This window comes from Bos indicus x Bos taurus, chromosome 18 (genome assembly GCF_003369695.1).
Source record: "Bos indicus x Bos taurus breed Angus x Brahman F1 hybrid chromosome 18, Bos_hybrid_MaternalHap_v2.0, whole genome shotgun sequence".
Taxonomy (NCBI): domain Eukaryota; kingdom Metazoa; phylum Chordata; class Mammalia; order Artiodactyla; family Bovidae; genus Bos; species Bos indicus x Bos taurus.
In genome coordinates this window covers 4,982,830-5,053,968 of record NC_040093.1, presented here as the reverse complement: position 1 = coordinate 5,053,968, position 71,139 = coordinate 4,982,830, and the positions used below count along the sequence as shown (strand labels likewise).

General features: G+C 44.0%; 2 protein-coding genes across 26 annotated transcripts in view; both read right to left on the bottom strand.

Moving 5' to 3' along the window:
* LOC113876049 (cationic amino acid transporter 3-like) overlaps positions 1-7,378 on the bottom strand; it is a 7,908-nt gene extending 530 nt beyond the window's left edge. Inside the window, exons 1-11 of one of the 2 annotated variants that reach the window (XM_027514861.1) lie at positions 7,228-7,378; positions 5,054-5,453; positions 4,338-4,496; positions 2,447-2,624; positions 2,132-2,244; positions 1,739-1,961; positions 1,370-1,569; positions 1,166-1,268; positions 760-959; positions 390-562; positions 10-118 (exon numbers count right to left, since the gene is read on the bottom strand). In XM_027514861.1, coding sequence (XP_027370662.1) covers positions 522-562; positions 760-959; positions 1,166-1,268; positions 1,370-1,569; positions 1,739-1,961; positions 2,132-2,244; positions 2,447-2,624; positions 4,338-4,496; positions 5,054-5,432 — 1,596 coding nt within the window. In that variant the 5' untranslated portion in view covers positions 5,433-5,453; positions 7,228-7,378 and the 3' untranslated portion in view covers positions 10-118; positions 390-521. Of the gene's footprint in view, positions 1-9; positions 119-389; positions 592-759; positions 960-1,165; positions 1,269-1,369; positions 1,570-1,738; positions 1,962-2,131; positions 2,245-2,446; positions 2,625-4,337; positions 4,497-5,053; positions 5,454-7,227 lie in introns of those variants that run through there. The other variant, XM_027514862.1, reaches the window with a different exon arrangement.
* Positions 7,379-27,460: 20,082 nt separating this feature from the next.
* Positions 27,461-68,776, bottom strand: LOC113876048 (cationic amino acid transporter 3-like). Of its 24 annotated transcripts, none has more exons than XR_003506401.1 (20): positions 68,673-68,775; positions 54,755-54,860; positions 54,336-54,524; positions 54,125-54,192; positions 52,671-52,829; positions 50,923-51,100; positions 50,409-50,521; positions 50,033-50,255; positions 49,725-49,864; positions 49,519-49,621; positions 49,131-49,330; positions 48,760-48,926; positions 48,383-48,491; positions 48,093-48,218; positions 33,557-33,955; positions 30,784-32,009; positions 30,578-30,680; positions 29,834-30,389; positions 28,907-29,015; positions 27,461-28,720 (listed from the first exon to the last, which is right to left on the bottom strand). XR_003506401.1 is itself a non-coding variant. In XM_027514859.1 (14 exons), exons 3-13 carry the CDS (start codon positions 54,492-54,494, stop codon positions 48,115-48,117), a joined length of 1,866 nt encoding a protein of 621 aa, XP_027370660.1. In that variant the 5' UTR covers positions 54,495-54,524; positions 54,755-54,860; positions 57,149-57,464; the 3' UTR covers positions 44,287-45,049; positions 48,093-48,114. The 24 variants fall into 24 exon arrangements, 2 of the variants coding, with proteins under 2 accessions (XP_027370660.1, XP_027370659.1); XR_003506397.1 differs by lacking the exon at positions 68,673-68,775 and adding an exon at positions 57,149-57,465 and having other exon boundaries at positions 50,923-51,024; positions 54,282-54,524; XR_003506389.1 differs by lacking the exon at positions 68,673-68,775 and adding an exon at positions 57,149-57,464 and having other exon boundaries at positions 29,834-30,029; positions 30,202-30,389; positions 54,125-54,524.
* Positions 68,777-71,139: the final 2,363 nt, after the last annotated feature.

Here is a 71,139-nt window from a genome sequence, read left to right as displayed (position 1 = left end):
ACCACTTACCAATTGCCATCCAGATGCCAAATTGGGCCCAGGTCTGAGTGGTCATCTGAATCATTAAGTAAACATTCACTAAGGTGCTCACCAGGAAGACAGCAGGCAAAGCAGGGACCTGTGGGCAAAGTCAGTTCATTCCTGAACACACCCCAGATGTCTGAAAGGGAGACCCTACCCTATGTGGGCAGGAAGACTCCAGTTCTACTCAGACTGTGTGCTTAGGGCTTAGTGAGACTGAGTTTGTAAAGCACTAAGTGTGGATCAGGGAACAGTCCATTGGTTTCAGCAAATCCCCTCATTGCCTGTCCAGCAAAGGATGTTTAGACCTAAAGCACGCAGACCTCCTTCACTCGAGGTGGACACTTTGGGCACATGAGGTCACCTACCCTGAATGTAGGTTCAAGAGGAAAGGGGCTCTGAGGCTGCCTCCAGATGATGACCGTGACCCCACTGATGAGCAGCAGCAGCAGCACAACCACTGTTGTGAGCACGGGGTCTCCAGAGAACACCTGGCTGGATCACTGGTACAGGATCAGGCTCAGGATGGTCAGCAGGAGAACTGCAAGGGTCAAGGTGGAGGAGAACAGGCTGGACCCAGAAGACAAAGATGTCAGGACCTCGGGTCACACCCCTCCCCAGGCTGCCCACATCAGGAGGGGCCATAATATCGCCAAGACTCCTCAACTGACAAAATATACACTCCAGTACCATCCTGTCAATTTCAGAATATGACCAAAGAGAAATCCCACTGCTCACCAACCAGGGAGGCACATCCATAGACAATCTGGCCAGATTTCCGGGTGGGGTTGGTGCTGGGAGGGAACCACAGACTCTTTAGAATGTTTGAGGTTCCTGCTTCAGGTTCAGATTCCAAAGGACCTCCTTCAACTTCAGGCTCCACCTTAGTTTCCTCCTCTGTTTTCTCCTTCTTGCTTCCGTTCTGGGCTGGTTGATACCTGAATTAGAAATATTAAAGCAATATGAGTAACAGCCCCTACTGCTGATCCAACATCAGTCTGTCTAATGCCTCTCTTTCCCCAATCAATGGTACAGGACGTTGAGGAGGCAGCATGAAGGTAGAAGATGATTCCCTCCCCATCAACACTCACAAGTCGAAAAGCACCGCCCCCCTCCCCCAAGTCAAGGTGTCATGGGGTCTCACCTGAGGACGAGGACAGAAAATGTCACCAGGGAGTAAGCAAGCAGGGACCGAAGTGACATGAGGTCCACCAGGTCAGTGAAGTCAAAGAGTAACGCCATGACCGCTGGGATAAGGGAGCAAAGACGGTGGGGGGAGAGTGAGAAACCACTGGAAATATGCAAGTTAAGAAGTATGATTTTAAAAGGGTGAGTTTTGTTTATTCACCTGCAAGAGTTCCAGGAACGAAGACGGCCATGATGGGGTTTCCTGTGAGGGCAATGGTGCGGACAATGATGCGGGCATCGGTGGGGGCATCAGTGCGGGCATTGGTGGGGGCAGGGATCCAGGCAAGTCCCCGGAAAAGAAGCCCGTCCTTTGCCATTGCATAGGTCAACTGAGCCATGATAAACATGATACTCAGAAGGCTGGAAGGGAAAATGGGAATGTGTGAGAAGGTGCAGAAGCAGGAGAGACCAGGGCTTTTGCTCCCTGGTCTACCTGGGGCAAGATGTCTTTCTCTCTCATCTCTCAGTCCCAAGGGCCGGGGATACCCAAGCATCTGACAGTAGATGAAGAGAAAACCATGACACTGACCTGTATAAAAGAATGCAGAGGGTGCCAACAGCCACGACATATTTGGCAGACTCCCACCCAACATAGACGAAAGCCTGCGGCAAGGGGCTCTCGAGCTGAATCAGGTAGTAGGGCACCATGAGGGTGAGGGCCGCCGAGACACCAAAACACACCAAAAAGCAGATGAAGAAGGAGATCATGACAGCCAAGGGTATGGACCACTGAGGATTTCTGGCTTTTCTCCCTTCAGGATGGGAAGAGGTATTGGGTCACTGGGGTTTCACTGGGTTGAAATCACAAAACCCACTTTACTCTTCAAGCTTCAAAAGTAGCCTAACCTTCTACCTGCCCCTGTGCCCAAGGGCACCCTGTTCTGTTCCCAAACCATGATGGGACACAAGATATGCATGTTACCTGCATTGACAATGTGAGCAAAACCAACAAATGCGTAGAAACATGTAGCTGCTCCCTGGAGAATTCCATCAAAGCCAAAAGGCACAAACCCTCCAGAACCCAGAAGGCCCAAGCTATGGTGAGAGGAGGAAAGAGGAGGAACATGGATGAGGTGTGTTCGGCGATCTCTGCTGGGCTCCTCCCTTAGTACCACAGGTCCTGGGCTCCAGGAACCCCCAAGCTTGGACAATCACACCAGGTCTCAGTCCCCACCATGTTCCCAACTCTGCACACCACACACACATGCATTACTACAACCAAGGGTACCCTCCTAACCTATCGGCATCACCAGATCCAGCTGCAGCCAATGTGTAGTCCTGTTCTATGAGCTTCCAGTTGTGCAGGTCTCCCTTAATGAAGCCAGAGAGGATGATGAAGCTGAGGACCAAAATGTTCAAGCCTGTGAACACTTTGTTAATCACGGTTGAGTCATAAACTCTCAGAGCCAGGAGTCCTGTGGGAAAAATGGAAAATGAGACAACAAAATAACTAAATCCAGCACTCCCCTAGCAATCCATTGGTTAAGACTCTGAGCTTCCACTACAGGGAGCAGAGGTTCAATCCCTGGTCTGGGAGTTCCCCATGCATTGCAGTGAGGCTAGAGAAATAAATAACCAAATCCAGAGAGACAGAAAGCAGATGAGTGGTTGCCCAGGGCTTGTGGTTGGTGGTTGGTGGTTGTGGACAGATGGACAGTGACTGCTCAGTGGGTACAGGGTTTCCTTTTGCTGTAATGGAAACGTTTGGTACTGGATGGGGGTGGTGGTTACACAGCACTGGGAATGTACTAAGTGCCACTGAATTGGACACCTGCTGATGGATATTTTCTTACTGTGACCATCATCTCACAATATCCATGTTTATCAAATCATCTTAAACTTTTACAATGCTGTTTGTCAGCTGTTGTTGTGGTTCAGTCGCTCAGTCATGTCTGATTCTCTGCAACCCCATGGACTGCAGCACGCCAGGCTCCCCTGTCCTTCACTATCTCCCACAGTTTGCTCAAACTCATGTCCATTGAGTCGGTGATGCCATCCAACCATCTCATCCTCTGTCATCCCCTTCCCTTCCTGCCTTCAGTCTTTCTCAACATGAGGGTCTTTTCCAATGAGTCAGTTCTTCTCATCAGGTGGCCAAAGTATTGGAGCTTCTATTTCAGCATCAGCTCTTCCAATAAATATTCAGGACTGATTTTCTTTAGGATTGACTGGTTGGATCTCCTTGCAGTCCAAGTGATTCTCGAGTCTTCTCCAGCACCACAAGCAAAAGCATCAATTCTTTGGTACTCAGCCTTCTTTATGGTCCAACTCTCTCATCTGTATATGACTACTAGAAAAACCACAGCTTTGACTATATGGACCTTTATCAGCAGTGATGCTTCTGCTTTTAATATGCTGTCTAGGTTTGTCATAGCTCTTCTTCCAAGGAGCAAGTCCCTTTTAATTTCATGGCTGCAGTCACCATCCACAGTGATTTGGTAGCCCAAGAAAATAAAGTCTCTCACTGTTTCCAATTTTTCCCCATCTATTTGCCATGAAGTGAATTATACCTTAATAAAGCTAGGAAAAATAATTAAATGGTTAAATTTATGTGGATTTCCTCTCAGTTAAAAAAAAAAATCTTTGATCTCAGTATAGAGGAAGAAACTTGTTGGTCTAGGTAAGTGATTCCCAGATGGGATGATTTTGTGCCCCAAGGGATATTGGCACTGTCTGGAGACATTCCAATTGTCACAATCTGGGGGCTGGGTGTCACTGGTATCTAGCACATAAAGATCACAGATGCTGCTCAACATCCAACAATGATTTTTTGGAGGGTACTCCTCTTAGTTCCCTGTGGGGATCTTAGTTCCCTGACCGGGGATTGAACCCAAACCTTCAGCAGTGAAATCACAGTGTCCTAACCATTGGACCACCAGGGAATTCACCCAAAAATGATTTATTTATAAAGCAGAAATGCATAGGACAGCACCCCACACCAAAGAATGATCCAACCTAAATTACCAATAGTCCAAGGGTAGGAAAAAATGTCTTGCCTTCCTTTCTCTCTTATTCCAAACCCTTTTTCCCAGTCCAAATTCCCCACCATTCTTCCACCCCAAGCCTTCCCCATGCCATCCCCCCCTCCATACCCTGCTCTTCCCTTTCTGTCTCTGGTCCCTTCTCACCTGTGAGCAGCAGCACCAGGCCCAGGGCAAGAAAGTCTGGAAATGAGGCCAGGAAGTAGGGCATTTGCAGAGAGAAAGTTCCCCCTAATGCCTCAGAGATGTGGTTCCCAATCAGGCTGTCAAAGGTGGAGCTCCAGGCCCGGGCTATACAGGCAGTGGCTGCAGCAACAGAAGAAGGAAAGTTTACAAGCAGACAGAAACTGAACCCGTATTATGCATCGTGTGAGATATTTGGGGCAGGAGGTGAGCAAAAACACACCTGATCTCAAAGAGCTTCTCATGGGGTGGACAGGGGAGACCCAGGTGATTCACAAAAAGGCCAACTATTTAATATGTTAGGAGATAGAAGTGATGGAAAACAAAGAAACACAGGTAAATGGGACTAGGAGGGACTAGATCAGAGTTGAATTTTTAAGTTGAGGTGTAAGAGAAAATCCAGGAAGGCAACAGCTCAGCAAAGACTTCACTGTGGTCAGAGGATGAGCCTAGGGACTCACTACAGTTCCCTTTCCTCTGGCTTCTCGGTCCATCACTTAAGAAAAACAGGATAGACCTGCATGCAACGAGGTTGTGCAGTTTTCCTGCCACCATTTCCCCTCTCCCAACCCTGCCCCGAAGGTGGATAACAGAGTTCTGATGAATGAGTGAAGCCCCCACTCATCTCTCCTACTTTCTCCATCTTAAGGCCCACTTCTCCCCACTCCCCATCATCTCACCAATAATTAAATACAGTAAGAGGTTCCAGCCAGTGATGAAGGCGTACAGTTGTCCCATTGTGACATAGCTGACATAATACCCAGAAACAGGTACTTTTACTCCGGTTGCCAACTCGACATAACACAGCCCAGACAACAGAGTAGTCAGGCCGGCCACCAGTAAGAAAAGGATGATTGCTGGTCCAGCTACGTATTTGGCCACTCCCCCAATCAGGATGTATATGCCAGCTCCCAACATGTTGTCCAAACCTATCACCACCAGGTCCAGGGTGTTCAGAGGAGGGGTCTCGGGACTCTCAGGTTCCTCCCTGAACTGTGGCTTCCTGTGGACCAGCTTCTGACCAAACTGGCGAAGACACTGACCCAGCATCGTAGACATAGTTGAGGGGGCTACGATCTGCTGAGAAAGCAAGGCATGAAGTCATCAATGATGTCCATCTGCCCTTGACCTTGAAAGCTCAGTTCCACGGAGGAATGGAGGGATGGTGGGGAGCAGGTGGTGAAAGGACACATTGGGCACGTTCTCTCTGTGGGAACTTTGGTTTCTTCAAATAAAGAAGATTTTTAATGTTTCAGGATTACTCAAAGATTTGCTTGAAGAGAAGTGAGGGGTACAAGAATATGTCTTCCCAAATGTGCCACTTTAGCTCAAGGATTCTTTATGAGCTAAAGGTAATTAAGACCCAAAAGGCTTGGGAAAAGGTTCCTGTCACTCCCTTGTCCGTGTGTGTTAGTTGCTCAGTCACATCTTTGCAACCCCAATAGACTCCTCTGTCCATGGGGTTCTCCAGGCAAGGATACTGGAGTGGGTTGCCATGCCCTCCTCCAGGGGATCGTCTCAACCCAGATCTCCTGCATTGTGGGCAGATTCTTTACCATCTGAGCCACCCTTAAGCCACTCGCCAATATACAAATATTGTATGGTTCTGCTTCCATGAAGTATCAAGAGGAGTCAGAGCCATAGAAACAGAAAGTAGAATGGTGGTTTGCCAGGGGCTGGGGTTAAGGGGGAAATGGGGAGGTATTGTTAAATGGGGCACAGTTTCCATTTTACAAGATACAAAAGAGCTCCTCAGATTGGCTGGACAGCAATGTAAATACACTTAACATTACTGAACTGCACACTTAAAAATGATGTAGATGGGAATTCCCCAGCAGTCCAGTGGCTCGGAGTGAGACTTTCACTGCCATGGACCTGCATTTGATCCCTGGTGGAGGAACTAAAATTCCCCCACCCACAGATCCCCAAGGGGGAATTGTGAACCATGTGGGTGTTGGGGCTGAATTTTTCAAAAAACGGTTATGATGGTAAATATTATGTTGTGTATATTTTATTACCTTTTTGCTGTTGTTGCCAATGATAAATATTAGAGACCAGCTTCAAATTGTTGCTGGGTGTAACAAACCCTAAGGTGATTTAATATAAATCAACATAACATTAACTTGAGCAAACTCGGGAGATGGTGAAGGACAGGGAAGCCTGGTGTGCTACAGTCCACAGGGTCGTGAAGAGATGGACATGACTGAGTGACTGAACAACAACTTACCATCATCCCCTACAGACACCAACATGCAAGTCCTTTACAGTTCCCTTGTATCAGCAGATGAGGATAGACTCAAAAGGTGAACGGTATACAAGAGACCAAAGTTGGTGGCCCACATATTATAGGCCCTGTGTAAGGACAATCTTCACTATTGTTTGAGCACAAGTACCACCATCCCCCACAAAAAAAGAGTGATAAATAGCGTGCCTGCCAATGTAGGAGATGTAGGAGACGCTGGTTCAATCCCTGGGTTGGGAAGATCCCCTGGAGGAGGAAATGGCAATCTACTCCAGTATTCTTACCTGGAGAATCCCATGGACAGAGGAGCCTGGCAGGCATAGTCCATAGGGTCGCATAGAGTCAGACAAGCTAAAGTGACTTAGTACACACACAAGAACCTCCAGGCACTGATCTAACCTTCCCTCCCGTTGCCCCCAAACACCCCACTGATTCTCACATAAAACACAAGAGCTTCCAGATCCTGTTTTCATCTCCATGGAAAACGGGTCTCTCCACCCTCAGTCAGGAGCCAGGCTGACCCCTCTGCACTCTGAGGTTGCAGAGGTCTCTTTGGGAGGACATGAACTCAGCGCCCCAGTCTCCCACAGAAGAGGGTGACCCAAGACTTACTGGATCCTTGGAGCAGAGCCTGGAGCACTGGGTCAGTCAGGGAGGCTGAGGGTAAGCCGTGCGGGGCTGGAGCTGAGACATCTTCAAAAACCGAAGCAGGGAGTCCTGAGCACAGAAGACAGTCCTCAGCCCTGGGTTGGTGGGGTGGAGATGGGGCTGGGCGGGCGGGGACCATCTGTTCTGTTGCTATCAGCCCTGACTCCTCTGTGGTTACCCTCAGGGGAGGTTCTGAGAGGGTTTTCTTTTTTTTTAAGTAGTTAAGATGATTTTTTGTTAATTAATTAGATTACTGATTGGTTGTGCTTGGTCTTTGTGGCTGCGCGCAGGCTTTGTCTAGTCACAGTGAGTGGGGGCTACTCTGTGGTGGTGCAGGAGCTTCTCACAGCTGCGACTTCTCCTGTTGTGGAGCACAGGCTCTGGGCGGGCGGGCTGCCCTAGCTGTGCCTTGTGGCCTCAGTAGTCCCGGCTCTAGAGAACGGGCTCAGGAATTGCAGGGCGCAGGTTTAGTTGCTCCACACCATGCTCAATCTTCCTTGATCAGGGATCAAACCTGAGTCCTCTGCAGTGACAGATTCTCTACCACCAGGGAAGGCCCTGAGATGTTTTCTTTGTTGCAGTAAAGTACACACAACAAAATTTACCGTTTAATTCATGTTAAGTGTCCAGTTCAATCATGTTTTCTGTGTGTGTGCTGAGTCACTTGAGTCACGTCCGACTCTTTGCAGCTCCACCAGGCTGCTCTCCGTGGGAGTCTCCAGGCAAGAATACTGGAGTGGGTTACCATTTCCTCCTCCTGGGGATCTTCCCAACCCAGGGACTGAATCCAGGTCTCCTACATCTCCTGCATGGGCCCCCGGGTTCTTTACCACTAGTGCCACTCGGAAAGCCCCTCAGTCATGTTAGGTATATTCATATTTTGTGCAACCAAATTCCAGAACATTTTTCATCTGTCAATGCTGAATCTCTATTTCTATTAAACAACAATTCCTTCTTTTTCCTTTTCCGGTTCCTGGCAATCACCATCTACTTTCTGTCTCTGTGAATCTGATGACTCCAGAGCCTTCACTTAAATGGAATCACACAATAGTTCTCAAGTGTAGTCACACTTATTTTACTGAGTATGATATCTGCAAGGTGCATCCAACATGTGTCAGAATTCCCTTCCTTTCTAGTACAGTCAGTGGGCACTTGGGTTGCTTTCATGTTTTAATTATTGTGAAAAATGCTGCCGTGACCATGGGTGTACTCTCAGTTCTTTTTGGTATATCCTCAGAGGTAGAATTGCTAGATCATAAGGTTTTAAGATTTTTATCTGCTTGTGATGGAGAAGACGTTCACATATTGAGGTATGGGGAAGTCATTTTCCTTATACATGATTCATCTTGAACTGTGCATGAACTCAAACAGCCTGTTTAACCCTCACAGCTCATCTGCTTTAACCATTGAGGTAAAGAGCATCTGTTTTGAAGATAAGAATGAGTAACTCCCTTTTCATGGTGTCCAAGTTAACACTGCCTCCAAGATAAGGTTCCCTTCCTGGACACCAGGGCCCTGCTGTCTCACTGTCTACATACTAAGTCTGTCTCTTTTGAAACCTTGAAGGAGTACACCCTGTCATGTGTGATGTATGTTCTCTGTTGGATGAGACATAAGACTGTGCTGGAAACCATGCTTCAGTGGGACAGTTCTGAGAATTCCCTGGCAGTACTCTGTGTTCTCACTGCAGTGGGCATGGGTTCGATCCCTGATTTGAGAACTAAGGACCCTGCACACTCCCCTCCTCCCACACGCCATGCAGCTGGGCCAAAAAAAAAAAAAAACCACAGGAGTTCTTCAGAGTTATTTAAGTGGTTGCCTCCCAGGCTATAGTGCTCAGCTTGGCTCAAATAAAACTCTTTTATTCCTGTTAGATTGTTTATTGATTCTTTCCATGGACACCTGAACTCATTTGATCATAAAGGACCATGAGACATGTGAGCTCTAAGACTTGGGACCCGACTTACAACCCTGCTCCCTCCCAGTCCTCTTGCTGGATACCCACTGTCTGCACATGACCTGAGACACTCCAGTGCGGGGGGACACACAAGCCCGGCTGGACCCCAACCAGGAGAAGGGGAGCTTAAAGCCTCTGATGTTAATTCAAGCAACACAAACATGGAACCAGCCTCTCACGTGCACCCAGCCTTGCACAAAGGAGGGAAAAGGGTAAAGAGGGTGTGACTTGGACTGCTTCTTCAGGGAGCTCTGTTTGCTGGGAGAGCTGAGCACAGAGACAGAGAAGGAAAATGATGCAAGAGGTCAGGAGCTCTGCTCCTCTTGGAAGGAAAACCCGAGAGTGAGAGGGGAATGTTGCAGTTTTGGAGGATGCTAGTGAAGTGGTGACTAGATTCTGACCCGAGTCAAGTGACCCACATGCTAGAACACTGGGCACAAACCAGCAAAGTGAAATGAAAGTCGCTCAGTCATGTCTGACTCTTTGTGACCCCATGGACTATACATTCCGTGGGATTCTCCAGGCCAGAATACTGGAATGGGTAGCCTTTTCTTTCTCCAAGGGATCTTCTCAACCCAGGGATCAAACCCAGGTCTCCCTCATTGCAGGTGGATTCTTAACCAGCTGAGACACAAGGGAAACCCAAGAATACTGGAGTGGGTAGCCTATCCCTTCTCCAACCGATCTTCTTGAGTCAGGAATTGAATTGGGGTCTCCTGCATTGCAGGAGGATTCTTTACCAACTGAGCTATCAGGGAGTAAAAGGAGACATAAATGCAGTACTTGATTGACTCTCACATTAACTTTTTTAACATTGAAGTATAGTTGATTTATAATATTGCAAATTAAACAAAACAAAAACCCAAACAGCCACACAAGATGAAATGGCTTAACCTATTCCAGAAAGTTTTAGTTGGTCGAGTGAGGACTCATTTGAAACCCCAAAGTTGGTAGGAAAAGTGTAGTGTTAGTTGCTCAGTCATGTCCAACTCTTTGTGACCTCATGGACTGTAACCCACCAGGCTCCTCTGTCCATGGGATTCTCCAGGCAGGATTACTGGAGTGGGTTGCTGTTTTCTTCTCCAGGGGATCTTCCCAACTCAGTGTTTGCACCAGGGTCTCCTGCATTGCAGGCGGAGTCTTTTCCATCTGAGCCACTTCTGTGTTTCTTTTTGGCTGGGAAGGGTCTTTGTGCTGCGGGGGCTTTCTCCATTTGCAGTGATGGGGGAGGGGGCTGCTCTCTAGCCGCGGTGCTCAGGCTTCTTTTGTTGGGGAGCATGGACTCTAGGGTCACAGACTTCAGCTGTGGCACAGGGGCTGTAGAGCACAGGCTCAGTAGTCAGGGGGATTACTTTAAAAGAAGACATTGGAGATGCAATGGATGCAGAAAGAAGTCTTCTCAGAGCCTCTCTTCTCAGACTTGAAGCAGAAAGTTCTGGTAAGTATAGCTGCCAGAAAGTCCCTCTCTGGGGAGAGGCTGCTCCCAAGAGGACGGTGAGTGAAACTATGACAATAATTGTGGACATGGGGAAGGAGATGGTGGAATGCATTGAGAGAGGAGCATGGAGACATACACTTGACCATGTGTAAAGCAGATGGCCAGTGGATATTTGCTGTATGACTTAGGGAGCTCAGACCTGATGCTCTGTGACACCTAGAGAGGTGGGATGGGGTGGGAGGTGGGAGGGAGGCTCAAGAGGGAGGGACACATGTCTACCCAGGGCTGATTCACGAGGATGTATGGCAGGAACCAACACAAAGTTGTAAGGCAATTATCCTCCAATTAAAAACAGAGACATTTACATTAAAAAAAAATTCACCCTCTCAGAGTTTTCTAGCCTGAAGAAGCTGGAAAGACCACTCACACCTGTAGAGACAAACATTATTACAAAGCGTCTCATCTCTGGTTTCTTATTTCCCTTTCCCAAAGAAACCCATTTGTTCTTCCCATAAAACCCTTTCTCCCTACACCCCTCTACTAAGCTAGGTACAGAAGCCTGTAGCTTTAATCATTTAGCAAGTTATACTTTTGTTGTCTCCTGTATATAATCCTTCCTCCTGGTAATTTGCCTTTTCTGTGTCTTTTTTGCAGACTTCACTCAAAAAACCTAAGAGGATAAAGGGGGGAAGTGTTTCTGTTCCAAGAGCAGCGAGGTTTAACTGTTTCCACTGTATAATGTTGTTACTGCATAAAATGTGTGGCCAGGTAAAGGAAGTAGTGGACAGCATTCAGGCATTTAACGTTGCCATAGAGACGACTATGTGTCAGGAACTAAAATAGGCATCAGAGACTAAGGAAAGAGCACTCCCCACTTTACAACAGGGGGCATTGGAGACAGTTTATCTGGAATACATTTCACACATCCTTTTTTTTTTTTAAATTTTTAATTGGAGGATAATTGCTTTACAATGGCTTATTGGTTTCTGCCATATATCACCATGAATCAGCCATAGGTACACGTATGTCCCCTCCCTCTTGGGCCTCCTCTCCCACCTCCCACCCCATCCACCCCTCTAGATTGTCACAGAGCACTGGGTCTGAGCTCCCTGGGTTATAGACCAACTTCCCATTAGCAATCTGTTTTACACCTGGTAATGGAAATGTTTCAATGCTCCTCTCTCCATTCGTCCACCCTCTCCTTCCCCCACTGTGCCCACAAGTCTGTTCTCTATGTCTGTGTCTCTACTGCTGCCCTACAGATAGGTTCCTCAGTACCACCATCTTTCTAGATTCCATACACACGCGTTAATGTAGGATATTTGTTCTTTTCTTTCCAACTTACTTCACTCTGTAGTAAAGGCTCTAAGTTCATCCACCTCATTAGAACTGAGTCAAATGCATTCCTTTTTATGGCTGTGGGTCATACTATTTAATTGGTATAAAAACTGAGCCATTTTTCTGCCCTGGAGAATTGTCAACATTCTGGTTTTGGTTGACTGTGTTTTCAGTTGAAATGTGAATCTGTCCCTTATGTTCACGATGAGCTGTAGTTGATCTAGAGGCTTGATGACTTTCTGATTCAGCTTTTCATCAGGACTGTGTTCCAGGCGGTATTCTGTATTGCCTGTTACAGCACACCGGGTAACACTGGATATCTGGTTGTCCCCCAGCGGTTAGGGAAGAACAGCAATCAGGTGATGTCAGCCTCTTCCATCAGAGTTTCACCCGACAGTTTCAGTCTCCATTGTTTTCCCAGTCTGTATTTCAGTAGACCTTGCAAGACAGTGAACTTGCAGAATTTTCCTAATTCTGTTCATCTTCCTCTATTTATTTTTAAATTCATTTAGCAACTTTGCAGTTCAGTTTCTTGATCTCCATCCCTCCTTCTCTCTACTGCAGTTGCTCATTCCCACAAACAATCCTCTACTTCATGATTACCAATATCTTTCATGTCCATAATCTCTGTTTCAAGCATTATATTCTTCAGTAACACCTTTTTATTTTTACTTTTCTAGTTTCACTTCCTGTCTTTAGTTCTACCCATTCATAGACCAACCATAACTTCCGACGCTCTTCCCTCACCTCTGGCAATGCAGGATTTTTATTTTTTCAATTAAAGAACTTTTTCTCATCAACTCCACTATATAAATCTAAGAGTCTGTGACAGAAAAATAAAGTGCTTATTATACAATGTGATATATATCTCAGTAAAGCTGGGGGAAGAGATAAAAATCACCATTTCTCTTTCTCATTGCAAAATAACCCATTTTATTTATTATTATTCTCTTTTTCTTAAAATCTCTTTTATCTGATATTAATATGGCTGTGCTAGCTTTCTTGTGTTACTGACTGCACAATATATCTCTTCCTTCCCTTCTGCTTCCAACCCATCAGTTTTCTCATATAAAAATGCAATTCTTTTTTAAAATGTATTATGTATTTTTTTTCTTATTTTTTGGCCACACTGCACAGTTTGTAAGGTCTTAGTTTTCTGACCAGAAATTGAACCCTGGTCATGGCAGTGAAAGTGCTGAGTCCTAACTCCTGGGTCTCCAGGAAATTCTCTAAAGTGCAACTCTTTTTTTTTTTTTAACATGGACTATTTTTAAAGTCTTTATTGCTTCTGTTTATGTTTTGGTTTTTTGGCTGTGAGGTATGCCCACATACCTTAGTTCCACAACCAGGTATTGAAAGAGCACTCCCTGCATTAGAAGGCAAAGACTTAGCCACTGGACTGCCAGGGAAATCCCCTAAAGTACAGCTCTTGTCACAATATATGGTTACCCGTGTTTCCTCCCCATGTGACAATCTATGTGTTTTCCCTGGAAACAGGCACAAGAAGACACTGCTTACGTGGGAGTTAATACTTTATTTCTTTCTCTTGAAACAGAGGAGGACTCTTATGATCGTTGCCCCCCTGCCCCACCATGTTCTCTGCCTGCCTTTTGCCTGTGAAACACTTTAGTCAAAGAAGAAGTGAGAAATGCTGAAATTTTCAAAGGATAACAGTCTAAGGAGACTAAATAATAATAATATAGTCATTAAGCACAATCAAGGATCTTCAGTCCTTTCTCAAGGGCTGTAGATAATATTCTGAGCCACATCCTGTGAGCTGTCTTATAGATACTAAAATCTCAGGTGGAGAATTAACTACATGATGGCCAGATTGTACCCAGGACCTGAGCTGCCACCATTCCGAGAATTGACCCCCAAAAATGGGAACAAGTGCACCCCAGAACTAAAGATAAACTGTACCTAAAACAACCAAAGCTATGGCCAACCTAGACAGCATATTAAAAAGCAGAGACATTACTTTGCCAACAAAGGTCAGTCTAGTCAAAGCTATGCTTTTCCCAATAGTCATGTATGCATGTGAGATTTGGACTATGAGGAAAGCTGAGAGCCGAAGAATTGATGCTTTTGAACTGTAGTGTTGGAGAAGATTCTTGGGAGTCCCTTAGACTGCAAGGAGATCAAACCAGTCAATCCTGAGGGAAATCAGTCCTGACTATTCATTGGAAGGACTGATGCTGAAGCTGAAACCACAATACTTTGGCCACTTGATGTGAGGAACTGACTCACTGGAAAAGACCCTGATGCTGGGAAAGAGTGAAGGCAGGAGGAGAAGGGAACGACAGAGGATGAGAGGGTTGGATGGCATCACTGACTCCATGGACATGAATTTGAGCAGACTCCGGGAGTTGGTGATGGACAGGGAGGCCTGGTGTGCTGCAGTCCATGGGGTCACAAAGAGTCGGACATGACTGAGTGACTGAACTGACTGAAAACAACCAAGATGATGGTAGTCAGACCACTGAAGACCAATTGAAGATATGAAATGACTGTGCTGTTTCTGCATGTAACCCCCTCCCCCAACTCTGTCTATAAATGCTCTTACACTCTGCTTGTCAGCTAGGGGAGTGGGGGAATTGGCTTTTGGACAGATGTCTGCCACCCTCCCCTCCCACCCTCCTCTCCAGTTGCCAGCATCTGAAATAAAGCAAATTTTCCTTTCCACCAGCCTGGCCTGTTTACTGGCTTTTGAGCAGTGAGCAGCCAGACCCCTCCCCCAACCCCCCGTCCCCATACATACCTTTCAGTAACAGATTTGGGTGCCCAACGTGAGGTCAGCTACTGCTGGCTATGACTGGCACCTGAGCTTTCATGATGCTTGACTCTTCTGGGTCTTCCAGGGGAGAACTATGTCTATGACAGTGAGTCAGCCTGCTGCTCATGGCTAGCTAGCCTGGAGTAGGGGATTTGGGAGACATTCCTAGAAGCTGCCAAAACCATTTGTTTTGAGGATACTCCCTGTTTCTCTCCTGCTTGGCACTGGCTGACAACTTACGCTCTTCTTGGTGGGATGGAAACTTGCATTTGGAATAAGTGGATGAGCTCCAAGACCTGGTAAGTCCACTGGTGTGCACACAGATGGCCTTCCTATTTGTGAGTGCTAGTGCTGTTTGGACATTCTTGCCAGTTGCTTCTGATGTGTGTCTGATGTTGAGAACTGTTTGGGACACGAGGTGTTATTTGGGCATTTTGCCAATTGATTCTGACATCTGAGTATGATTGCGGACTGTTTGTGTCAGGGAAGTGTTTCTCTGGGACTCTGTACTGGTCACTCTCAGAGAGGGTTTATGACAGATCTGTCGTTTGGTGTGTGAGTGTATATTCCATTTGTGTGACTGGTACTCCTGTTGCCTTATGTAAAATGGGAAATTCAGATTCAATTCATTAAGAAAAATTTAGCTGTGAAATTATGACTGAAAAAGAAAGATGATTTTTTTGGACAATGTATGGCTGCAGTATTCTTTAGACTCCAGAGAAAATTGGTTAAGATGAAGGTCTTGAAATTCAAAAAAACAGTTCTTTTTGCATATGCAGTTAGTGAAATCTAGCTTGATAAAACACTTTTTTCAGACCCTGAGGAAATAGAAAAATGCCTAGGAGAAAATTTGAAGTTAATGCTTATCATGTCCTTGAAATACAAACACCATCCACTTTGCTTGGATCTTCAGCCTTGGGTAAATTGTTAAACTTCAAATCAAAGAAAAAAAGGAGAAAAGCCTTTAAAATTAAATGTATAATTTGGCTATTCTGGCTCTATTCCATAAACTGATTACCTACTTTTGTCTTTTTCTAAGACAAAGAGGAAAACTAAAGATGTTTGGGTTTATCATACATGCCGTACCACTGAAGAAAAATCACGCTACGAAAAAAATGTATGTTTTTTGAGGTTATGAAATATGTTCTTAAGTTGTCAATCAGAAAATGCTGATGTAACATTTCAATCACTCGTTTCTTGGTGTTGTTAAATTTTTCAAGGGTTAAAAACTGTGATATGTAAGAATGATAAGTGAAACATTTCGGTATGTAAAGCAAGTAGGATACATGTAGACAAAGAGAAGATATAAAGAATGGAGATATTTTTGTTGAGGAAAAATGATGATAATAATTTTGTCCTCTACTTGTTTATTTCTGGATGAAGAAATGCAGGGCAAATTTGTTTGGATCTAGAAAGTGGCAAAAGGTTTGTGAAAAAGGAATTTTGAAAAAAAAATTTGTATGTTGTCAGGATTAAGATTAGAATGACTTTAATTAGGTAAATGAATTTTGTTACTAACAGAAAACTGATGCAAGACTGAAGTTGGTTTTCTCTGTTAAGAAAACAAAGTTCTTCTGGAATATTGATCTGATTTTGGTAACAGAGACTTCTAACGGGAAGTAATAGTTTTGTTTCTAATCATACTTTTGACCCCAAGATTCAGGATGGAAAAGTTGTCCAGTAAAGCTGTCTCAGAGTAACTGCTCATGATGTGTAGCACTACTGGCTTTAAGTGTACTGCTTAAAGCGCAGGTATGGATGTGAATGATAAAGTGTATGCTGCTGCTGCTAAGTCGCTTCAGTCGTGTCCGACTCTGTGCGACCCCATAGACGGCAGCCCACCAGGCTCCCCCGTCCCTGGGATTCTCCAGGCAAGAACACTGGAGTGGGTTGCCATTTCCTTCTCCAGTGCATGAAAGGGAAAAGTGAAAGGGAAGTCACTCAGTTGTGTCCAACTCTTAGTGACCCCATGGACTGCAGGCCACCAGGCTCTTTCGTCCATGGGATTTTCCAGGCAAGAGTACTGGAGTGAGGTGCCATTGCCTTCTCCGGATAAAATGTATAGCATTTCCCTATTAACCTCCGAGTCTGTTCATGATATCTGATTAGTTAACTAGACAAATACAAACATAAAAAGGAGGTCTAGCACCGAGGGATGTGGATGGACCCAGAGCAGGCAAATGAACCACTCTGGCAGCGTTAGAAAAAACATATTGATTATCATTGCTCTCCATGGAAAGAGTTAACAACTTAAAAGGTGAAAAATGAGGGAAGAAATAGTCACATTTTGAGGTATGGGGAAGTCATTCTGGCCTATACATGATTTAATTTAAACTTGAGGCTAAATGAAACAGCCTGTTTGTGGCCTCTTAAACATATATTGTATATCTGCTTTAATCATTAAGGAAAAAAAATAGTACAAAGTGGATTTTTATTATTGTACTCATTGAACTATGTCTCCAGGAGTTGGCGATGGAAAGGGAATCCTGGCCTGCTGCAGTCCATGGGGTCACAAAGAGTCAGATACGACTGAGTGACTGAACTGAACTGATGGATGAGGTGGGCATCTCATGGAAAGCTGTGAAGAATTTTTAAAATGATTTATTCTTGGTGTAGATTGATTAGGGGGATAAAATAGTTGGCAAAAGCAGGAGACGGAGCGATTCATGAACGTGTTATTCCACCGAAATTCATAAAGATGGGTGGTTCCCACAGGGCAGGGAGTCAGTGAATGGTTGTGAGCAGGGCAAAAAGGTGAAGAAGGGGTTTTGGGAGATGACTGAGGATCTTCTGTCTTTCCAGGGACTGCAGTGCAACGTGGACACCCTCCAGGCTTTATACATTCCTCTTCTCCCACCACAAGCCTCCCACTTTACTGGCCACATAAGCCTAGAAAAGTCACCTAACCTTCCCTCTAACCCTCTAAAGGTTTGGCAAAGAAGTGGAGAAATAAGACAAAGGATGAGTCCTTACATAACCTATGTAAGATGGTGTTACCGAAAGGTACATGTGGGGTCATTCGGCTGCTTGCCGGTCAAAAGCTAATAAACAAATCAGGTTGGTGGAAAGGAAAGTTGGTTTTATTTCAGATGCCAGCAACTGGGGACAGGAGGAGGGTAGCAGACATCTGTCCAAAGGCCAATTCCGAGTCTGCCCTGACAAGCAGTGTTGAGGGCATTTACAGACAGAGTTGTAGGGGGTTCCATGCAGAAACAGCACAGTCATCTCTAACAGTCATCTTTAAATAGGTGATCACTGGTCTGACCAGAATCATCTTGGTTGTTTTCAGTTCAGTTCACTTCAGTTCAGTCACTCAGTCATGTCCGATTCTTTGCGACCCCATGAATTGCAGCACGCCAGGCCTCCCTGTCCATCACCAACTCCCGGAGTTCACTCAAACTAATGTCCATCGAGTCGGTGATGTCATCCAGCCATCTCATTCTCTGTCATCCCTTTCTCCTCCTGCCCCCAATCCCTCCCAGCATCAGAGTCTTTTCCAATGAGTCAACTCTTCCCATGAGGTGGCCAAAGTACTGGAGTTTCATCTTTAGCATCAGTCCTTCTAATGAACACCCAGGACTGGTCTCCTTTAGGATGGAGTGGTTGGATCTCCTTGCAGTCCAAGGGACTCTCAAGAGTCTTCTCCAACACCACAGTTCAAAAGCATCAATTCTTCGGCACTCAGCTTTCTTCACAGTCCAACTCTCACATCCACACATGACCACTGGAAAAACCATAGCCTTGACTAGACAGACCTTTGTTGGCAAAGTAATGTCTCTGCTTTTTAATATGCTGTCTAGGTTGGTCATAACTTTCCTTCCAAGGAGTAAGCATCTTTTAATTTCATGGCTACAGTCACCATCTGCCATGATTTTGGAATTCAAGAAAATAAAGTCCGTCACTATTTCCATTGTTTCACCATCTATTTGCCATGAAGTGATGAGACCAGAAGGAAAGTTATGACCAACCTAGATAGCATATTGAAAAGCAGAGACATTACTTTGCCAACAAAGGCCTGTCTAGTCAAGGCTATGGTTTTTCCAGTGGTCATGTATGGATGTGAGAGTTGGACTGGGAAGAAAGCTGAGGGCCAAAGAATTGATGCTTTTGAACTGTGGTGTTGGAGAAGACTCTTGAGAGTCCCTTGGACTGCAAGGAGATCCAACCAGTCCATTCTGAAGGAGATCAGCCCTGGGATTTCTTTGGAAGGAATGATGCTAAAGCTGAAACTCCAGTACTTTGGACACCTCATGCAAAGAGTTGACTCATTGGGAAAGACTCTGATGCTGGGAGGGATTGGGGGCAGGAGGAAAAGTGGACGACAGAGGATGAGATGGCTGGATGGCATCACTGACTCTATGGACATGAGTCTGAGTGAACTCTGGGAGTTGGTGATGGACAGGGAGGCCTGGCGTGCTGCAATTCATGGGGTCGCAAAGAGTCGGACAAGACTGAGCGACTGAACTGAACTGAACTGACTGATGAGACCAGATGCCATGACCTTAGTTTTCTGAATGCTGAGTTTCAAGCCAACTTTTTCACTCTCGTCTTTCACTTTCATTAAGAGGCTCTTTAGTTCCTCTTCACTTTCTGCCGTATGGGTGGTATCATCTGCATATCTGAGGTTATTGATATTTCTCCTGGCAATCTTGATTCCAGCTTCTGCTTCACCCAGCCCAGCATTTCACATGATGTACTCTGCATATAAGTTAAATAAGCAGAGTGATAATATACAGCCTTGACACACTCCTTTCCCAATTTGGAACCAGTCTGTTGTTCCATGTCTGGTTCTAACTGTTGCTTCTTTACCTGCATACAGATTTTTCAGGAGGCAGGTCAAGTGGTCTGGTATTTCCATCTCTTTAAGAATTTTCCAATTTGTTGTGATTTACACAGTCAAAGTCTTTGGCATGGTCAATAAAGCAGAAGTATATGTTTTTCTGGAACTCTCTGGCTTTTTTTGATCATCTGACAGATGTCGGCAATTTGACCTCTTGTTTCTCTGCCTTTTCTAAATACAGCTTGAACATCTGGAAGTTCACAGTTCACGTATTATTGAAGCCTGGCATGGAGAATTTTGAGCATTACTTTGCTAGCATGTGAGATGAGTGCAGTTGTGCAATAGTTTGAACATTCTTTGGCATTGTCTTTCTTTGGGGTTGGAATGAAAACTGACCTTTTCCAGTCCTGTGGCCACTGCTGAGTTTTCCCAAATTTGCTAGCATATTGAGTGCAGCACTTTTACAGCATCATCTTTTAGGATTTGAAATAGCTCAACTGGAATTCCATCACTTCCACTAGCTTTGTTTGTAAGTGATGCTTCCTAAGGCCCACTTGACTTCACACTCCAGGATGTCTGGCTCTAGGTGAGTGATCACAGCATCATAGTTATATGGGTCATTAAGATCTCTTTTGTATAGTTCTGTGTATTCTTGCCACCTCTTCTTAATATCTTCTGCTTCTGTTAGGTCCATACCATTTCTGTCCTTTATTGTGCCCATCTTTGCATGAAATGTTCCCTTGGTATCTCTAATTTTCTTGAAGAGATCACTAGTCTTTCCCATTCTATTGTTTTCCTCTATTTCTTTGCACTGATCACTGAGGAAGGCTTTCTTATCATTCCTTGCTATTCTTTGGAGCTCTGCATTCAGATGGATATATCTTTCCTTTTCTCCTTTGCCTTTCCCTTCCCTTCTTTTTTCAGCTATTTGTAAAACCTCCTCAGACAACCATTTTGCCTTTTTGGTTTTCTTTTTCTTGGGGATGGTCTTGATCACTGCCTCCTGTACAATGCCTGTGGTATTTGCTTGCAGTGTCCCTCCCTCCCCACAACACAACTGAACAAGTGACCCTAATTAAATAGTCACCTTCATCCCCTTGTGTGAGGGCAGAAATTAGACACTGAAGAGACTTGCAAACAGAGGAAGCCAAAATAAACAAAGAAGGGGGGACCACTCTGGAAGTGACAGGTGCAGCAGATTAAACCCCGCATTTATGTATTTATTTTAAATTTATTTATTTTAATTGGGGGCTAATTATAATATTGTAGTGGTTTTGCCATACATTGACACGAATCAGCTATGGATATACATGTGTTACCCATCCTGAACCCCCCTCCAACCTCTCTCCACATCCCATACCTCAGGGTCATCCCAGTGCACCAGCCCTGAGCACTCTGTCTCATGCATCAAACTTTGTCTGGTGATCTGTTTCACATATGATAATATACATGTTTCAATGCTGTTCTCTCAAATCATCCCACCCTCGCCTTCTCCCACAGAGTCTGAAAGACAGTTCTTTTTCATCTGTGTCTCTTTTACTGTCTCACATATAGGGGCATCATTATCATCTTTCTAGATTCCATATATATGTGTTAGTATACTGCATTGGTGTTTTCCTTTCTGACTTACTTCACTCTGTATAATAGGCTCCAGTTTCATCCACCCCATTAGAACTGACTCAAATGCATTCTTTTTAATGGCTGAATAATATTCCATTGTGTATATGTACCACAGCTTTCTTATCCATTCATCTGCTGATGGACATCTAGGTTGCTTCCATGTCCTGGCTATTGTAAACAGTGCTGCGATGAACATTGGGGTACACGTGTCTCTTTCAATTCTGGTTTCCTCAGTGTGTATGCCCAGCAGTGGCATTGCTGGGTCATATGGCAATTCTCAGGGAAGGCAGTGGCAAATCAGTCCAGTACTCTTGCCTGGAAAATCCCATGGATGTGGACAGAGGAGCCTGGTAGGCTACCGTCCATGGGGTCGTGAAGAGTTGGACACGACTGAATGATTTCACTTTCACTTTTCACTTTCATGTATTGGAAAAGGAAATGGCAACCCACTCCAGTATTCTTGCCTGGAGAATCCCAGGGACAAAGGAGCCTGGTGGGCTGCCGTCTATGGAGTCGCACAGAGTTGGACACGACTGAAGCGACTTAGCAGCAGCAGCAGCACCACCACCAGCAGCATGGCAGTTCTATTTCCAGTTTTTAAAGGAATCTCCACACTGTTCTCCATAGTGGCTGTACTAGTTTGCATTCCCACCAAGAGTGTAAGAGGGTTCCCTTTTCTCCTCATGCTCTCCACCATTTATTGTTTGTAGACTTTTTGATAGCAGCCATTTTGACTGGCATGAGATGGTACCTCATTGTGGTTTTGATTTGCATTTCTCTGATAATGAGTGATGTTGAGCATCTTTGCATGTATTTGTTAGCCATCTGTATGTCTTCTTTGGAGAAATGTCTCTTTAGTTCTTTGGCCCATTTTTTGATTTGGGTTGTTTAATTTTCTGGAATTGAGCTGCAGGAGTTGCTTGTATATTTTTGAGATTAATTCTTTGTCAGTTGCTTTGTTTGCTATTCTTTTCTCCCATTCTGAAAGCTGTCTTTTCACCTTGCTTATAGTTTCCTTCGTTGTGCAAAAGCTTTTAAGTTTAATTAGGTCCCATTTGTTTATTTTTGCTTTTATTTCCATTACTCTGGGAGGTGGGCCATAGAGGATTCTGCTGTGATTTATGTCAGAGAGTGTTTTGCCTATGTTTTCCTCTAGGAGTTTTATAATTTCTGGCCTTATGTTTAGGTCTTTAATCCATTTAGAGTTTATTTTTCTGTTTGGTGTTAGAAAGTGTTCTAGTTTCATTCTTTTACAACCAGTTGATCAGTTTTCCCAGCACCACTTGTTAAATATATTGTCTTTTCTCCATTGTGTATTCTTGCCTCCTTTGTCAAAGATAAGGTGTCTATAGGTGCATGGATTTATCTCTAGGCTTTCTATTTTGTTCCATTGATCTATATTTCTGTCTTTGTGCCAGTACCATACTGTCCTGATGACTGTAGCTTTGTAGTAGAGCCTGAGTTCAGGTAGGTTGATTCCTTCACTTCCATTCTTCTTTCTCAAGATTGCTTTGGCTATTGGAAGTTTTTTGTATTTCCATACAAATTGTGAAATTATTTGTCCTAGTTCTCTGAAAAATACCATTGGTAGCTTGATAAGGTTTGTATTGAATCTATAGATTGCTTTGGGTAGTACACTCATTTTCACTATATTGATTCTTCTGATCCATGAACATGGTATATTTCTCCACCTATTTGTGTCATCTTTGATTTCTTTCATCAGTGTTTTATAGTTTTCTATATATAGGTCTTTTGTTTCTTTATGTAGTTTTATTCCTAAGTATTTTATTCTTTTCATTGCAATGGTGAATGGAATTGTTCCCTTAATTTCTCTTTCTGTTTTCTCATTTGTTAGTGTATAGGAATGTGTCAGGAAGCATTTAACAGGAGGCTTTCTGTGTGCTGTTTCAGATCTTTCAGGAATCCTCTGTACCTTATTAATTCCTGAATATTCAGGAATTAAGAGGAGAGGCAAGCCTCTCCTGGATTTTCTTAGGCATTTCCTTAGTTAGTTTTTCAATATGGTGATAAGTACCCTCTTCCTTCTTATGAACCATACCGTAAAAGTGATTGTTTACAACTCTCTCTCTCTTTTTAATATGGATCGCCTATGTTTTGTAAGTCTGGAATTTTAATCTTTATCTTTGCTGAGAATAACTACAGTATAAATGCCCACACCATGTTAATTAAAACACCTTTGCTCCATCAGAGCTTTGGTCCCTGTGTCTTGCTTTCTCTCTCTCTCTCTCTCTCAGACTAATTCTTTAGGAGCACAGAGACCTGTCGTGCTCATTCTCCTGCCCAGGCTTCACCCACTAAATAGGGCATCAGGTGCCTTCGTGAGCGACACAAAGCCCTGTGTTATTGGTTTTCTGCATAAACCAAGGAAATATCAGCCTCTTTCTTTCTCTTTTTTACTTTCTTATAGTTGACTCCTGACCACCAGGTTCTGGTCCATTAAAGGACCTCAACAGGAATGCAAGGGATTTCTGTATGTTAATTTTATATCCTCCAACTTTACTATATTCATTGATTAGCTCTAGTAATTTTCTGGTGGAGTCTTTAGGGTTTTCTATGTAGAGGATCACATCATCTGCAAACAGTGAGAGTTTTACTTCTTTTCCAATCTGGATTCCTTTTATTTCTTTTTCTTCTCTAAGTGCTGTGGCTAAAACTTCCAAAACTATGTTGAATAGTAGTGGTAAGAGTGGGCACCCTTGTCTTGTTTCTGACTTTAGGGGAAATGCTTTCAGTTTTTCACCATTGAGGATAATGTTTGCTGTGGGTTTATCATATATGGCTTTTATTATGTGGAGGTATGTTCCTTCTATGCCTGCTTTCTGGAGGGTTTTTATCATAATTGGATGTTGAATTTTGTCAAAGGCTTTCTCTGCATTTATTGAGAGAATCATATGGTTTTTATCTTTCAATTTGTTAATGTGCTGTATCATATTAATTAATTTGTGAATATTGAAGAATCCTTGCATCCGTGGGATAAAGCCCACTTGGTCTTTTTAATATGTTGTTGGATTCTGTTTGCTGAATTTTGTTAAGGATTTTTGCATCTATGTTCATCAGTGATATTGGCCTGTAGTTTTCTTTTTTTGAAGCATCTTTGTCTGAAAACCTCACATTTAATACTGGAGGCTGTGCATTTGGGTGGCAGCTATAGACCCCTCAGTCATGTCTGACTCTTTGTAACCCCATGGACTGTACAGTCCATGGCATTCTCCAGGTCAGAATACTGGAACGGGTAACTTCTTCCTTCTCCAGGGGATCTTCTCAACCCAGGGATCGAACCCAGGTTTCCCACACTGCAGGCAGATTCTTTACCAGCTGAGTCACAAGGAAAGAAATATCAATAACCTCATATATGCAGATGGTACCACCCTTACGGCAGAAAGTGAAGAGGAACCTACAGAACCTCTTGATGAAAGTGAAAGAGGAGAGAGTGAAAGAGGAGAGTGAGAAAGTTGGCTTAAAACTCAGTATTCAGAAAACTAAGATCATGGCATCTGGTCTCATCACTTCATGGCAAATACATGGGGAAACAGTGGAAAGAGTAGTTGACTTTATTTTGGGGAGCTCCAAAATCATTGTAGATGGTAACTGTAGCCATGAAATTAAAAGATGCTTGCTCCTTGGAAGAAAAGTCATGACCAACCTAGACAGCATATTAAAAAGCAGAGACATTACTTTGCCAGCAAAGGTTTGTCTAGTCAAAGCTGTGGCTTTTCCAGCAGTCTGGTATGGATGTTAGAATTGGGCTATAAAGAAAGCTGAGTGCCAAAGAATTGACGGTTTTGAACTGTGGTGTTGGAGAAGACTCTTGAGAGTCCCTTGGATTGCAAGGAGATCAAACCAGTCCATCCTAAAGGAAATCAGTCCGGAATATTCATTGGAAGGACAGATGTTGAAGCTGAAACTCCAATACTTTGGCCACCTCATGTGAAGAGCTGACTCATTGGAAAAGACCCTGATGTTGGGAATGATTGAAGGGAGGAGGAGAAGGGGACGACAGAGGATGAGATGGTTGGATGGCATCACCAACTCAATGGACATGAGTTTGAGTATAATCTGGGAGTTGGTGATGGACAGGGAGGCCTGGCATGCTGCAGTCCATGGGGTCACAAAGTGTCAGACATGACTGAGTGACTGAATTGGACTGAACTATAGACCCCACAGGAGACTGACCCAGACTTGCCTGTGAAAGTTCAGGAGTCTCTTGTGGAGGCGTGGGTCGACAGTGGCCCGTTTCAGGATCACGGGCACTGAATACCACAGTTCGTGCACAAGACCTTTTGAAGGAGGTTGCCATTATCTTCATTACCCAGGCCATAGTCTCAGGCCAAACAACAGGGAGGGAACACAGGCCCACCCATAAACAGAAAATTGGATTAAAGATTTACTGAGCATGGCCCCCCTCGGAACAAGGCCCAGTTTCCCCCATAGTCAGTTTCTTCCATCAGGAAGCTTCCATAAGCTTCTTATCCTTATCCATCAGAGTGCAGACAGAATGAAAACCACAATCACAGAAACTAATCAAATTGATCACATGGACCACAACCTTGTCTAACTCAATGAAACTATGAGCCATGCCACGTAGGGCCAACCAAGATGGATGGGTCATGGTGGAGAGTCCTGACAAAAAGTGGTCCACTGGACAAGGAATGGCAAACTACTTCAGTACTTTTGCCTTGAGATCCCCATGAAGAGTATGAAAAGGCAAAAAGATATGACCTCATCCATCACTTCATAATTTTCATATGAAAGTGAGGCCAGATCAGGGAATAAGTTCTCATCTCACAGAGTCCCTTCATCACCTTCTCTTCACTCCCTCTTCTCTCTCCTTGCCCCAATTTCCCTCTGCATTTCTTTCCTCCTGCAATACAATCTAGGCCTCACCATTGATAAACGAGACATGACTTTAAAGACTCATTTTGTATTCCAAGTAGTTTAACAAAATGTTTCCTCTACAAATCAAATACTGTGGTCTCCCTTTGATAATTTCTGGTAAATGAAAGGTTCCTCATCTTGGGTCATGTAAAATATTATGTGTAGGTGAGATTCTTTCATTATATGGCTCATCAAATGTAACTGAGCACTTACTGTGTTCCAGACCCTATTTTAGCTACTGGGAAGCAAAAGCGGGGGTCAAGTGTTATGGTCTGAAGTTCTCCCCACTTTTGAATTCATAGGTTGAAGTCTTAACCCCTACAACCTCGGATTGTGACTGTATGTGGTGGTAGCGACTTAACGAGGGAATGAAGGGACTTCCCTGGTGGTCCAGTGGTTAAGTATCCACCTTCCAATACAGAGGATGTGAGTTCGATCTTTTGTTCAGACTAAGTCCATATGGCAACTACTGAGCCCAAGCACAGCAACTAAGACCTGATGTAGCCAATAAATAAAGGTGAGACTTAAATGAAGAAAGGTTTTCCCTGGTGGCTCAGCAGATAAATAACCTGCCTGCAATGAGAGAGACCCGGCTTCGATTCCTGGGTTGGGAAGATCCCTTGGAGAAGAGAATAGCAACCCACTTCAGTATTCTTCCCTAGAGAATCCCATGGACAGAGGAGCTTGGCAGGGTACAGTCTATGGAGTTGCAAAGAGTCGGACATGACTGAGCGACTAACACTTCACACTTCAAAAGAAGAAAATTATCTTGAAACGAGGTAATTAAAGTTAAATGAGGTCATAAGAGTGAGCCCTAAAGAAATAAAACTAATGTTCTTATACCAAGAGGATATTAGAATGCAGAGAACATACACAGAGACCAAGGGGTGAGAGATTTAGCAAATAATATTACAAGACAGCCAGATACATTGAATTTAGGTAAAGAATGAACACATATATTTTAATACATATATTATATACACATATCTTATGCATATTAATTATACTTATTTTTATATGTATACATACACAGGTGCAGGCATATATAATTTTACTATGCTTTACAGATACTGCATTTTTTTGCAAATTGAAGGTTCATGGCAACCCTGAGTTGTCAGATAATGGTTAGAATTTCTTAGCAATAAAGTATTTTAAAATTAAGGTATGTACTTTTTTGGGGGGGGGCGGGGGCATACTGCATGGCTTGTAGGATCTTAGTTCCCCAACCAGGGATCAAACCTGTATCCCTTGCTTTGGAAGGCAGATTCTTAACCACTGGACCGCCAGGGAAGACTTTTGTCTGTTCAGTCTCAATTACTACCTTTTAATCCCAACCAACTATTTATCAACTAACCATTACTTCCCACCCACTTCTTCCACCACTGGAAATGCAGGTTTTTTTTTTTTTTTTTTAAGAACTTTTCCTCATCAACTCTATTGCATACCTCTAAGAGTCTCCTACAGAAAAGAAAAGAAAAAAGACCATTTATACCATGTTACACTACACCTTAATAAAGCTAGGGGAAAAGATACAAATGATCATTTCTCTTTCGCATTACGAAGTGATCCACTTTATTATTATTCTCATTTCATCAAAGTCCATTTTTATAGTAAATAGCTAGCCTAGCTTTCTCATATTGTGGTTGACACAATGTATACACTCCTTTCCTTTTATTTCTGACACATTTGCATCCTCATATTTAAAATGCAATTCTTTAAAAAAATTTTTTTTCACTTATTTCTTTTTGGCTGTGGCAGGTCTTCTTTGCTGTGCAGGCTTTTCTCTAGTTGTGGTGAGCAGGGGTTACTCTTTAGTGGCAGTGTCTAGGCTTCTCATTGCGGTGCCTTTCCTTGTGGTTCCCAGGCTCTAGAGCACAGGCTCAGTAGTTGGTGCACCAGCTTAGTTGCTCCACGGCATGTGGGATCTTCCTGGATCAGGGATTGGACCCATGTCTCCTGAATTGGCAGGTGGACTCTTTACCACTGAGCCCCCAAGGGAAGCCCCAAGGTATTGTCTTTCGTTATTGTGGACTCATTGTTGTTTACTCACTAAGTCATGTTTGACTCTTCTGTGACCCCATGGCCTGTAGCCCACCAGGCTCCTCTGTCCATATGATTTCCCAGGCAAGAATACTGGAGTGAGTTGCCATTCCCTCCTCCATAAAGTGCAACCCATGACACAATACACTGATTGAGTTTCTTTCCTATGTGAATTTCTTTCCTCTTGCTGGAAACAGGCACAAGGAGGAGATTTTTATGTGCTAATTGATATTTTATTTCTTCCTCCAGTTCCTGCTTATATTCTTGTACATTGTTTTGTGAACTTTTATCTTGTTGTATGCTTATGAAACATGGACTTTTCTGTATGTATATTTTTAATTTATACAACTTTAAAGTCATTTTATCTTCTGTCAATGAATACACAGCTATAAGTGCATGCTGTGTTCATACTGTATCAAGGCTCACAGTGTCCCATGAACCAACAGACTCTCAAGTGTGTGGAGGGATTCCACACAGCAGCTGTTTCCTGTGGTTAAGATGACTCAGGACCGGGGATGTTTTTGTAAAGAGTTTGGGAGGTGGAGGCTGGTGGTTATTGCTCATTGTTTTCCTCCAGGCTGTGTCAGATCCCGTATCCAAAGTATATAACAGATCCTAGTAGGGAAATGAGACAGTGAGAAGGGAAATTAGGTGCTCTACTCACTTACAAATGCCCAGTTGTTCTTTAGTCACTAAGTCATAAAAGGCCTCCTATTATGGCATCTGACGCAGTTTGGGGATGAAGTAAAAGGAAGTGGTTCAGTCACCCAAGAGGCCTCTTTAGCCCAGAAGGCAAATTACCAATGGCATTCCAGACTCCACATTGGGCCCATGTTGCAGGGGTTAACTGCATCATCAAGTAAACATTCACAAAGATGCTCACCAGTGGGAGGACAGGCAGAGCAGGGGCCTGTGGGCAGAGTCAGTTCATCCCTGAGCACAGCCCAGACGTCTGAAAGGGAGACCCTACCCCATGTAGGCAAGAACACTAGTCCTCAGCCCATGTGTTAAGTCCCTACTGAGACTGGATTTTTTTTTTTTTTTAAACTTTACGTAATTGAATTAGTTTTGCCAAATATCAGAATGAATCCGCCACCGGTATACATGTGTTCCCCATCCTGAACCCTCCTCCCTCCTCCCTCCCCATACCATCCCTCTGGGTCGTCCCAGTGCTCTAGCCCCAAGCATCCAGTATCGTGCATCAAACCTGGACTGGCATCTCGTTTCATACATGATATTTTACATGTTTCAATGCCATTCTCCCAAATCTTCCCACCCTCTCCCTCTCCCATAGAGTCCATAAGACTGTTCTATACATCAGTGTCTCTTTTGCTATCTCGTACACAGGGTTATTGTTACCATCTTTCTAAATTCCATATATATGCGTTAGTATACTTTATTAGTATTTTTCCTTCTGACTTACTTCACTCTGTATAATAGGCTCCAGTTTCATCCACCTCATTAGAACTGATTCAAATGAATTCTTTTTAATGGCTGAGTAATACTCCACTGTGTATATGTACCATAGCTTTCTTATCCATTCATCTGCTGATGGACATCTAGGTTGCTTCCATGAGACTGGATTTTTAAACACTGAGTGTGGATCAGGGACAAGTCCACTGGTTGTAGCAGCTCCCCTCAATTCCTTGTCCATTGAAGGATTTTAGACCTCAAAGCATGTGACTTTATTCACTCAGGTGGATATTTTCAGCACGTAAGATCACCTACCTTGAAGTGAAGAGGAGAGGGGCTCTGGCGCTGCCTCCAGATGATGACCGTGACCCCAGTGATGAGCAGCAGCAGCAGCACAGCCACTGTTGTGAGCACGGGGTCTCAGGAGAACAACTAACTGGGCCACTGGGCCAGGATCAGGCTCAGGATGATCAGCAGGAGAACTGCAAGGGTCAAGATGGAGGAGAACGGCCTGGACCCAGAAGACAAAGATGTCAGGACCTTGGGCCACACCCCTCCCCAGGCTCCCCACATCAGGAATGGCTATCATATTTCCAAGATTCCTCCTCAGCTGACAAAGACACAGAATTCCACCCTATCCTGTCAGTTTTAGAATGCGACCAAAGAGAAATCCCACTGCTCACAGAGCAGGAAGGTACATCCCTAGACAATCTGGCCAGATTTCCAGGTGGGGGTGGTGCTGGTAGGGAACCACAGAGTCTTTAGGATGTTTGAGGTTCCTGCTTCAGGTACAGAGTTCAGAGGATATTCTTCAACTTTAGTCTCCATCTCAACTTCCTCCTCTGTTTTCTCATTCAGGTCTAGCTGGTACCTGGATAGAGGTATTAAGGCAATAATAACAACAGTCCCTACTAATCCAATATCAGACAGTTTATTTGTCTCTTTCCTGCCTAAGGAAGGACAGGACATATAGAAGGCAGCATGAAACCAGAAGAGGATTACCTTTCTATCCACCCCCAGGGGTCCAAGACCCCCAGCCAAGGTATAGGGGACTCTTACCTGAGAACAAGCACAGAAAAAGTCCCAAGGATGTAAGCAAGCATGATCCCAGGTAACATGAGTTCCACAATATGACCAAGGTCCAAGAGTAACACCTTGATGGCTAGAATGAGGACAGGAGCAAGGTAGAGAAGGGGGTGAGAAACCACTAGAAAAATCCAAGTTAAGTAAATTGGTTGGAGAAAGAGTGGGTTTTGTTTACTCACTTGCAAGACTTCCAGAAGACATGATGGCCATGATGGGGGTGCTTGTGTGGGCATGGATCTGGGCAAGGCCCCGGAAAAGGAGCCCGTCCTTAGCCATTGCACAGGTGAACCAAGACATGAAAAATATGCTAAACAGAAGGCTGGAAAAGAAAATAGAAACACGTGTGGAGACGTGGAGAAGAGGGATAGACTAGGGCATCTCCTCTCTTGTCTTCATGGGGTAAGGTGTCTTCTCGCTTGTCTGTCAATCTCAAGGGCTGGAACACCTGAAAACCAGACAGTAGACAGGGAGAAAACCATGGCACTGACCTGTATAAAAAAGAACACAGGAAAAGAACAGCCATGATGTAGCTGGCAGGAGCCCACCCGATTTGGAGAAAGGCCTGCGGTAAAGGATTGTAATGATGAATCTGGTAGTAGGGCACCATGAGGCTGAGTGCTGCTGAGACTCCAAAATATGTCAAAAAGCCGACAGAGATGGAGATCATCATGCTCAAGGGGATGGAATGCTGAGGATTTCGGGCTTCTCTCCCTGCATGGTGAGTAGAAGTCTTGGGTGAGGAAAACACACTGGTATGAAAGGAAAAAAAAAAAAATCCCCTTTCCTCTTGCATCTTCCAAAGCAGGCTAACCATCTACCAACCCCTGTGCCGAAGGGCAGTGGAAATTGTGCCCAAGCCCCAGATGGGACACATAATGACCATGTTACCTGTAGCAACCACGGCTTCAAGAGCAAAACATGGGTAGAAACATAAAGCTGCTCCTCAGAGAATCCCATTAAAGCCCAAGGGCACAAACCCTCCACCACTGAGAGGGCCCAAGCTATGGTGAGAGAAGGAATGAGAAAGAACATGGATGGGATGTGCTCAGCTGTCTCTACTGGATTCCTCCCTTCATACCACAAGTCCTGGGCTCCAGCACCCCCATCATCTGATCATGTGGCTTCACCAGCCCAGATCTCTCTAGTCCCTACAGTATTCCCAGCTCAGCACTGCCCCCTCCCCCACTTCACAAGCATTACTCTGGCCAAGGGTCATAGCGTCCTAACCTATAGATGTCACTGGATCCGGATGTGTTCAGTCTATAGTTCTGTTCTGTGAGCTGCCAGTTGTGCAGGTCTCCCTTAATAAAGCCAGAGATGATCGTGAAGATTGGAACAAAAAATTTGATGCCTGTGAATACTTTGATAATCAGGGGTGACATATGAGGTCCCAGAAGTGTTACTCCTATGGGGAAAAAAGGAATATGAAACACTAAAAAAAAAAAAAAAACTATATATAGAGAAAGTAGACAATGGTTGCTAGAGGTGGATAATTGGCAGACTGCAGTGAGGTGGTGGACGGATAGTGACTGCTCAGTGGGTACAGGAAGCAGTCTTTCCTTTGAGGAGATGAACATGTTTGGAAGTAGATGGAGGCGATGGTTGCACAACATGGTGAATGTACTAAGAGCCACTGAATTGTACACTTTCAGATGGTTGATTTTTTATCTCACAATACATGTCTATGAAATCATCAGGTTGTATACCTTAAACTTATACAGTGCTGGATGTCATATAGATCTGAATAAAGCTGGGAGAGAATAATAAAATTTTTAATTTTATGCTATGAGAATTTCCTTTAAATTGAAAAAAAAATTACTTTTGGTCTCAATGCAGAGGAAGAAACTTGTTGGTCTAAGTAAAAGATTCTGAGCAGGGGTGATTTTGTTCCCCAAGTAGTTGGCTCTGTCTGGAGACTTTCTGATTGTCACAGCTTTTTGAGGGGATGGGTGTCACTGGTATCTAGTGAGTAAAGGCCAGGGATGCTACTGAACACCTGAAAATGGTTTCTTAAAAACCGTATAATGCACAGGACAGCCCCCCCACACCAAGAATGATCCAGCCCAAATTGTTAATGGTGCCAAGGATAAAAAAAACAGTTATGTTCTCCCCTCCTGGCACCTTTGTTTCTAGTCCTAACCCCCCTTATTCTGCCACCCAAGCCTTTCCCTCCCCAGCTCCTGCTCCACATCCCACTCTTCTCATACTGTCTCTGTCCCCTTCTCACCAATCATCACCAGCAACAGGGCCAGAGGGACAAAGTCTGGGAACATGGCCAGGAAAGAGGGCATATACGGAGAGAAAGTCTCCTTTAATGCCTGAGAGATGTGGTTTCTAATTAGACTGTCAAAGGTGATGCTCCACACTTTGGACAAACTGGCAGTGGCTGCAGAGGCAGAAGGAATACTCAGTAACAAGCATAAATTGATTCTTGACTATGTGTCATGGGATGTATTAAAAAAAGAAAGACAAAATACCTAATCTCAAAGAGCTTCTCTTGGAGTGGGAAGAGCAGACCCAGATAACTCACAAAATAGGTCACTATTTGATATAATTAGGAGATCAATGTTATGCAAGAAAAGAACACAGGAAAGTGGGACCAGGGAGGCTGGGAGATGAGGGTGGAAATTTTATATCTAGTGGTAAAGGAAAATCCCATGAAGACAACAGCTGAGCAGAGGCTTCAATATGGTGAAGGGATGAGCCTGTGGGACATGCAACCCACTCCCTACAGTTTCCTGTCCTTTGAATTCTTGGTATATCATTTAAGGAAAACAGGATAGAGCTGAGTAGAATGAAGTGCAATTTTCCTGCCACTATTATCCACCTCACCCACGAGGTAGATAACAAAGTGCTTGTGAATGAGAGAAGACCCCAATCCTCCTCTCTCCTAGTTTCCTGATCTTAAGTCCCAGGCCTTCCTCCCCATGCCCCTCCGCCCCATCACCTCACCAATGAGTAAGGTCAGGATGAGGTTCCAGCCAGTGATGAATGCACACAGTTGTCCCATGGTGACAAGCTGTAGAGATACACAGAACTGGAGCGTGGTACCCTGGCCCATAACTCAGTGTAGCAGAGAGCACACATCACACAAGGCAGGGCGGCCACCAAGAAGGAGATGGCAATCGCTGGTCCAGTTATGTATTTGGCCACTATACCAGCCACGATGTATATGCCAGCTCCCAGGGTGTTGGCCACACCCAAGATCACCATCTGCAGGGTGTTCAAATGAGCCACAGGACTCTCAGTCTCCTCTCTGGGCTCCAGCCGCCGCCTGCGGACCAGCTTCTGACCAAGTTGGTGAACATACTGACGCAGCATCCTAGATGGAGTTGAGGAGGCTACGATCTGCTGAGAATGCAAGACACAAGGTCATTAAGCATGTCCATCCTAAACAACAGGTTCTACTGTGTAGCCCAGGAAACTCTTTTCGATATCCTGTGATAAAGCATAATGGAAAAGAATATGAAAAAGAATGTATATATATGTATCACTGAATCACTTTGCTGTACAGTATAAATTAATACAACACTGTAAACAGCTTTACTTCAATTAAAAAAAAAAAAAAAGGTTCCATCTCCCCTTGACCCTGGGAATCCAATTCCATGGAATAATGGACTGATGTGGAGCAGGTGGTAAAAGGACACACTGGGTAAGTTCTCTGTCTCTGAGCTTTTGTTTCTTAAACATAAATACATCTTTTAATATGATTCAAAATTACTGGAAGGGTTGCTTGAAGAGAAGTGAGATAAAGTGGATTATCTCTGCCCAAATGTGCCTCTTTGGCAGGTAGACTGTTTTGAGTTGAAGGCCGTTAAGACCCAGCAGACTCAGGAGAAGTTCCTTGTCTCTCCCTTCAGTTCATTTCAGTTCAGTTCAGTTGCTCAGTTGTGTCCGATTCTTTGTGAGCCCAGGGACTGCAGCACACTGGGCTTCCCTGTCCACCACCAACTCCCGGAGCTTACTCAAACTCATGTCCATTGAGTCAGTGATGCCATCTAACCATCTCATCCTCTGTCGTCCCCTTCTCCTCCTGCCTTAAATCTTTCCCAGCATCAGGGTCTTTTCCAATGAGTCAGTTCTTCGCATCAGGTGGCCAAAGTATTGGAGTTTCAGCTTCAGCATCTGTCCTTCCAATGAATATTTAGGACTGATTTCATTTAGGATGGACTGGTTTGATCTCCTTGCAGTCCAAGGGACTCTCAATAGTCTTCTTCAACACCACAGTTCAAAAGCATCAGTTCTTCAGCACTCAGCTTTCTTTATAGTCCAACTCTCACAACCATACATGACTACTGGAAAAACCATAGCTTTGACTAGACGGACCTTTGTTGGCAAAGTAATGTCTCTGCTTTTTAATACACTGCCTAGGTTTGTCACAGTTTTTCTTCCAAGGAGGAAGCATCATTTAATTTCATGGCTGCATCCACCATCTGCAGTGATTTTGGAGCCCCCCAAAATAAAGTCTGTCACTGTTTCCACTGTTTCCCCATCTATTTGCCATGAAGTGATAGGATCGGGTGCCATGAATGTTTGAGTTTTAAGGCAGATTTTTCATTCTCCTCTTTCACCTTCATCAAGAGGCTCTTTAGTTCCTCTTTGCTTTCTGCCATAAAGGTGGTGTCATCTGCATATCTGAGGTTATTAATACTTGTCCCGCAATCTTGATTCCAGCTTGTGCTTCATCCAGCCCAGCATTTTGCATGATGTACTCTGCATATAAGCTAAATAAGCAGGGTGACAATATACAGCCTTGACGTACTCCTTTCCTGATTTGTCTCTCCCTTAAGTCTCAAAATAATTAGATTAGTGGACCTATGGCAAGAAAATAGGTATTACCAGAGAGAACTTATAACCTCAGAAAGACTTCCCTTCCTGGAGTGGCAAACATTTTTTCACCAAGCACTTGCTCTTCCCATCACCCTATGGATGTCCTCCCTTTTGAAGCCCCAGATCCTTACCTCATTCTGTTAAACTAATGGTACATATGAACCTCCACTGACTGACTCTCTTGAGCCTCAAGTTTTTATGGGGCTCTCAAAACACAACAAATTAAATTTATTAATTTGTCTCATGTCAGCTTAATTATTAAACCAGCCAAAAAACCTAGAAAGAAAGGTTTCCTGCTTCTTGAGAAGCCAAAGATTCAAATGCAGTATTGACACACAGTAGGTAATTAACTGGTATAAGTTGAGTGCATAAGAGGGGCTTCCCAGGTGGTTCAGTGGTAAGGATTCCGCCTGCCAATGCAGGAGACGCAGGAGACATAGGTTCACCCTGCATTGGGAAGATGCCCTGAAGAAGAAATAGCAACATACTCCAGTATTCTTTTCCTGGAAAGTTCCATGGACAGAGGAGCCTGGTGGGCTACCGTCCATGAGGTCACAAAGAGTCAGACATGACTGAGTGACTGAGCAGGCATGAATGAATGAGCGGGTGAGAATATATTTTTTTTAATTGAAATCAACCAGCTCTGCTGGTTCAAATCCAGCTCTGGAACATATAAATTTTTCTGAGTTTTCACAAACTACCTAACATCTTTGCCCTCCTGTCCTGTATAACACAGGGAAAATTGCTATCATCATTATTCCCTTCCCTCTTTGATATGTGTGAAATGACTCTTTTAGGAGCTTGGTAATCAAAGAGCTCAGACTCCATACATTTCTTCAGCAAGGATCCTGAAACCTAATAGCTTTCTGCTTCATTGCTTGCAGAGTGACATGAAATAGGAACTCTGCTTTGGGACAGAAGAATATGGAATTTGTAGGAGGAACAGACTCTAGCCCAGCTCAGTCAAAGCATCAAACCAGAGAGGTCTCACAACTGCCTGGAGGGAGGGCAACTAACCTTCATTCTGAATCAGAAATGACAGGACTCTGTTTCCTGCTCCTTTGAGGCCTGAAATGTTGCCTCACTATACTGTTCTGCGGGGCTAGGATGACCCAGTGACCACAAGTTACCTTCAGGGGGCTCTCTCTTCCCATGCTCAAGCTCAGCATTTGGGTTAAGAGCAAGGATTACAACGTGTTCCCCATCCTGAAACCCCCTCCCACCTCCCTCCCTGTACCATCCCTCTGGGTCATCCGTATACACCCATGGCGGATTCATGTTGATGTATGGCAAAACCAATATAATACTGTAAAGTAATTAGCCTCCAATTAAAATAAATAAATTTATATTTTTAAAAAAGAGCAAGGATTACGAACCCAGGAGAATATTATTAGAATGTTGGCTTTCTCACCACTCCTATGGCCTTGAAGAACTCATTTACTTCTCCAGATCTCCGTTTTCCTCTTTTTTATGTTCTGCAGATGAATCCTTGTGCATGTTAAATGGTGCATCTGCTATGGACAAAGTATGATAATTTCCCCAAAAGCTAAAAGTGGATTGATTTAATATATGATCCATTCACCCTATGGGTGTATACCCAAAATAACAGAACAGAGATTCTCAAAGAAATATTTGTACACACATATTCAAAAGAGAATTATCACAATAGCTGAAAGTTGGAAGCAACCCAAATGTCCTTCCACAAAGAATGGATAAACACAGTGTGGTCTGTATATACAGTGAAATATTATGCAGCCTTAAAAAGACAGGAAATTCTGATGTGTACTACAAGGTGGAGGAAACCTGAGGATATTATGTTAAGTAACCTAAACCAGTAACAAGAAGACAAATACTGCATGATTTCACGTCTATGAACCTCCGAGAGTTATCCAATTATAGAGACAGAAAGCAGAAAGGTGATCTTCCAGGGGCTGGGATGAAGGGGGAAGTGGAGAGTTATTGTAAAGTGGGGACAAAGTTTTAGTTTTACAAGATGAAAAATGGTCTAGAGATTGGCTGCACAACGATGTAAACATACTTAGCATTAGTGAACTGTGTACTCAAAAAGTTTTTTAATTGGAGGATAATTGCTTTACAATGTTGTGTTGGTTTCTGCCACACAACAAAAGGAATCAGCTGTAACTATATATGTGTTCCTTTCCCTCTTGACCTTCCCTCCCATCCCCCCATCCCACCCCTCTAGATCATCACAGAGCATCAGACTGGGCTCCCCATGATATACAGCAGCTTTCCATTAGCTATCTATTTCACACATGACAGTGTATACATGTCAGTGTTGCTTTCTCAACTTTCCACCCCCCCTCCTTCCCCCACTGCATACTTAAAATCATTAAGATGGTTAATTTATGCCATGTGTATTTTACAACCATTAAAGAAATTGCTGCCAATGATAAACAACAGAGCCAGCGTCACAGAGTTCCTAGATGTAGCAAACCCAAAACTGACTTAATATAAGTTACCATGCAGTTGTCCTCCACACTTACCAAAATCCATAGTTTTTCATGTTGATACGGTTGCCCCAATATCTGCAGTGGAGGAACCCATAGATTTGGAGGGCCAACAGTATACAGGAGACTGAGATCAGATTCACATAATGGAAACCCTAGATAAAAGTAATCTTTTTTAAAAAAGTAATTTAACCTTTTTATTTTGCAGTATAGCCGATTAATAATGTTGTGATAGTTTCAGGTAGGCAGCAAAGGGACTCAGCCACACATATACATGTATTAATTCTCTCCCAAACTCCCATCCAGGCTGCCACATAACACTGAGCAGAGTTCCCTGTGCTATACAGTGGATCCTTGTTGGTTATTCATTTTAACCACACATAGCAGTGTGTGCATGTCCATCCCAAACTCACTAGCTATACCCCTTCCCCCTATCCTAAAGGTATTCTTTCATATTGTTTGAACATCAGTCTAAGAAGAGTTTCCCAACCTCCAGACTTGATCCAAATCCCGACCCCTACCCGTTCACTCACAAACACAAGAATTCTCAGCTCTTCCTCCTTTCAACTAAAAACTGGTCTCTCTTCCCTCAGGCTGGAGCCGGGCTGACCCCCTGCACTCTGGGGTTGCAGAGGTCTCTTTGGGAGGATGTGAACTCAGCGCCCAGTCTCCTACAGAAGAGGGTGACCGGAGACTTACTGGATCCTTGGAGCAGAGCCTGGAGAACTGGGTCAGTCAGGGAGGCTGAGGTTAAGCCATGCAGGGCTGGAGCTGAGACATCTCCAAGAACTGAAGCGGGGAGTCCTGAGCACAGAAGACAGTCCTCACCCTTGGGTTGTTGGGGTGGAGATGGGGCTGGGCCGGAGGGGAGTTTCTGCAATGTTGTTATCAGCTCTTGACTCTTCTGTTGTTACCCTCAGGGTGGGGGGTGATTCTGAATTTTTTTTATTGTGTAATATATAGTACATAAAATTTACCATTTTAACCATCTTTAAGTGTGCAGTTCAGTCGTGTTAAGTATTTCACATTTTGTGCAACCAAACTCCAGGACTTTTTTCATCTGGCAAAACTGAAACTCTACCCATTCAACAAAATTTCCCCTTTCTTCTTTCCCAGTTCCTGGAAATCACTACTCTACTTTCTCTCTCTATAAATATGACTGCTCCAGGTACTTCATTTAAATGGGATCAAATAGCTTTTGTCGTTTTTTGTCACAATTCTTTTACTTAGTACAATGTCCACAAGGTCAGCTGCATTGTAGCTTATATTTCCTTCTTTAAAAGAAAATTTTTAAAAATTTTGGCTGTGCTGGGTCTTTGTTGCAGTGGGCAGGCTTCATTTAGTTGCAACTCTCAGACTTCCTCTATGGCATGTAGGATCTTAGTTTCCTGACCAGGGGATGAACCCACATTCTCTGCCTTGCAAGGCAGATTCTTAACCACTGAACCACCAGGGAAGTCTCTTCCCTTCTTTTTAAATGCTGAATAATACTTTATTATTGGTACATACCATATTTGGTTTACTTATTCTTTGGTCAATGGACACTAGGGTTGCTTTCATGATTTAACTATTGTGAATAATGTGTTATGAACATGGTTGTTCAAATATCTCTCCCCAAGTGTGCTTTCAATTCTCTGGGTACGTCTTCAGAGGTAGAATTGCTGGATCATAATGTTCTAAGATTTTACCTGCTTGTGATGGAGAAGATGTTCACATGTTGAGGAATGGGGAAGTGATTTTGACTTATCCATGGTTCACCCTGAATTGTGTGTGAACTAAACAGCCCGTCTAACCCTCACAGCTCATTTGCTTTAACCACCGAGGTAAAGAACATCTGTTTTGAAGATAAGGATGAGTAACTCCCTTCTCATGACATCCATGCTAACATTTCCTCCAAGATAAGTTTCCCTTCCCAGACATCAGAGTCCTGCTGTCTTGCTGTCTATGTACTAAGTCTGTCTCTTTTGAAACCTTGAAGGAGTACACCCTGTCGTGTGTGATGTATATTCTCTGGATGAGGCATAAGACTGTTCTGGAAACCATGCTTCAGTGGGACACTTCTGAGAATTCCCTGGCAGTACTCTGTGCTTCCACTGCAGTGGGCATGGGTTCAGTCCCCGGTTTGAGAACTAAGGACCCTCCACCCTCCCCTCCTTCTTCATGCCATGCAGCAGGGCCAAAAAGAAAGAAAGAAAGAAAGAAAGAAAGAAAGAAAGAAAGAAAGAAAACCAGAGCAGTTCTTCAGAGTTATTTAAGTGGTTGCCTCCCAGGCTATAGTGCTCAGCTTGGCTCAAATAAAACACTTTTATTCCTGTTAGATTGTTTATTGATTCTTTCCATGGACACTTGAACTCATTTGATCATAAAGGACCATGAGACATGTGAGCTCTAAGACTTGGGACCCGACTTACAACCCTGCTCCCTCCCAGTCCTCTTGCTGGATACCCACTGTCTATACATGACCTGAGACACTCCAGTGTGGAGGGACACACAAGTCCAGCTGGACCCCAACCAGAAGAAGGGGGGCTTAAAGACTCTGATGTTAATTCAAGCAACACAAACATGGAACCAGCCTCTCACGTGCCCCCAGCCTTGCACAAAAGGATGGAAGAGGGTAAAGAGGGTGTGACTTGGACTGCTTCTTCAGGGAGCTATGTTTGCTGGGAGAGCTGAGCACAGAGACAGAGAAGGAAAATGATGTAAGAGATCAGGAGCTCTGCTCCTCCTGGAAGGAAAGCCCAAGAATGAGAGGGGAATGTTGCAGTTTTGGAGGATGACAGTGAAGTGGTGACTAGATTCTGACCCAAGTCAAGTGACCCACATGCTAAAACACTGGGCACAAACCAGTAAAGTGAAGTGCAAGTCTCTCAGTTGTGTCCTACTCTTTGCGACCCCATGGACTATGCAGTCCATGGAATTCTCCAGGCCAGAATACTGGAGTGGGTAGCCTTTTTCTTCTCAAGGGGATCTTCCCAACCCAGAGACTGAATCCAGGTCTCCTGCATTGCAGGCGCATTCTTAACCAGCTGAATCACAAGGGAAACCCAAGAATGCTGGAGTGGGTAGCCTATCCCTTGTCCAGAGGATCTGCCTGATCCAGGAATTGAACCGGGGTCTCCTGCATTACAAGTGATTCTTTACCAACTGAGCTACCAGGGAGCAAAAGGAGACATAAATGCTTGACTGACTCTCACATTAACTTTTTTTTTTTTTAACATTGAAGTATAGTTGATTTACAATATTGTAAATTTAAAAAAAAACAGCCACACAAGATGAAATGAAGTGGCTTAACCTATTCCAGAAAGTTTTAGTTCATTGAGTGAAGACGCACTTGAATCCCCAAAGTTGGTTAAAAAAAGCAGTGTCTCAGTCCTGTCTGACTCTCTGTGAGTCCATGGACTGTAGCCCACAGGCTCCTCTTGTCCATGGGATTCTTCAGGCAAGAACACTGGAGTGGGTAGCCATTTCCTTCTCCAGGGAATCTTCCCAAACCCTGTGTTTGCACCAGGGTCTCCTGCATTGCAGGCGGAGTCTTTACCATCTGAGCCACGTCTGTGTTTCTTGTTGGCTGGGAAGGGTCTTCATGCTGCGGGGGCTTTCTCCATTTGCAGTGATGGGGGGTGGTGTGGGTGCTGCTCTCTAGCCGCCTTGCTCAGGCTTCTCTTGTTGGGGAGCACGGACCCTAGGGTCACAGGCTTCAGCTGTGGCACAGGGGCTGTAGAGCACAGGCTCAGTAGTCAGGAGGATTACTTTAAAAGAAGACATTGGCCCATTTATTTGATTGGGTCATTTATTTTTCTGGAATTGAGCTGTAGGAGTTGCTTGTATATTTTTGAGATTAGTTATTTGTCAGTTGCTTCATTTGCTATTATTTTCTCCCATTCTGAAGGCTGTCTTTTCACCTGGCTTATAGTTTCCTTTGTTGTGCAAAAGCTTTTAAGTTTAATTAGGTCCCATTTGTTTATTTTTGCTTTTATTTCCAATATTCTTGGAGGTGGGTCATAGAGGATCCTGCTGTGATGTATGTCAGAGAGTGTTTTGCCTATGTTCTCCTCTAGGAGCTTTATAGTTTCTGGTCTTACGTTTAGATCTTTAATCCATTTTGAGTTTATTTTTGTGTATGGTGTTAGAAAGTGTTCTAGTTTCATTCTTTTACAAGTGGTTGACCAGTTTTCCCAGCACCACTTGTTAAAGAGATTATCTTTAATCTCTTGTATATTCTTGCCTCCTTTGTCAAAGATAAGGTGTCCGTAGGTGCATGGATTTATCTCTGGGCTTTCTATTGTGTTCCATTGATCTATATTTCTGTCTTTGTGCCAGTACCATACTGTCTTGATAACTGTGGCTTTGTAGTATAGTCTGAAGTCAAGCAGGTTGATTCCTCCAGTTCCGTTCTTCTTTCTCAAGATGGCTTTGGCTATTCGAGGTTTTTTGTATTTCCATACAAATTGTGAAATTATTTGTTCTAGCTCTGTGAAGAATACCATTGGTAGCTTGATAGGGATTGCATTGAATCTATAAATTGCTTTGGGTAGTATACTCATTTTCACCATATTGATTCTTCCAATCCATGAACATGGTATATTTCTCCATCTATTAGTGTCTTCTTTGATTTCTTTCATCAGTGTTTTATAGTTTTCTATATATAGGTCTTTTGTTTCTTTAGGTAGATATATTCCTAAGTATTTTATTCTTTTCATTGCAATGGTGAATGGAATTGTTTCCTTAATTTCTCTTTCTATTTTCTCATTATTAGTGTAGGAATTGGAATAGGAATGCAAGGGATTTCTGTGTGTTGATTTTATATCCTGCAACTTTACTATATTCATTGATTAGTAAATCAATTAATTTAGTAAATCAATGAATGGGCCAAAAAACTAAATAGACATTTCTCCAAAGAAGACATACAGATGGCTAACAAACACATGAAAAGATGCTCAACATCACTCATTATCAGAGAAATGCAAATCAAAACCACTATGAGGTACCATTTCACGCCAGTCAGAACGGTTGTGATCCAAAAGTCTACAAGCAATAAATGCTAGAGGGGGTGTGGAGAAAAGGGAACCCTCTTACACTGTTGGTGGGAATGCAAACTAGTACAGCCACTATGGAGAACAGTGTGGAGATTCCTTAAAAAACTGGAAATAGAACTGCCTTATGATCCAGCAATCCCACTGCTGGGCATACACACCAAGGAAACCAGAATTGAAAGAGACACGTGTACCCCAATGTTAATCGCAGCACTGTTTATAATAACCAGGACATGGAAGAAACGTAGATGTCCATCAGCAGATGAATGGATATGAAAGCTATGGTATACACAATGGAGTATTACTCAGCCATTAAAAAGAATACATTTGAATCAGTTCTAATGAGGTGGACGAAACTGGAGCCTATTATACAGAGTGAAGTAAGCCAGAAAGACACCAATACAGTATACTAACTCATATATATGGAATTTAGAAAGATGGTAACATAACCCTGTATATGAGACAGCAAAAGAGACACTGATGTATAGAACAGTCTTTTGGACTCTGTGGGAGAGGGAGAGGGTGGGATGATCTGGGATAATGGCATTGAAATATGTATAATATCATATATGAAACGAGTCACCAGTCCAGGTTCGATGCACAATACTGGATGCTTGGGGCTGGTGCACTGGGATGACCCAGAGGGATGGTATGGGAAGGGAGGAGGGAGAAGTGTTCAGGATGGGGAACACATGTATACCTGTGGCAGATTCATTTCAATATATGGCAAAACCAATACAATATTGTAAAGTTAAAAAATAAAATAAAATTTAAAAAAAGAAAAAAAAAGATTACTCTACCAAAATATGATTATTCTTAATAGAAGCAATTTGTGTGCATTAGTTGCTCAGTCACATCTGACTCTTTGTGACCCTATGGACTTTAGCCTGCCAGGCTCCTCTGTCCATGGGATTCTCTAGGCAAGAATATTGGAGTGGGTTGACAGTTCCTTCTCTAGGGGATCGTCCCAACCCAGGGATTGAGATGTCTCTTTCTTCAGTGGCAGGAGGAAAGAAACTACAAGTGTCCCTCTTTTCCCCTTCTCTATACAAAATTAAAAGGAGGTTCCTCTTAAAATTCTGTGTTGCCATGATGACACCTGGTTCTACCTGAACTTGTATCAAACTTTGAGCTAACCAATGCGTTTTTCTTATGGAAATGTTTGTCTTAAGCCATGTTGAAGAACTATGTATTTACCCCAGACTCTGTCTTTCTCCAAGTCAATTAGGGGCTCAACAAACCAGTATGTTTTGCTCATACCTTGTTCTCCTAATCTATGTTAATGAAACTATATATTTACTTGGAAACCTGCCTTTCTTCAAGATTCATGTCAATCATTTTATGGCCCAGGACAGCTCGCCTTGTGCCAATGTTATCTCAAAATGCATGTTGTGGGTGAGGGCCTGGTACTAGTCTTTGAGTTTTGAGAATTCCCTTTCTCTAATTAGCAGCCTGCTAGTAGCTATATAACATCTGGCTAAAGACGTGCAGGGGGGCACTGTTTCTGCCCGCTTCTGAAGTCTATGTCAGAAGCTTTTTCTATCTCTTTTATGCTTTAATAAAACTTTATTACACACACATAAAAAAAAATAATAAAAGAAGACATTGGAGATGCAACGGATGCAGAAAAATCTTTCTCGGAGCCTCCCTTATCAGACTCAAAGCAGAAAGTTCTGGTAAGTATGGCTGCCAGAAAGTCCCTCTCTGGGGACAGGCTGTGCCCAAGAGAAGGACGGTGAGTAGAACTAGGGCAATAATTGTGGACACAGTGGGGGAAGGAGAGGGTGGGACGCATTGAGAGAGTAGCATGGAGACATACACGTGATCATGTGTAAAGCAGATGGCCAGTGGAAATTTGCCGTATGACGCAGGGAGCTCAGACCTGATGCTCTGTGATTCCTAGAGGGGTGGGATGGGGTGGGAGGTGGGAGGGAGGTTTAAGAGGGAGAGGACACATGCCTACCCAGGGCTGATTCATGCAGATGTATGGCAGAAACCTACACAAAGTTGTAAGGCAATTATCCTCCAATTAAAAACAGAGACATTTACATTTTTTAAAAATTTCACTCTCTTGGAGTTTTCTATCCTGACGAAACTGGAAAGACCACTCATACCTGCAGAGACAAACAAAATTACAAAGCATCTCATCTCTGGTTTCTTAATTTATTTGTTTTTCCCAAAGAAACCCATTTGTTCTTCCCATAAAAGACTTTTCTCCCTACACCCCTCTACTAAGTTAGGTACAGAAGCCTGTAGCTTTAATCATTTAGCAAGTTATACTTTTGTTGTCTCCTGTATATAATCCTTCCTCCTAATAATTTGCCTTTTCTGTGTCTTTTTTGCAGGCTCCAGTCAAAAAACCTGAGGATAAAGGGGGGGACGTTTTTCTGTTCCAAGAGCAGCCAAGTTTAACTGTTTCCACAATATGATGTTGCTACTGCATAAAATGTGTGGCCAGGTAAAGGAAGTAGTGGACAGCGTTCACGCATTTAACGTTGCCATAGAGACGACTATGTGTCAGGAACTAAAATAGGCATCAGAGACTTAGAAGGAAAGAGCACTCCCACTTTAACAACAGGGGGTACTGGAGACAGTTTATCTGGAATCCATTTCACACACCTTTTTAAAAAAAATTTTAATTGGAGGATAATTGCTTTACAATGACTTATTCGTTTCCGCCATACATTGCCATGAATCAGCCATAGGTACACGTATGTCCCTTCCCTCTTGGGCCTCCTCTCCCACCTCCCACCCCATCCACCCCTCTAGGTTGTCACAGAGCACTGGGTCTGAGCTCCCTGAGTTATAGACCAACTTCCCATTAGCAATCTGTTTTACACCTGGTAATGGATATGTTTCAATGCTCCTCTCTCAATTCGTCCCACCCTCTCCTTCCCCCACTGTGCCCACAAGTCTGTTCTCTATGTCTGCATCTCTATTGCTGCCCTACAGATAGGTTCCTCAGTACCACCATCTTTCTAGATTCTATATATATGTGTTAATGTAGGATATTTGTTCTGCTCTTTCTAACTTACTGCACTCTGTATTAAAGGCTCTATGTCCATCCACCTCATTAGAACTGAGTCAAATGTATTCCTTTTTATGGCTATTGGTCATACTATTTAATTGGTATAAATACTGGATCATTTTTATGCCCTGGGGAATTATCAACATCCTGGTTTTGGCTGATTGTGTTTTTACTCAAACTGTGAATCTATCCCTTATGTTCACGATGAGCTGTAGTTGATCTAGAGGCTTGAGGACACTCTGATTCAGCTTTTCATCAGGACTGTGTTCCGGGCGGTGTTCTGTGTTGTCTGTTGCAGCACACTGGCTAACACGGGGTATCTGGTTGTCCCCCAGCGGTAAGGGAAGAACAACGATCAGGTGATGTCAGCCTCTTCCATCAAAGTTTAACCCGACAGTTTCAGTCTCCATTGTTTCCCAGCCTGTATTTCAGTAGACTTGCAGGACAGTGAACTTGCAGGATTTTCCTAATTCTGTTCATCCTCTTCTATCTATTTTTTTAAAAACTCATTTAACAACTTTGCTGCTTAATTTCTTTACCTCCATCCCTCTTTCTCTCTACTGCAGCTGCTCCTTCCCACAAATAGTTGGGTACTTCATAATAATCAATGTCCTCCATGTCCATAATCTGTTTCAAGCATTATTTTCTTCGGTAACATCTTTTTATTTTTACTTCTCTAGTTTTGCTTCCTATCTTTTAGTTCCACCCAGCCATAACCATGGTCTTCCCTGTGGCTCAGCTGGTAAAGAATCTGCCTGCAATACAAGAGACCTGGGTTCGATCCCTGGGATAAGAAGATCCCCTGGAGAAGGGAAAGGCTACCCACTCCAGTATTCTGGCCTGGAGAATTCCATGGACTGTATAGCCCATGGGGTTGCAAAGAGTCGGACATGCTTGAACAATTTTCACACAACCGTAACCATTCATCAACCAATCATTACTTCCCACCCTCTTTCCTCACCTCTGGCAATGCAGGGTTTTTATTTTCCAATTAAAGAACTTTTCCTCATCAACTCTACTATCTAACTCTAATAGTCCGTGACAGAAAAGTAAAGTGCTTATTACACAGTGTGATATATGTCTCAGTAAAGCTGGGGGAGAAGATGAAAATGACCATTTCTCTTTCTCAGTAAAATAATTCCATTTATCTATTATTATTCTCTTTTTCTTAAAATCTCTTTCATCTGATATTAATATGGCTATGCATCTTTCTTATGTTACTGTTTGCACAGTGTATCTCTTCTTTCCTTCTGCTTCCAATGCATCTGCTTTCTCATGTTTAAAATGCAACTCTTTTTTTAAACTCGCATTTATGTTTTGTTTTGTTTTTTTTCTTATTTTTTGGCCACACTGCACAGTTTGCAGGATCTGAGTTCTCCAACCAGGGATTGAACCCTGGCCGTGGCCGTGAGAGCACTGGGTCCTAAATCCTGGACCTCCAGGGAATTCCCTAAAGTGCAACTCTTTTAAAAAAAAAAAAAAATTTGTTTTTTAATGTGGACCATTTTTAAAGTCTTTATTGCTTCTGCTTTATGTTTTGATTTTTGGTTGTGAGGCATGTGGGATCTTAGCCCCACGACCAGGGATCGAACTGGCACCCCCTGCATTAGAAGGCAAGTCTTAACCACTGGAGTGCCAGGGAAACCCCCTGAAGTACAGCTCTTGCACATATGGTTACCTGTGTTTCCTTCTCCTGTGACAATTTGTGTGTTTTCACTGACAACAGGCATAAAAGGACACTGCTTATGTGTAAGTTAATATTTTATTTCTTCCTTTGGTTTCTGGTTACATTTCTGTACATTTTTCATGAAAATTCTCTTTTCTGGGTGTGTATTACCCAACTCGATGAACAAGAATTTGAGTGAACTCCGGGAGTTGGTGATGACAGGGAGGCCTGGCGTGCTACGATTCATGGGGTCGCAAAGAGTCAGACACAACTGAGCGACTGAACTTAACTGATTATGCTTTTAAGTGCTTCCTTCAGCATTTGCAGCATTAAAGTCACTTTGTCCACTAGCAATAAATACACAGCTATAAATGCATTCTGCCTTCACAGTCCATAGAGGCTCACAGTGCCTCTCGAAGCAGATCCTCCAGTGCATGGAGGGATTCCACACAGCATCTCTCACCTGTGGTTAAGATGATTCATCACTAGGGATGTTTTTGTCCAGCATTTGGGAGGTGGAGGCCAGTGTGTTGCTCAGTGTTCTCCTCCAACTTGTGTCGGATCCCATATCCAAAGTATATGGCAAATCCTAGTAGGGAAATGAGACAGTGAGAAGTAAAAGCAGGCACTCTCCTCACTTATAAATGCCCAATAGACCTCCTATCATGGTATCTGACACAGTTTAGGGGGGAGGTGGTAGGAAGATTGGGTTCGTTTATCCAAGAGGCCTCTTTACTCCAGAAAGTCACTTACCAATCCCCATCCAGATGCCAAATAGGACCCAGGTCCAAGTAGTCATGTGCACCATCAGGTAAATGTTCACAAAGATGCTCACCAGTGGGAGGAAAGGCAGAGCAGGGACCTGTGGGCAGAGTCAGTTCATCCCTGAACACATCCTAGGCATCTGAAAGGGAGACCCTATCCCATGTGGGTGGGACAAGTTCAGTGCCATTCAGGCTGTGTGTTCAGTGGCTACTTAGTGCATGTAAAGCACTGAGTGTGGATCAGGGAAGGGTCCATAGGTTTCAGCAACTCCCCTTCTTCCCTGGTCCAGCAAAGGAAGCTTAGACCTAAAGCACGCAGACCTCCTTCACTCAAGGTGGACACTTTGGGCACATGAGGTCACCTACCCTGAAGTGAAGAGCAGTGGGGTCCTGGGGCTGCCTCCAGATGATGGCCGTGACCCCAGTGATGAGCAGCAGCAGCAGCACAGCCACTGTGGTGAGCACGGGGTCTCCAGAGAACACCTGGCTGGGCCACCGGTACAAGATCAGGCTCAGGATTATCAGCAGGACAACTACAAGGGTCAAGGTGGAGGAGAACAGAACAGGTTCGACTCCAGAAGCCAAAGATGTCAAGACCTTGGGTCACACTCCTCCCCAAAACTTCTCACATCATGAAGGCTCATCATACCTTCAGCATTCCTCAACTGATGAAATACACATTCCCACCTTATCTTGTCAATTTCAGAATACCGCCAGAGACAGATCCCAATGCTCACCAAGCACTATGGCACATCCATAGACAATCTGGCCAGATGTCCGGGTGGGGATGGTGCTGGCAGGGAACCACAGACTCTTGAGATTCCTTGAGATGTTGGCTTTAGGTACAGGGTCCAAAGACCTTTCTTTGACTACAAGCTCCATCTCACTTTCTTCCTCTGTTTTTTGGTTCTTGCTTAAATTCTGGTCTGAGTGATACCTGAATTAGAAGTATGATGCAACATGAACAGCAGTCCCTACTCACCCAACATCACACAGTCGAATCCATCTTTTTTTCCCACAAAAGCAGAGCAGGACATTTAGAAGGCAGCATGAAGGCAGAGAGGATTAGCCCCCATCAATCCCCACAAGTCAAAGACCCCCAGTCAGGGTGGAGTGGAGTCTCACCTGAGCACAAGGACAGAAAAATCGACCACCAAGTTAGCAAGCAGGGACCGAAGTGACATGAGATCCATCAGATCACTGAAATGGAAGAGTAACGCCAAGACCCCTAGAAGGAGGGCATAAACAAGGTGGGGGGATGGAGTGAGAAACAGCTGGAAATATGCAAGCCAAGGAAGATAATCCAAAGGCAGTGGGTTTTGTTTATCTACCTGCAAGGATTCCAGAAATCATGATAACCTTGATGTGAGTGCGTGTACGGGCGTTGATCTCGGCAAGAAATCGGAAAAGGAGCCCGTCCTCTGCCATTGTGTAGATCAACCAAGACATGGCAAACATGGTGTTCAGGAGGCTGGAAAAGAAAACAGAGAGGAGTGAGAATGTGCAGAAGCATGAGAGACCAGGGCATCTGCTCCCTCGTCTACACGGGGTAAGGTGTCTTTCTCTCTTGTCTCTCAATCCCAAGGGCTGGGATACCTGAGCATCTGACAGTCAACGAGGAGAAAGCCATGCCACTGACCTGGATGAAAGAGCACAGAGGATGCCAACAGCCACGACATATCTGGCAGGGCCCCAACCAACATGGAGAAAAGCCTGTAGAAAGGGGCTGTCAGGGTGAATTTGGTAGTAGGGCACCATGAGGGTGAGCGCTGCTGAGACACCAAAATATGCCACAAAGCAGATCAAGACTGAGACCACGATGCTGATGGGGATGGACCGCTGAGGATTTTGGGCTTTTTCCCCTGCAGGATTAGAGGAAATACTGGGTCAGGAAACACACCAGAGTGAAAGCACAAAATCCGCTTTCCTGTTGAACCTCCAAAAGAAACCCCTATGCCCAAGGGCAGCCCAATCCGTGCCCACACCCTGGATGGGACACAGGGTGACCATGTTACCTGTAGTGACAATGGAATCAAAACCAATAAACATGTAGAAACATAAAGCTGCTCCTCGGAGAATCCCATCAAGGCCAAAAGGCACAAACCCTCCAGAACCCAGAGGGCCCAAGCTATGGTGAGAGAAGAAACAAGAAAGAACGTGGGTGAGGTGTGTTCAGCCATGTATACTGGACTCCTCCCTTAATATGACAAGTCCTGGGCTCCAGGACCCCCTCCACCTGGATCTCTTTAGGTTAGTTTCTCAGTTGTGTCCAACTTCAAACTCAGATTGTAGCCCACCAGGCTCCTCTGTCTGTGGAATATTCCAGGCAAGAATACTGGAGTAGTTAGCCATTCTATTCTCCAGAGGATCAGGAAGACCCAGGGACTGAACCCTGGTCTCCTGCACTGCAGGTGGATTCTTTATCATCTGAGCCACCAAAGAAGCCCAAGATCTCTTCAACCCCCAGATTCCCAGATGGGTACCCTTTCTCATGCCACACCTTACTAAGGTCAAGGACATCCTCCTAACCTATAAATGTCATTGGATTCAGATGTGTTCAATGGGTAGTCCTGTTCCATGAGCTTCCAGTTGTGCAGGTCTCCCTTAATGAAGCCAGAGACGATGATGAAGCTGAGGACCAAAATGTTGATGCCCATGAACACTTTGTTAACCTGGGGTAACACATGAACTCCCAGAACCAGTAGTCCTGTGGGGTAAAATTGGAAAATGAAACTTTCCAAATAACTAAATCCAGGACTCCCTTGGTAGTCCAGTGGTTAATACTCCAAGTTTCCATGGCAGGGGGCACAGGTTTGATCTCTGGTTGGGGAAGTTCTGCATGCTCATGATGAGGCCAAATAAATAACTAAATCCGTAGAGATAGAAAGTAAACACATTTTTGCCTAGGACTGGTGGTTATGGGTGGTGGACAGACAGTGACTGCTCAGTGGGTATGGGGCTTCCTTTTGTTGTGAAGAACATGTTTGGAACTGGAAGGAGGTGATGGTTACACAACATTGAGAATGTACTGAGTGCCACCAAATTGTACACTTTCAGGTGGTTAATTTCTTATTGTGGCCATCACCTCACAATATACATGTCTATCAAATCATCTTAAACTTATACAGTGTTGTATGTCAATTATATCTCAGTAAACTGGAAAAGTTTCCTCTCAGTTAAAAATAATCTTTGTGGGGTGGGAGGGAGGCTCAAAAGGAAGGAGATATATGTGTACATATGGCTGATTCACAATGATGTCCAGCAGAAACTAACACAACATTGTAAAATAGTTATATTCCAATAAAATAATAAAGTAAAAAAATAATAAAAAATAATTTTATAAAATCTTTGGTACTTCCCTAATGTTGCAGAGGTTGAGAAACTGCCTTGCATTGCAGAGGATATAAGTTTGATCTCTGGTCCAGGGACTAAGATCCCATGTTCATGCCGCAACTGCTGAGCCTAAGCACAGCAATGAAGAGCCTGAAGGTCACACAAGAAGACCCAGTGCGGCCAGGAAGAAAAAAAACAACTTTGATTCTCAACTGGGGTAATTTTATCCCACAAGGGACTTTTGGCACTGTCTGGAAACATTGTGATTGATACAGTTTGGAGAGCTGGGTATCATTGGTATATAGTACATAAAGTTCAGCGTTGCTACTCAATATTCAACAATGATCTTTTTTGGGGGGGAGGGGTGACCCGCTTGCCAGGTGGGATCTTAGTTCCCCAATCAAGGATTGAACCTGCACCTTTATTAGTGAAAGCACAGAGTCCTAACCACTGGACCACCAGGGAATTCCCCAAAAAATGATTAAAAAAAAAAATACTGAAATGCCCAGGACAGCCCCCAACCCCAAAGAACAAAAGTGTTAGTCATTCAGTCATGTCCGACTCTTTGCGACCCCATAGACTGTAGCCCACCAGGCTCCTCTGTCCGTGGGATTCTCCAGGCAAGAATACTGGAGTGTGTAACCATTCCCTTCTCCAGGGGATCTTCCGGACTCAAGGATGGAACCCTGGTCTCCCGCATTGCAGGCAGATTCTTTACTATCTGAGCCACCTATTACCTCTACCTCAAAGAATGATCCAGCCCAAATTTTCAATAGTCCAAGGGTAGGGAAAAAATGGTCTTTGTTTTGCCTTCCTCTCTTTCTTATTCCAAACCTTCCTTCCCAGTCCTAATCCCCTCTCCATTCAGTAACCCTGAGGCTTTCCCAACCCAGCTTCCCTTTCACATCGCACTCTTCCCATCCTAACTCTGACCCCTGACTCACCCATGAGCAGCAGCACCAGGCCCAGGGCGAAAAAGTCTGGGTACTTGGCCAGGTAGTAGGGCATATACAGGGAGAAAGTTCCCTCTAACCCCCGAGAGATGTGGTTCCCAGTCAGGCTGTCGAAGGTGTAGCTCCAGGCCCGGGCTATACAGGCAGTGCCTACAGCAGCAGAAGAAGGAATGTTTATGAGCAAACAGAAATTGAACCACAATGATCTAGGGAGAGGAGTGAACAACAGCAACAACAAAAAACCCATAATATCTAGGGATTCAAAGAGTTTCTTCTCATCAGGTGGGGAGGGCAGGCCCAGATGATTCACAACATAGGTCAACTCTTTAATATGCTAGGAGATCAAAGTTACAGAAAATAAACAAAAAGCACAGGGAGGTGGGACCAGGATGGTGGGATCGGAATTGGCATTTTAAATCAGAGTGTCAGGAAAAATCCCGGGAAGTCAGCAGCTAACCAAAGTCTTCACTACGATGAGGAGATAATCCTGAGGAATTTGCCTCCCTCTACCCACTCCCTGTGCAGGGGGTGGTTCAGATGGTAAAGAATCCGCCTGCAATGCGGGAGACCGGAGTTCGATCCCTTGCCTGGGAAGATCCTTGGGAAAAGGAGATGGCAACTCATTCCAGTATTCTTGTCTGGAGAATTCCATGGATAGAGGAGCCGAGAGGGCTATAGTCCATGGGATTGCAAAGAGTCGGACAAGACTGAGTGACTAACACACACACACACACTCCCTAGAGTTCCCTTTCCTTCAGGGTTATTTGTTGTCACTGTGTTTAGCCCTTAAGTCGTGTCCAGCTCTTTGTGACACCATGGACTGCAGCACACCAGGCTCCTCTGTCTGTGGAATTATGCAGGCAAGAATACTGGAGTAGGTTGCCATGGCTTTCTTCAGGGATTCTTCCTGACCCAGGGATTAAACCCAAGTCTCCTGTACTGGCAGTCAGATTTTTTGCCACTGAGCCACCTGGGAAGCCTTCAAGGTTCTTAGTCTCATCGTTTAAGGTAAGCAGGATTGAAGGGAAACCTGGCGTGTTGCGGTTCCTGGGGTTGCAAAGAGTCAGACACAATTTAGAGACTGAACATCAACAATGGCATCAAACTGAGTAGAATGAAGTTGTAGAGCCTTTCTGTCACTATTACCCATCTCCCCCCACAAGGTGGGGTTTGATCCCTGGATTGGGAAGATCCGGGAGGAGGGCATGGCAACCAGGACATGGCAACTCACTCCAATATTCTTGCCTGACAAAATCCCAAGGATAGAGGAACCTAGAGAGCTACAGTCCATGGGGTCAAAAAGAGTTGGACACGACTGCAGTGACTAAGGACAGCACAGCCCCGCAAGGTGGATAACATCTGCTTGTGAATGAGCAAAGATGCCATTCATATCTCCTAGTCTCTTGATCTGAAGCCCCACCCCCTCCTGTACCCCAATATCTCACCAACAGTTAAGGACAGTATGCGATTCCAGCCGATGATGAAGCCATACACCTGACCCATGATGGTATAGCTGTAGAGATACATAGAACCAGAGCTTGGTACCCGGGCCCCAAATTCTATATAGCAGAACCCAGACAACAGAGAAGACAGGGCAGCCACCAAGAAGGAGAGGACGATTGCTGGTCCAGCGATGTACTTGGCCACTGTACCAACCAGGATGTGCACGCCAGCTCCCAACATCCTGCGCACGCCTATGATCACCAGGTCTAGGGTGTTCAGACAACCAGCCAGGTGATGCTCAGTCTCCTCTCTGGGACCCAGTGGCCGCCTGCGCACCAGCTTCTGACCAAATTGGCGAGCATCCTGAAGCATCCTAGACGGAGGTCACGAGGCTACTATCTGCTGAGGAAACAAGATGCAAAGCCATCAAGATGATGAACCCCCCCCCCCCCACTTCTTCTGACACAGCACAACAGCTCCCAGCTCCTTCTACTTTCATCTGGAAAATGGGTCTCTCTACCCTCAGGCTGCAGCCGGGCTGACCCCCTGCACTCTGGGGTTGCAGAGGTCTCCTTGGGAGGATGTGAACTCAGCACCCAGTCTCCCACAGAAGAGGGTGACCCGAGACTTACTGGACCCTTGGAGCAGAGCCTGGAGCACTGGGTCAGTCAGGGAGGCTGAGGTTAAGCCATGCAGGGCTGGAGTTGAGGTATCTCCAAGAACCGAAGCGGGGAGTCCCTGTGAGCAAAAGACAACTTTTTGTTGGGGTGGGGATGGAGTTGGGGGCAGGAAGGAAGCATCTGCAGAGTTGCTATCAGCCCTTGATTCTTCTGTGGTTACCTCAGGTGGTGCTTCTGAGAGGGTTTTTTTGTTTGTTTTTTGTTTTTTTTTTTAATTGTGTTGTAATACCCAGAACGTAACATTAACTATTTTAATCTTTTTTAAGTATGTAGTTTAGTTAAGTACATTTACATTTTGGGCAACCAAACTGTAGAACTTTCTTCATCTTTTAAAACTGAAACTCTGTACCCATACAACAAAATTCTTCCTTTCTTCTCCACCAGTCTTGGCAACCACCATTACACCCTGTGTCTCTGTGAGCCTGACCACTCTAGAGCTAGTGCTAAGTTGCTTCAGTCATGTCCAACTCTTTGGGACCACTCTAGGTACTTCATTCTTGTAGGTTCGTACACTATTTCTCTTTTGTTGTCAGGCTTTACTTAGTACAATGTCAACAAAATTCATCCATGTTGTAGCATGTGTTAGAATTCCATTTTTAATGCTGAATAATACTCCATAGTATTATAAGTACATGCCACACCTGGCTTATCTGTTTCTTGGTCAATGGACACTTGGGTTTCTTTCATGCTTTGGTTATTGTGAATAATGCTGCTATGAACACAGGTATACACATATGTCTTCCAGACTGTGCTTCTCTCCAACTCTTCTGGGTGTATACTCAGAAGCAGAATTGCTGGATCATATGGTTTTAAGATTTTTATCTGCTTGTGAGGGAGAAAATGTTCATATATTGAGGAATGGGGAAGTCATTTTGGCTTATTTGTGGTTCAGTTTGAACTTTGTGTGAACTAAGACAGCCTGTCTGACTCTCACAGCTCATCTGTCTTAACCACTGAGATAAAGAACATCTGTTTGGAAAATAAGAATGAACAACTCCTTTCTTATGGAGTCCATGAAAAGACAAGGTTCCCTTCCCAGATGGTGTCCTGCTGCCTGAAGAACTTGTAACTGTGGTCTCTGACTATTTCTGTTGCCCACCCAGTTGAATCTCTTAAATTCTGTCATACTCGACACTGTTCTGAGTCAACTGGCCTCTTAGGAGGTACCGTAACTCCCTTCACCCAATGTCACTTTGGCTTGATATAATCGTCTGAACCTTGCAATTTTCCTTCCAGCACCTCAAGATGACAGCAACCCTGACTGCTTGGTGCTAACTGATTACCTTCTTACTCCTATACCTGTGCTATTAGGGTGGCTCCTAACCCCACATGACTAATGCTCTTCTAAGAAGAGAGTAGAATACAGAGAGTATACATGGACACCAAGGAGTGAGCGATTTAATAAATAAAAATACAAAACACCTAGATATACTGAATTTCAGACAAAGAGTGAATATTCAAATATATATTTCAATACACAGCTTTTATATAAATGCATATTTGTGCATTAATTATACTTATATTTTAAATCCGTACATATACATGTACAAGCACTATCATGCACTGATTTATTGTGCCTCAAAGATACTGCCTTTTCTTATAAATTGAAGGTTTGTGGCAACCATGTGATGGTCAAATGATTGTTAGCATTTTTTCTTTTTACAAATATAGTATCTTAAAATTACAGAAGAATCTGAAAGAGCAAGAAAACTTGGAGCCTGGCTGGCTACAGTCCTTGGGGTCGCAAGACTCAGACACAACTGAGCAGCTGAGCAACAGCAACACAGCAGGGAGCGATTTGCTGGTGGTGGCGGTAGGCGCCCAGCTCTGATTCCCAGCGTGTTTCTCGAAAGTTGATGAGGAAGCACTGCTTGGGCAAGGGACATGCTGGGAGTTGTAGATCAGGCAGACAAGAGAAAGAGGAAAGGAGAGAGAAAAACATTGGCACCCCACTCCAGTACTCTTGCCTGGAAAATCCCATGGACGGAGGAGCCTGGTGCAGTCCCTGGGGTCGCTAAGAGTCGGACACGACTGAGCGACTTCACTTTCACTTTTCACTTTCATACAATGGAGAAGGAAATGGCAACCCACTCCAGTGTTCTTGCCTGGAGAATCCCAGGGACGGGGGAGCCTGGTGGGTTGCCGTCTATGGGGTCACACAGAGGCGGACACGACTGAAGCGACTAAGCAGCAGCAGCAGGGCTCCTTCACTGTGCGGACCTAGATTCAGCCCTGTGGGTCTTGAAAAGAGAACAAAGCAGAGAGTGAGAGTAAGCAAGTTGTCATGGGAGAGAGAGAGAGAGTCAGAAGTCTCCAGCCAGCAGTTTGGGGAGACTGGCAGTTTACCTTGAAATCCCAGGCTTCAGCATCAATGATCTTGGAGAGAGATCAACCGTGAGGAGTGGCTTAGTTCTCTGCCCAGGAATTGGACCCGGGTGGCCTGGGTGAAAAACCAGGAATCTTAATCTCTAGTCCACCAATGGCTAGAAACTAGAAACAAGGTTCTCCTGGTTCTTGCCCCCAGTAAAAAAATGCATTTCTCCAGGAGGCAAAAACTAAAAATATGATAAACGTGCGTTACTGGAGACACAGCACAGTCATGGGGAGCACAGAGGAGGTTTGTTAAGACAGAAGCCAGGCAGAGTTCACACACAATAGAAAGGCTGTGGGCGTCCTCCCGAAGGAGGAGGAGCCCATAAAGAGACTGTTAAATCATCTGTACAGGGTGGTTCTTCCTGTCTTTGTTTGTCTTTGGCTAATTATCTGCCCTGCCCTAGGACCCTCCCTGACAAGTGTGTGCAGCCTTTTTTCCTAGATGGATTCCAACACACAGGCCTCTGGGGGCCCTGGACATCACCTATTACGGGATGGCACTCCCATCTTTTTGCCCCCCAAGGAGACTTTCTGTGCATGTGCGGTGCCCTAAAGATAGAAAATATGTGACCCCTTGATCTTTTACACACACAGGGTTTAGCCCCTCTTTGTCCGTGCCATGATTGTTATATTACCATGTCCACAGCAGACAAAGTCCAGCTATTTACTCTGTTCCTGTCATTTCCATCTCCCAGTGGGAACAGAAGGCAGATTGTAAATATCTAGCCTAGAGCCCACTTGCCTCCTTTCTTGGGAAATGTAAACAGAAGGCTTCTTTCTCCTGTTTATCTACTCTTCATGTGTCTACTTTGCAGGCTCCAGACAAAGAACCTAAGAGGATAGAGGACACGATATTCTGCCCCAACAGCAATAAAGTTTAAATGCTTCAACAAGATGATATAAGCTTCTCTGGTGGCTCAGACAGTTAAAGAATCTGCCTGCCATGCAGGAGACATAGACATGTGGATAGTGAAGATCCCCTGCAGGAGGGAACTGCAACCTGCTCCAGTGTTCTTGCCTGGAGAATCCCATGGACAGAGGAGCCTGGCACCCTATAGTCCATGGGGTCACAAAGAGTTGGACACAACTGAACAACTAACACTTTCACTTTTCTTTCACTAATAAAATATGTGGCCAAGGAAAGAAGCAGTGTACAGATTCATCCAGCTAATATTGCCAAAGTTCAGTTCAGTTCAATCGCTCAGTCGTGTCCGACTCTTTGCGACCCCATGAATCGCAGCACACCAGGCCTCCCTGTCCATCACCAACTCCCGGAGTTCACCCAGACTCACGTCCATCGAGTCAGTGATGCCATCCAGCCATCTCATCCTCTGTCATCCCCTTCTCCTCTTGCCCCCAATCCCTCCCAGCATCAGAGTCTTTTCCAGTGAGTCAACTCTTCACATGAGGTGGCCAAAGTACTGGAGTTTCAGCTTTAGCATCATTCCTTCCAAAGAAATCCCAGGGCTGATCTCCTTCAGCATGGACTGGCTGGATCTCCTTGCAGGCCAAGGGACTCTCAAGAGTCTTCTCCAACATCACAGTTCAAAAGCATCAATTCTTCGGCGCTCAGCCTTCTTCACAGTCCAACTCTCACATCCATACATGACCACAGGAAAAACCATAGCCTTGACTAGACGGACCTTTGTTGGCAAAGTAATGTCTCTGCTTTTGAATATGCTATCTAGGTTGGTCATAACTTTCCTTCCAAGGAGTAAGTGTCTTTTAATTTCATGGCTGCAGTCACCATCTGTAGTGATTTTGGAGCCCAGAAAAATAAGTCTGACACTGTTTCCACTGTTTCCCCATCCATTTCCCATGAAGTGATGGGACCGGATTCCATGATCTTCGTTTTCTGAATGTTGAGCTTTAAGCCAACTTTTTCACTCTCCACTTTCACTTTCATCAAGAGGCTTTTGAGTTCCTCTTCACTTTCTGCCATAAGGGTGGTGTCATCTGCATATCTGAGGTTATTGATATTTCTCCCAGCAATCCTGATTCCAGCTTGTGTTTCTTCCAGCCCAGCGTTTCTCATGATGTACTCTGCATGTAAGGTAAATAAACAGGGTGACAATATACAGCCTTGACGTACTCCTTTTCCTATTTGGAACCAGTCTGTTGTTCCATGTCCAGTTCTAACTGTTGCTTTCTGACCTGCATATACATTTCTCAAGAGGCAGATCAGGTGGTCTGGTATTCCCATCTCTTTCAGAATTTTCCACAGTTTATTGTGATCCACACAGTCAAAGGCTTTGGCATAGTCAATAAAGCAGAAATAGATATTTTTCTGGAACTCTCTTGCTTTTTCCATGATCCAGCAGATGTTGGCAATTTGATCTCTGGTTCTTCTGCCTTTTCTAAAACCAGCTTGAATATCAGGAAGTTCACTGTTCACATATTGCTGAAACCTGGCTTGGAAAATTTTGAGCATTACTTTACTAGTGTGTGAGATGAGTGCAATTGTGTGGTAGTTTGAGCATTCTTTGGCATTGCCTTTCTTTAGGATTGGAATGAAAACTGACCATTTCCAGTCCTGTGGCCACTGCTGAGTTTTCCAAATTTGCTGGCATATTGAGTGCAGCACTTTCACAGCATCATCTTTCAGGATTTGAAAGAGCTCCACTGGAATTCCATCACCTCCACTAGCTTTGTTCGTAGTGATGCTTTCTAAGGCCCACTTGACTTCACATTCCAGGATGTCTGGCTCTAGGTCAGTGATCACACCATCGTGATTATCTGGGTCGTGAAGATCTTTTTTATACAGTTCTTCTGTGTATTCTTGCCACCTCTTCTTGATATCTTCTGCTTCTGTTAGGTCCATACAATTTCTGTCCTTTATCGAGCCCATGTTTGCATGAAATGTTCCCTTGGTATCTCTAATTTTCTTGAAGAGATCTCTAGTCTTTCCCATTCTGTTCTTTTCCTCTATTTCTTTGCATTGATCGCTGAAGAAGGCTTTCTTATCTCTTCTTGCTATTCTTTGGAACTCTGCATTCAGATGCTTATATCTTTCCTTTGCTCCTTTGCTTTTCACTTCTCTTCTTTTCACAGCCATTTACAAGGCCTCCAAAGACAGCCATTTTGCTTTTTTGCATTTCTTTTCTATGGGAATGGTCTTGATCCCTGTCTCCTGTACAATGTCAGGAACCTCATTCCATAGTTCATCAGGCACTCTATCTGTCAGATCTAGGCCCTTAAATCTATTTCTCACTTCCACTGTATAATCATAAGGGATTTGATTTAGGTCATACCTGAATGGTCTAGTGGTTTTCCCTACTTTCTTCAATTTAAGTTTGAATTTGGCAATAAGGAATTCATGATCTGAGCCACAGTCAGCTTCTGGTCTTGTTTTTGCTGACTATATAGAGCTTCTCCATCTTTGGCTGCAAAGAATATAATCAATCTGATTTTGGTGTTGACCATCTGGTGATGTCCATGTGTAGAGTCTTCTCTTGTGTTGTTGGAAGAGGGTGTTTGTTATGATCAGTGCATTTTCTTGGCAAAACTCTATTAGTTGTAGCCATCATGGTCAACAAAAGAGTCCGAAATGCAGAATTTGGATGCAGTGTCAAAAACAACAGAATGATCTCTGTTCATTTCCAAGGCAAACCATTCAATAGCACAGTAATCCAAGTCTATGCCCAAGCAGTAACGCTGAACAAGCTGAAGTTGAACGGTTCTATGAAGACCTACAATATTGCCAAAAGGCACCCTAAAATAGGCACTAAAAGAGACATATAAAACATGGCCAACTCGCACAGGAAAAGATGGCCATCATTCATAATTATTCAGTTCAGTTCAGTCACTCAGTCTTGTCCGACTCTTTGCGACCCCATAAATCACAGCACGCTAGGCCTCCCTGTCCATCACCAACTCTCGGAGTTCACTCAAACTCATGTCCATCAAGTCAGTGATGCCATCCAGCCATCTCATCCTCTGTTGTCCCCTTCTTCTCCTGCCCCCAATCCTTCCCAGCATCAGAGTCTTTTCCAATGAGTCAACTCTTCGCATGAGGTGGCCAAAGTATTGGAGTTTCAGCTTCAGCATCATTCCTTCCAAAGAACACCCAGGACTGATCTCCTTTAGAATGGACTGGTTGGATCTCCTTGCAGTCCAAGAGTCTCTCAAGAGTCTTCTCCAACACCACAGTTCAAAAGCATCAATTCTTTGGTGCTCAGCTTTCTTCACAGTCCAACTCTCACATTCATATATGACCACTGGAAAAACCATAACCTTGACTAGACAGACCTTTGTTGACAAAGTAATATCTCTGCTTTTTAATATGGTACCTAGGTTGGTCATAACTTTCCTTCTAAGGAGTAAGTGTCTTTTAATTTCATGGCTGCAATCACCATCTGCAGTGATTTTGGAGCCCCCCAAAATAAAGTCTGACACTGTTTCCACTGTTTCCCCATCTATTTCCCATGAAGAGATGGGACCAGATGCCATGAGAAATGCAAATCAAAACAACGATGAGGTACCACCCCATGCTGTTCAGAATGACTATGATTAACAAGTTTACAAATAATAAATGTTGGAGAGGGTGTGGAGAAAAGGGAACCCTCTTACACTGTTGGTGGGAATGTAAAGTGGTGCAGTCATTATGGAAAACAGTATAAAGGGTCCTCAAAAAATTAAAAATTGAGTTGATGTAGGATCCAGTCATCCCACTTCGGACTGTATACCCAGACAAAACTATAATTCAAAAAGATACATGCATCCCTATGTTCATAGCAACACTATTTACAATAGCCAAGGCATGGAAACAACCTAAAACTCATCAATATGTTAGGGGAAGTATGCTGGTTGAAACCGCCCACCCTAGCCAGGCACCATAATAACCATTTGCATGAGCTGTTTTATGACAGGAGGTTCTGGTAAGGAACAGGTAACTAATAAGCCTCCACCAACCAGAAGAATTTGGGAAAGGTCAAAAGGAGACACCACCTGTCCACCCACCTCCCAGAATCCTTCTCTCTTGTATCCATCTTGGCTGAACAAGGCATGCACCGCGAGGAAGAACTCTGAGTCTGATTGGCTAAAGACAGCCCGGAAACTAATCCCATCACCATAAAACCCGAGACTGCAAGACATGAGACAGAGCTGTTCTCCTGAGTTCCCTTACCCTACTGCTCTCCACCTGGGTGCCCTTTCCCAATAAAATCTCTTGCTTTGTCAGCACACGTGTCTCCTTGCACAATTCATTTCCAAGTGTTAGACAAGAGTCCAGTTTTGGGCCGTGGAAGAGGTCCCCCTTCCTGCAACAAATAGATGAATGGATAAACAAGATGTGATATATATGTGTGTGTGTGTGTGTGTGTGTGTAAATATTTAGTGGCTCAGTGGTGAAGAATCTGCCTGCAGAAGATCTCCTGGAGAAGGAAATGACAACCCACTCCAGTATTCTTGTCTGGGAAATTCCATGGACAGAGGAACATGGCTAACTACAGTAAATGGGGTCGCAAAAGAGACAGACAGAACTTAGCAACTAAACAACAACAAATATATATATTCAGACATACATACATACTGACAGACTGCTCAGCCATGAAAAATGAAACAATGCCACTTGCAGCAGTATGGACGGACCTAGATAATGGGATTATCATACTTAGTGAAGTAAATCAGAAAGAGAAAGACAGATACTGTATGATATCATTTATATGTGGAGTCTAAAATATGACCCAAATGAATCTATCTATGAAATAGAAACAGACTCACAGATATAGAGACTAGACTTATGATGGCCAAGGAAGAGGGAAAAGGAAGGATTGGGAGTTTGGGATTAGCACGTGCAAACTATCGTATGCTGCTTCTGCTGCTGCTAAGTCACTTCAGTCGTGTCCGACTCTGTGCGACCCCATAGACGGCAGCCCACCAGGCTCTCCCATCCTTGGGATTCTCCAAGCATGAACACTGGAGTGGGTTTCCATTTCCTTCTCCAATGCGTGAAAATGAAAAGTGAAAGTGAAGTCGCTCAGTCGTGTCCTCCTCTTCGAGACCCCATGGACTGCAGCCCACCAGGCTCCTCCATCCATGGGATTTCCAGGCAAGAGTACTGGAGTGGGTTGCCATTGCCTTGACTAGATAAACAACAAGGTCCTATTGTATAACACAGGAAACTATAATCAATATCTTGTGATAAACAGTCACGGAAAAGAAAATGAAAAAGAAGATATCAATACATATGCATAACTGAGTCACCTTGCTTTACAGAAGAAACTAACACAGCACTGTAAATCAACTATACTTCAATAAATTAAAAAAAAATAATTCAGGTTGAGGCAGCCAAACAAGAGAGTATAAATTTAGAAGGAAAAAAAAAAAAAGACATCTAAAATAGGCATTGGGGATTTAGAAGTAAGGAGCACTCCCCTCTTTAATAACAGAAGGACATTTGGAATCAAGTCCACATACAAATGTTGAAAAAAATTCCACATCATGTTTTTAAGAGTCTGACTTTTCAAACAGCTATAATATAATAGGAGAAAACATACAGAGTTTAAAGTAATGTGAGGACAGACACTTAAGCCTTGAGAATGGCATGTCTGATATCACATCGTACAGAATTCTTTTGCTTTTGTTGCTGTTTAGTCACTCAGTCGTGTCTGAATCTTTGCGACCTCATGGACTGTAGCCTGCCAGGCTCCTCTGTCCATGGTATTTCCCAGCCAAGAATACTAGAGTGGGTTGCCATTTTCTCCTTTAGGGGATCTTCCTAACTCAGGGATCAAGCCCATGTGTCCTGCATTGGCAGGAGACCAATTGGCTTCTTACCACCTGCATTGGCTTACCACCTTCTCCTGCATTGGCTTCTCACCACCACGCCACCAGGGATGCCCAGTAGACAACCCCAATTGTCAGGTACTGTCTTCCTGTTATGATTCATGAGAGTCACTCAGGTCCGCCTCTGCTGCTTTCTCCCCACCCTCTCATCTTTTCAACGTAATTTCCCATGTTTTTAATTCATCTCACGGAGACTGAGATATCACAGATATGCTCACATTCCTTTTCTTTTTCCTTTCTCATTGAAGAGCCACCCTGTATTTCAAGGTGAGTGTCCTGATCATCACCCCTCCCCTAAATTTCCCAGCCTTCTGACCTCTATCTCTCAAATGTTAACACCTTTTCTTTTTCATGTACTTCCTGAAGCATCTGAAATTATTTCTCAATTGTATAACCATTGCTGAGTTTGGGTGCTTTGCATATACATTATATATGAATATTTTAAATTGATGTTGCATTCATGGTGACCTGTAATTCACTATTGATAATCTGCTCCTACCTTCTCACCGCCAGTCTTTAGTATCTTAATCCTTCTGTCTTTGCCTCCTCCTCCTGCCTCTTTTGGGCTTCCCTAGTGGCTCAGACAGTAAAGCGTCTGCCTACAATGCGTGAGAGCTGGGTTCCATCCCTGGGTAGGGACGATCCCCTGGAGAAGGAAATGGCGACCCACTCCAGTACTCTTGCTTGGAAAATCCCATGGAAGGAAGAGTCTGGCTGGCTACAGTCCACAGGGTTGCAAAGAGTCGGACCTGACCGAGCAACTTCACTTCACTTCACTTCCTGCCTCTTTTCTATCTCAGATGGAAACACTTCATCTCACTCTCTCTCTCTTGCCTTCTGCCCCCTCCCCCCATACATCCTGTTTTTGACATGAATTCATTACTGTGCCTTGGACCAGTAGATTTCCTGCCTTGGTTGCATTTGGAAACCATCCAAATCTCTAGCCCTGACAGAACAGAAACTAAGTCAGAGGGGAGTTGAAAGAAAACCATGTGACATGAGAAGAGAATGAAAAAATTCCCAATCACGGTATCATCAAAGATTCTTCCATTATGAGGGGACCCTCCAAAGAATACACACTGACAACTCAGGTTTTCTCCATTATCTTATACAAGGAAGGAGTCTAGAAATAAATGTAGTCTTTTGTGTTTGTTAAAATTCTTAGTGTTTTGGACTTCCCTGGTGGCATAAGTGAATGAGAATCTACCTGCTGATGCTCATGCTGAAACTCCAATTCTTTGGCCACCTGATGTGAAGAGCTGACTCATTGGAAAAGACCCTGATGCTAGGAAAGATTGAGGGCAGGAGGAGAAGGGGGCAACAGAGGATGAGATGGTTGGATGGCATCAATGATTCAATGGACATGACTTTGAGCAAACTCCAGGATACAGTGAAGGACAGGGAAATCTGGCGTGCTACAGTCCATGGGGTTGCAACGAGTGAGACAAGACTGAGGGACTGAACAAAAACAGCAGCAACTGCAAGGAGAAGCATGCATATGAAAATGGAGAGTAGCCCCGGATCACTGCAACTGGAGAGAAAGTCCTCCCGCAGCAACAAAAACCGAGTGCAGCCAAAATTGTTTAAAATTTTTTTTAAATCAAATGTTTTGTAGAATTCACCGATGAAACTATCTTTTCTGTGTTGAGAGGTTTCTTATCACTGATTCAACCTCCTTTCTAGTTATTGGTTTATTCAGATTGTTTATTTTTTCCTTCCAGGTTATCCAATTTGTTGGCGTATACTTTTTCATAGTATAAGAAATGTGTATAAGACAGTGTATATTTGAAGTACCATTTACAATATCTCCTCTTTCATTTCTGACTTTACTTATATGAGTGTTCTCTTTTTTGATTTTTTATTGGCGTGTAACTGTTTTACAATGTTGTGTTAGTTTCTGCGACACAAAGAAGTGAATCAGCTTTGTTGTTGTTGTTTAGCCACTCAGTCATGTCTGACTCTGTGCCACTCCATGGGCTGTTGCCCGCCAGCTCCTCTGTCCATGGGATTCTCCAGGCAAGAATACTGGAGTGGGTTGCCATTTCCTAATCATGGGGATCTTCCTGACCCAGGGATCAAAACTGTGTCTCCTGCATTGGCAGGCCAATTCTTTACCACTGAGCCACAAGGGAAGGAAGCCCAGTGAATAGCTATATGTATACATATGTCCCCTCCCTGCTGGGCCTCTCTCCCACCCCGTCGCCCATCCCAACCCTCTAGGGCGTCACGGAGCTGCAAGCTGAGGTTCCTGTGCTCTCTGCAGGTTCATATTAGCTTTCTGTTTTGCACATGTAGTGTATGCATGTCAATCCTAATCCCCCAGTTTGTTCAACCTTCTCCTTCCCCCAATGGGTCCACATGTCAGTGAGCTGTCACCTCACAGATGTCAGAATGGTCACTATTGGAAAATCTACAAACAATAAATGGTGGAGAGGATGTGGAGAGAAGGGAACTCTTCTGCACTGTTGGTGGGAAAGTAAGCTGACACAGGCACTATGGAGAACAGGATGGACATTCCTGAACAAACTAGGAATAAAACTACCATATGACCTGGCAACCCACTACTGGGCATAAACCCTGAGAAAACCAAAGTCAAATCAAATCAAATCACAAAGATACATGTATGCGAATGTTCTTTGCAGCCCTGTTTACAACAGGCAGGACATGGAAGCAACCTACATGTCCTTAGACAGATGCACGGATAGAGAAGATGTGGTACATATAGGCAATGAAATTGCTCAGCCATACAAAGGAAAGAATTTGAGTCAGTTGTAGTGAGGTGGATGAACTTAGAACTTGTTATACAGAGTAAAGTAAGTCAGAAAGAGAAAAACAAATATTGTATATTAATGTGTGTGTATATATACATATACATATATATATATATGCAATCTAAAAAAATGGTACAGATGAACCTATTTGCAGGGCCAGAATTGAGATGGAGTCATAGAGATTGGACTTGTGGACACAGCGCAGGAAGGAGAGGGTGGGATGAATTGACAGAGTAGCATTGACATGTATACACTATATGTGTAAAATGGAGTTAGTGGGAAGCCTCTGCACAGCTCAGGTTGCTCAGCCTGACTCTCTGTGAGGATGTAGACACACGGGATGGGAAGGGGGAGGGAGGCTCACCAGGGAGAAAGTATATTTATAATTAAGACTGATTCACTTTATCATACAGCAGAAACCAACACAACATTGTAAAACAATTATCCTCCAATGAAAAAGCAAAAAAAAAAAGTTCCTAATTAATTATTATTGAATATCGAAAAAGAGGAAAACCAAACCAATCTCCCAAGAGCCTGGAGGAAGAGAGGACTAATCTTCATTCTGAATCAGAAACAAAAGACTCCATTTTCTATCCTTTGGGACATAGAATGTCTCCCCATTACACTGCTCTGCAGGGCCAGGCTGACTCAGAGAACACGAGTTAAGAGCAGGGGGCTTCTGTCCATGTTACTCTAAGGTCCGAGTTGAGCATTATGGTTGAGGGCAAGCATTCAAAGAGTCAGGAAGCCATGATTAGGATCTTGGCCCCACCTCTCTGCCCTTGAACAAGTCATATACTTCCCTGGACCTGTGTTTCCTTCTTGTTCAAACGCTGCTGATGAACTTTTGAGCCCTGTCTTTAGGAACATAAAATGGTACAGTTGCTGTGGGTAAAGTATGGTGGTTCCTCCGAAAAACCAAAAGTGAAATTACCATCATGGTTGAGCAATCCCACTCCTGAGTGTACACCCAAAAGAACTGAAAGTGAGGTCACAGGAGACGTTTGTACACCCATGGTGGCATTATTCAGATTAGCTGAGAGATGAAAGCAACCCAAATGGCTATCCATGAAAAATGGATAAAAACAATGTGCTCTATACCTACAGTGGAATATTATTCAGCCTTAAAAATATGGGAAATTCTGACCCATGCTATAACATGGAGGAAACTTGAGGACAATATGCTAAGTGATATAAGCCAGTCACCATAAGACAAGTACTGTATGATCCCACTTCTATAAAATAGCTAATACAGTCAAATTTACACAGACAGAAAGTAGAATGCTGGTTTGCTAGGTGCTGGGTGAGGGGGGAAATGGGGAGTCATTGTTCAATGCACACATGGTTTCAGTTTACAAGACAAAAAGAATTCTGCGAACTGGTTACACAGCTGTGTAAATTTACCCAGTACTGCTGAAGGCTCATTTAAAAATGGTGAAGTTGGCAAATTTATGTATATTTCACCACAGCTTTTAAAATTGTATGCTGGGGATAAACTGGAGAGCCAGCTTCACAGAGTTGATGAGTGTACAAAACTCCAAGGTAATTCAACACAAAACACCACTGAATTGTCTTCAGCAGAATGCTCAGCTCCTAGAGGAGGCATCAGCAGACGTGGAGGGCAGAGAGGAGACAGGAGACTGACGGCAGTGGTACCCGCATCACAAACTCCATGTGAGGGTCATCTTAGGGTTGTGTGAGCACCAGACTAAAACCAGTCCAAGAGCCCCTGGACATTGATCCAATCTCTCCCAGCCCCTCCTCTCCTCACACAAACACAGACAGTTCCCAGCTGCTTCTACTTTCATCTGTAAAACGGGTCTCTCCACCCTTAGGCTGGAGCTGGGCTGACCCCTGCACTCTGGGGTTGCAGAGGTCTCTTTGGGAGGATGTGAACTCAGCACCCAGTTTCCCACAGAAGAGGGTGACCCGAGACTCACTGGATCCTTGGAGCAGAGCCTGGAGCACTGGGTCAGTCAGGGAGGCTGAGGTTAAGGCGCACAGGGCTGGAGCTGATGTTTGTCCAAAATTTAAAGAGGGAAGTCCCTGAGCACAGAAGACAACCCTTAACCTTGGGTAATTGGGGTGGGGATGGGGCTGAGAGGACCTGAAGCTTATGCAAAGTTCCTGTTAGCACTTAACCACAGCCCTCTGTGGTTACCCTTGTGAGATTTTCTAAGATGTTTTTAACTGGGGTAACATACACGTAACAGGAAATTTTAACCGTCTTTAAGTATTCAGTTCAGTCATTTTGTAACCGAAAGCAAAGTCTGGCTGCTGGCTGCTCAAAAGCCATTCAGGAGGCCAGGTTGGTGGAAGGAAAGTTTGCTTTATTTTGGATACCGGCAGTGGGGGGAGGGCGTTACACTCCTGCCAAAGGTCGACTCCCCTCCCACCCCAACAGGCAGTGGGTAAGAGGTTTAGACAGAGGGAGGGGGCTACATGGAGAAACAGCATGGTCAGCTCTGACAGTCATCTTGCAACTGGTCATGGATGGTTGGACCAGCAGCATCTTGATTGTTTTAGGTACAGTTACTCTTCAGTCACAAGGTCAATGTGTTCCCATTTCCTTGAGGCCATTTGTTCCCATTTCCTTGAGGCGGTTCTCAGAATTGGGGCAGCTGTTGTCATGGCTACACTCTGGTCCTCAGCTAGTTACTCTCTTGCACCTGGTGGAGGTGTCCGTCTCTACACACTCTCAGAATATTGTCTGTAGCCCTTGAGGAGGAACTAAAGGTCCGTGACTATGCTTAGTCACCACATTATTATTATTTGTTCTCCTCTGGCTGCTGTCCTTTGTTTCCGCATGCTCTCACGTCTTGGATTAAACTTATTCTTTGGCTAAGCTTTTCCCACAGACAGAAGGCAGGCAGAGGACATGGGGGTCAAGGACCCTAGGGTCCTACTCCGTCTCCATGTTAAGTACATTCACATTTTGTGCAACCAAACTCCAGGACATTTTTCCTCTGGCAAACAGAAACTACACATTCAACAACAACAATAAAAATCCCCCTTTATCCTTTCCCAGTTCTTGGCAATCACCTTTCTATTTTCTGTCTCAATGACTCTGACTACTCCAGGTTCTTCATTTCGGTGGAATCATCCAATATTTGTCCTTTACTATCGGGTGTATTTTACTGAGTGTAATATCCACTAGGTTCATCCATGTTGTAACATGTGTTATGTTCCCTTCTCTTTAAATGCTGAATATACTCTACTATTGGTACCTACCACATTGGCTTAACCATCCTTTGGTCAATGAGCACTTAGGTTGCTTTCATGTTTTAGTTACTGTGAATAATGGTGCCGTGAACACTGAGTGTACACATGTCTTTCCCCGAGTGTGGCTTCAACTCTTCTGGGTATATCCTCAGAGGTATAATTGCTGGATAATATGGCTCTAAGATTTTTAGCTGCTTGTGATGGAGAAGATGTTCACATATTGAGAAGTGGAGAAGTCTGTCTGTCTTATACATGATTCAGCCTGAACTTTGTGTGAACTAAGCCTGCCCAACCCTCACAGCACATCTGCTTTAACCACTGAGGTAAAGAAAATCTGTTCTGAAGATAAGGATGAACAATTCTGTTCTCATGGCATCCATGTTAACACTCCCTGGAAGATAAAGTTCCCTTCCCTCACACCAGGGTCCTGCTGTCTCACTATGTACTAAGTCTTTTTCTGAAGCCTTGAAGGAATACACCCTGTCATGTTTGATACATGTTCTTTGTTTGGATAAAGTATAAGACTGCGCTGAAAACTCTTGCTTCACTGAAGCAGTTCCTCAGAACTATCTGAGCATCTCTCACCCACAGTACAGTCCTCAGTTTGGTTCAAACAAAACCCTTTCATATTCTTATCATAGATGGTTTGTTGATTATTTCTTTGGACACTTGAATTCACGGATCTCAGAAGGGGTGTAAAACTGGGGGCCCCACTCAGATCCTGCTCCCTCCCAGTCCTCTTACACTTCTCAGCTCCCCACAGTCTGCACCTGACCTGAGACACTCCAGTGTGGGGACCCCAAGGCCAGCTGGACCCCAACCAGGAGGAGGGGAGCTTAAGATCTCTGATATTAATTCAAGCAACAAAAGCATTTAACGAGCCTCATGCCTGCATCCAGCCTTGCACAAAGGGATGGAAGAGGACAAAGGACATGTGACTTGGTCCCCTTCTTCAGGGAGCTCTGTTTGCTGGGAGGGCTGAGTGCACAGGCAGGGAAGGAAAATAGGAGATAAGAGACAAAGAGCTCTGGTCTTCAGGAAGGAAAATCCGGCAGCAGGAAGTGGAATAGTGAAGAGGGTGGGGGTCCTGGTGAAGGGCTGACTAGATTCTGAAATCTATAAGTGACCCATAAGGTAAGACCCTGGACACAGTCCATCAAAACAGGACTTAAGTGTAGTAGTTGA

Excerpts from the sequence above, each read along its gene's own strand:
- LOC113876048 (XM_027514859.1), bottom strand. The coding sequence starts at position 54,494 with ATGCTTCAGGATGCTCGCCAATTTGGTCAGAAGCTGGTGCGCAGGCGG. Across the intron at positions 48,927-49,130 it reads TGGATGTGCCATAGTGCTTG|TTGTCCTGCTGATAATCCTG; the intron begins GTGAGCATTGGG and ends TGACCCTTGTAG. Across the intron at positions 48,219-48,382 it reads TGGCATCTGGATGGGGATTG|GATTTGCCATATACTTTGGA; the intron begins GTAAGTGACTTT and ends TTTCCCTACTAG.